The sequence below is a fragment of the Onychomys torridus genome, chromosome 17, assembly GCF_903995425.1.
Source record: "Onychomys torridus chromosome 17, mOncTor1.1, whole genome shotgun sequence".
Classification (NCBI taxonomy): domain Eukaryota; kingdom Metazoa; phylum Chordata; class Mammalia; order Rodentia; family Cricetidae; genus Onychomys; species Onychomys torridus.
Genome location: NC_050459.1, coordinates 60,439,909 through 60,511,493, shown reverse-complemented (window position 1 = coordinate 60,511,493; position 71,585 = coordinate 60,439,909). Strand labels below are relative to the sequence as shown.

Genomic DNA, 71,585 nt, shown 5'->3' with positions numbered 1-71,585 from the left:
GGTTAGCTGACACAAGAGTCAAGAAAAGTGGAGCCAATTAAGCTAGGAAAATTTTGCTTTAAAAGCTCTGTGAATATTGTTGATCTTGCTGAAAATTTAAAGGAAAGGCAAAGTTTTCGTACCTTGTGATCAAAGTCAAATGATGTATTCAAGATAACTAGCTAATTTAAAGCCTGAATATTGTACTTTCCATTTCTTTTTAACAATCCAATAAACCTGAAAGTATTTTAAAACAGGATCTTATTTTCACAGGGCAACTGCCAGTATTCCTTTGTTCAAAGAGTGTAAATAATTATTTACCACTTTAGATGGTATTATGAAACTTTAATAATGAAAATGGAAATGTTAATATTTACGTGGAAGCATTTAAAACTGATTTAAAATGTGGCAATAAAACAGTAAAAGATGATATTTAAATTCAGTTAGTTGTTTGCTTAAGTACAGTATTCCAGCTCCTGGCAAACTCCATGCGTATTAAAAATCTACCCACTAAACACCTAGGACAAGTTACAGAACTACAAATTACAGAATTTACAGAGCACTTCCTAGGTCAGACATTGTGAGCTTGGGGGTAACAAAGAAGACAACTTAGGCACTTTCAACAACATCTTCGTCAGCAGGATCCTCCTCTGGACAATGTAGATGGTGGAGAAACACTATTCATATCCCTGAAGGGCTTACCAATTAGCCATGGAGTTTTCTATGCTCTCTGAATTGACAATGAATGATTTATAACATGCATACAGACTACTGTACTTTTTCTTTTCTTTCTTTCTTTCTTTTTTTTTTTTTTGAGACAGGGTTTCTCCGTGTAGTTTTGGTGCCTATTCTGGATCTCACTCTGTAGATCAGGCTGGCCTTGAGCTCACAGAGATCCACCTGGCTCTGCCTCCCGAGTGCTGGGATTAAAGGTGTGGGCCACCATCTCCCAGCTGAACTACTGTTATAACATTTTTTTTAGAAGCCACAAAGTCTATGGGTTCTGCCCAGATCAAAACATGCATACTAATTCTCAGGTCTAAATCCGTCAGGTTTTTCAATGTTTCCTTCTGTCCCTATGAGCCCCTAGCAGGCATTCTCTAATTCTAACCATTATTCTAAAAAAAAAAAAAAAAGCCTAAAACGCACATCTCAGCAATCCTGTCTCCAACGTGTTTTCTTCCTTCCTTCCCCACACTGCAGTGTTATCACATGACCCACTGACAGCTCAGGACAGGATTAGTCAGGCTGGAGGGCGCCTGGCTAAAACCCTTCATCTGAAATTCTTTTTAACCAATGAGCCATCCACAGAGCCAAGCTGGCAATTAACCAGTGCAAATACAATCTTATTACCTGGAAAACAACACTTTTTAAAGAAGTCTCTTTCCAAAGCTCTCTGGTTTTAAGGGAGCTGTGCAGAGGTTTAATGCTATCCAACTGAAATCTTCAACCAACAAGAGCCCTTTCTTTGGGAATGACTGATCTGTCTACTTAAACATAGTTTATTAAAGGTCTTTTATAATCTACACTTAAGTCTATGCACATAACACTAGATATAGGGGAGAGCTTTTCGGCTTTGCCAAGGAAACTTTCAGTCAACTGAATTTGGTTAACTGGTCAGTAAACGAAGAAACGACATAAGATCAAGCAAGAATTAAGAAACCTCGATTTCTGGTTCCTCCTTTGCCAATAATTAGATGTCTGAAGCCTGGCATGGCCTCTCCTTTCCAGAACCTTAGGCGTCTCGCTTGTAAAATGAGAGGGTGGGATTGCACGACCTGGGTACTTTTCAGCTCTAAGGTTCTCAGGTATCTAGGTGTCCTCCTGTGAAGCGGTCCCTACAGAATAAGCCACATCTCCCTCTAGCCGCGGGCCTGTCCACGTCAGCGATGACACTACACCTCCTGCTAAGTCCACCTGTCCAGAGGTCCTCGGGGCAGAGGGGGCCGGAGTGGGCGTTCTCTCGACCCAAAGACATCTAAATGAGGCCAGGGGCAGATGAGTGACAAGAAGTGGCCTTCGGAGACAGACAAGTGCCTAAGCATACTCCAGTCCAGGGAACCAGGAGAGGGTGGGGCGATCGCCAGGAGCCCACTAGACCATGGGAAGGTTCCAGTCGGTGCTCTCGCCCTCGGCCCACCCAAGTCACCGAAATGCCCACGCAAAGCTCGAGGGGCGGCTTGCGAACTGCACGACGACTGGGGGGAAATCAGTAACCCCATTCCCTCCCCGCTGGCTGAACAGGTGAGCAACACGCTAGGCAGACACGCTCCCCTTCCCGTACTCACTGAGACGAGGCTGGGAGAGGTAGTTCCGGCTCACTGCCAGCGCCTGCTCCCGAGCCCCGGCCATCGGCCCACTGGTGGGCACGGGCAGCTCGGGCGCGGCCCCGTTCACGATCCCCCGCATCGCTCGCAACGCCATCTTGTCTCCTCCGTCCCGACTGGCCCCGCAGCGGCGCGGCGCAGGCGCAGATATAGCAGGCGGGCCCGTGCGGCCGGCTCCGCCCACGCGCGCTGCGAAGCTGCGGCGGAGGCCCCGCCCTCCCGGCGGCGCCCCGCCCCCAGCCTCGTGACTCCGGCTCTGCGGGGGGTGGCGCAGGGTGCGTGCGCGTGCGTGTAAGCGATAAGGGAGCTGACCAGAGTGCTGGGAGCGCGGACCCGGGGCCCGGAGCGGGAAAGGAGAAGCGAAGGAGGCCGGAAAGGCAAGATGGACGCAAAAGAGAGCATACACAGGAAAAAAAAAAAAAAAAGGTTCATGGGAAAGCAAGGAAAAGGGAATTAGGAAAACATGCCCAAGAAAGTACATTACAAGTGATGTCTCTTGTCAAAACTATGAAAACCACCTTGAAAAGCCGAAGATAGAAAACCTATTGCCATGATTGCTAGCATGGAGTGCTTTGTGTCATAATTTGTTTTCTGTTGCCGTGATAAAATTAGCTAGCTGTTGGCATGGTATGATGATGCATACCTTTGATCCCAGCATTTAGGAGCCAGAGGCAGGAAGGTCTCTGTGAGTTCCAGGGCAGCCTGGTCTACATAATGAGTTCTAGGACAGCCAGAGCTACATAGTGAGACAATGTTTCAAAAAAAAACAAAAAACAAAAAACAAAAACAAAAAATCCAAAAAACAAACAAGAAAGCAAGCAAAGAAATAAACAAACAGAAAAATCAGCTGGCTGTGGGAAATGAACAACCCAGTGAATCGATTGTGGTTCTGGTTTATAATCTAAGAACAGAAAAGGAAGACAAGAACTTTGTTGTGATAGGGCAAGGCAAGGAAAAATCGCTTTCTTTGGGTAACTGTTAGATCTCCACAGATTGTTGACAAATATACAAGAAGATATCTAGACTGGCCTGAGGTAAGATTTGTAATTTATCATCAACTTGGGAACATGGAGATAAAAGAATGAAACCTGAGAATATGTATAGAGTGGAGAGACACTGAAGGAATCATTAGGATTAAGGGATTAGACACTTAACACTCACGTTCAAGAAGCCAAAAGGAAAGTTTGACAACATTGACTGTTGCCAAAAACGTAAGATAAAGTTAATAACAGGAGTACCACAGAGTCCAATTTCTCCAGCCATTAGAAGACTACTATGAAGGGAAATGTGGTTCCAGCAATTGGGAGGTAGAGGCTGGAAAATCAGCAGTTTAAGCTCATGCTTGGTCATCTTTGGTTACATGCGAATTTGAGGAAGACCTGTACACTACATGAGATATTGTCTCAAACAACTATAAAGAGGCACCTGACCACCAAAATTAATCCCTCTCCTCTCTCTCTCTCTCTCTCTCTCTCTCTCTCTCTCTCTCTCTCTTTCTCTCTCTCTCTCTTTTCCTGGAAGAGGGAGTTGAGAGCTGAACTCTATATCACAGTAGTGTGCAGGTTGCAAACTCTGAAATGGTAGAAAATCCAAAAACTTTGAGTGCCAACATGATGCCACAGACGGAAAATTCCATAGCATGGAACTTTGCCTCATTCACAAAATTACTGTACTGTTATAAAATTTTCTTTGGGCTATACATGTGACATATGCATGGAATATAAATGAGTTTTATTCTAGACTTAGAGCCTATATACAAGACATATCATTGTGTAAATGCAAATATTCCAAAATGAAAAAAGAAATTTGAGACCTAAAGTACTCAAGTATTTCAGCTGAGAGTTGGTCAATTGGTGTTACAAGTAAAGTACATATTCCTGGGCTATTTGGAGTCTACTCATTTCCATGCACAACAATTCTTCAATCCTTCTCCATAAAATTGTTGGATGTATTAAAAGGGGTAAAGAATGCAAACGATAAGTTCTGTATTCCTTTTAAACGTTTTATTATTTGAGAATTTCATGCATGCATATAATACATTTTGATCAGATCTACACCCTAATTCTCTTTCCTCCAGTTCTTACCTCACCTGCTGCCATTCTGTCCCTTCCAAGTTCTTATGCTTTTTTTTTTTTAAAGCCTACTGAGTCCTCTCTGCACTGCCATATGTGCACGGGTGTAGGACCATCTACGTGGGTGGTCTCTCAGGGACCACATTTCTGAACAAAATCTACTCTTCTCTCCCCTTAGCAGCCATCAGTTGCCAGTAGTTCCTCAGTGTGGGGTAAATCATCAGGAGCTGCTTCTCCGTCTGTGCTGGGATTTTGGTTAGCTTGATCTTGTGTAGACCTTATGCATTTAAGTCTATGTATTTCTTAGCTGAGATTACTTATGTGCTTTTATTGATTGATAAACCTTTCACATGAATTACTATGTGTTAGATCAGTGGTTCTCAACCTTCCTAATGCTGTGACCCTTTGATACAGTTCCTTATGTTGTGGTGACCCCAACCGTAAAGTTATTTTGTGGCTATTTCATAACTATAGTTTTGCTACTGTTATGAATTGTAATGTAACTATATCATATGCAGCTATCTGATGTCATGAATCACAAGTTGAGAACCATTGTATTAGGTTATTTTCTAAGAACTAAATGACATGTCACTCTAACCAATCTGTTTAAACAGCTATTTCTTGTGTCTTTTATCTGAAGCACCTAAGGAGTTAATTTGCATCTAGTACATATCTATCAGATGAGTGAAATGTGTCACACCTTTGTTCTTCTACATGGAATGGTTTTAAGGTACCTTCCTTTACTCTCAAGGAATGCAAGAGCAACTGGCCGAGCCATAGAGAATGTGGTCAGAGCATGAGACTCGGAGTCAGCAAGCCTGGTTTCAATGTTGACTGTCTCTTTGAATACACAATGTGACCTTGAGACACCTCTCTCAGTTCCTTCTCTCATTTGCCATCTGTGAGTAGAGAATATTTTATGTTATGTGTATCTTTTAAGAATTTATTTAGTTGGATTTTTTTTTTTTTTTTGTAGACCCAGTTGGCCTCAAATTTGCTATGGCTCTGTGTAGTGAGCCTGACCTTGAACTCCTGATCCTCCTGTCTCCATCTCCTAAAGCTGGTATTTTGAGCATGGGCCTCTAGGCCTGGTTTTCTTAAGGATTTAAAATTCGGCTTGTAGCACTCAGCAACTCTGGAAGGAATGTGAAATTGTATTTTATTACAGACATTATTGAGGAAGAAAAATAAGGAAGGAAAGGCAAGGAAAGCTCATGCCAGTGACTTAATTTTCCCCATATAGTGTGAATCTTTCTTTATTTGCTGGAAAATACTACTCAAGGAAAATATCATGTGAAATGGAATAAAGCAACATAAAATTGTCAGTATAAAAATTCCACCATAAAGTGGGAGAGAAGATAAATTTTAAAATTATTTCTTTGTTGTTGGGTTGACTTCTCCTCCTCCTCCTTTTTTTTTTTTTTTTTTTTTCTTTTCCACTGACCATCAGAAACAGTGAAATTTATAGGCTGGAAATGACTCTGACCTGAAAGCTGAGATCTCTGATTCTGTTCCGCATTTCTGTCATTATCACTAGGGTCAGGAATGTGTTGTGAAAAAGAGAGGAACAGCAGAGGGCCCCCTATTATCAGAACAATGGCTGTTTAGAGGGAGAGGGGTTGTTTAAACATAAATCTCAGAGGGTGGGTGGTGGGGCCCCTTGCCAGGGGGTGCTGCACTGAAGCCTGCTGATGGAAGTGCATATCTGGAAACTCAAATGCTGTTTGTCAAGGCTTTCTTCTGCCGCCGGATCAAGATGGTCCTCTCATGTGCCTAGGTTTGATAAATGCTGATATGTCTGTTTGATAGAATATTACAGACACTAATCCAGATAGGATCCTATTTTAAACAGTGAGGAAAAAGTCACAGTATAGTATTGGTTAGAATCAAATATATAAAATAATATATACCATATATTTTGTATTATTGATAAATACACAGAAAAGTATATACATAATATGCTGACAGTGACTATTTCTGAATTATAAAATGTGATCTTCCTCTTCCTCCTTGTTCCCTTTCTAACTTTTTAAAAACTTTCTTTTTATTTATTCTTTGTGTCTTTCACATCATGTGTCCATATCATTAATATCTCCTAGTCTCACCCATCTCCCCCAACAAAATAACATTTAAGAGAAGTAGGGAACAGGAAAAAAGGAAGAATCTTGTAATCTCAGATTGGAAGCTGCAGTGTGATCCAGCGAGTCATGGAGTAAATCTCTTTATCCATAGATTTTTTTCATGTAGGTATTCATCGCTAAGAATCATTGGTCTGGTTTAAGGTCCCTGATCTCTGCTACAGCATCAATGCTGGGCCCTCACTGGGACTCTTCCTGGACATCTTGTTTGCTGCCCTGTGTCATGGAGATCTTGCAGCCCTGGGTCCACAGGACCGACCCCACCCACCCTACCCCTGTGCTCCAGGAAATCACAGATGAGGTGGATGTTGGGGTGGTCAACACATAAGCCTGGTTCTGGGCCTGGGTAGTTGCAGTGTTGGTCAGTCACCCAGCTCTCCCCTGTCTTTGCCACCAGGGTGAGCTTTCCAGCATTGCCCCCTTGCAGCAAGGAGCAAGGGGCAGGGTCATTTCAACAGCTTTCACATCCTCAGGGTCGGTTCTCCCAAACCTACACCTTCAGGGCCAGCTCTTAGTGTGCTGTCCAGGCAAGGTGTAAGGGCCCCTCCCCAAGTGCTGTAGCTGATGAGCGGCCGGAACAGCTCTCCTGCTCTTAGGACCTCAGGGCCCCCTTTTGACTTTTTGACACAAGGTCTGGCTATATATGTCAAGTTGTCCTCAAACTCCCAATCCTCCTGCCCCAGGCTCCCAAGTGTTGGAATTACAGGTGTGTGCTACTGCACCAAGCTTTCTGTCAGTTTCGCCTGCTGAGCTTCCACTACACTCTTGAAGCAGAAGTAAAATGGGGAATATTAAGGTGCTATAGGGCTTCTGTTTAAACTGATCCTTTTTTTTTTTTTTTTTGGTTGGGCTGATGTGTGTGTGTGTGTGTGTGTGTGTGTGTGTGTGTGTGTGTGTATGTATGTATGTATTTGAGAAAGAGTCTCACTGTGTATCCCTGGCCAGCCTGGAACTCACTATGTAAACTAGGCTGCCTTGAACTCTCAGACATTTACCTGCCTCTGCCTGTTGCATGCTGAGATCACAAATGTGCGCCACCAAGTCCAGCTTAGGTTTGTTGTAAGATGGAGCAGGTCTGTGGCTAGTGGCGCCATAAGCATGCTGTTGGGTCAGTGAAGAGTCCTATAACCCAGACACCTGCATGGAAGGAGGTCAAGGGGAGGGTGACAGACAGCAGGGTAAATAGTAGCTGAGACCTCACTCTTTCCTTTCTGTGCTTCCACTTTAGTACTATGTAAGTTCACATGCAAAATAGTGAGTTTCCTTGTGTCACTGTCCTTTTTGTAGGACTAGTTTATAATTGTTAGATTTTTAGAATGCAGTGATAGCAGATATAATCTCTCCAATTTACAGTCCATGAAACAGAAGTCCATGAAAGGAATGCAATTTCCCTGCAATTTGAACTTCTTAGACTATAGACCATGCCTTTTGACTTTGTAACTTCTATGCACACATTTTGCCAATCTCTTCTGTATAAACTCAGATCTGCAAACACCTGTGGCACAAATTATCAATGGGGAATTTGGGAAGATCAAATCATTTCTAAGATGATTTGAATAAGAATCCAAGCCCCAGGCTCACAAGAATCTGCTAAAAGCCTTTTCTCTGATATCAAAGATGAACTGGGAGAAAAACCGGAACTATAGCTTGCGGATTCTCAGAGGAAGCTCCAGAGACATTAGAGTTTGGTTCATTTCTGCCTTCCATCACCGTCATTACCTGCACTGTCTCTAAGTCTGACTCTGAGTGCCATGAAAGCTCTTATTCCTTGGCTTACTTACAGTGCACGCTGTAGGCAGAGTATTCTGTCCCACCAGCCAGCTCCCAAATAACCACATGGAGACTTATTATTAATTATAAAAGCTGAGCCAATAGCATAGGCTTGTTATTAACTAGCTCTTACAACTTTAACCCATTTTTATCAGTCTACATGTTGCCACATGACTCGTGACATTTACCTGTCCTCTTGCATGTCTCGTGCCCTTTCCATCTGGCTGGTGACTCCACCTTTCTTCTTCTTCCCAGAGTTATCTCTGTCTGGCTTTCCTGCCTATACCTACTCATGCCTAGCTATTGGCCATTTAGCTCTTTATTCAGCTGATGAGAGCAACACATCTTCACAGTGTACAAAAATATTATTGCACAACAGCAGTCAGAGAATCAAAAGATCAGAGAATCAAAACTCAAATGAGGCTTTCTGTAAGCAGGTGTCTATTATGTGAATACTAGTAGTGAACTCAGCATAGTGTAGTCCCTGGAGAAACTCCAGAGAACTGCAGGACACATTCTTACTCTAAACCAGGAATACACTGCACCAAGCTGGGTGGGGCAGGCCAGGCTCACTCTTAACCAGTTCTATGTCTGTGGGCCCATGCCACATCTTGAAAGCCAAGATGGTATTACTTGTAGAACAATATTTCTAAGCAACACGGGGCTAAGTAGTGGAGACAAGATCAACACATATAATCCCACAGAGCTAACATATAAAACATTGTAAAATGAAATGCTAGATTGTGTACCTAGTTAAAAAAAAGTCACCCAGGATTGATTAAGTCCAGGAAGAGAGAGGAGGTAGGCCTTTCAGTGAGAATTTATAGAAGAGGGGATAGGTCTTGGTGAGATCACTCACTTAGCAGGTAAAAGACCCTAGAGTCTATTTCTAGCACTGAAAACAAAACAAAACAAAAAGACAAGAAGAATTTAGAGAAGAAGTATATGGGAAGAAGAGTGCTGGGTGTTTCGTCTAAGTCTTGAGCAATCTGTACATTTTTGTGGTGAGGAAGAAGTAACAGCTCTGAAATGGTCAGGATAGATGGTGTACTTCAAAGGGGAATTCACTTAGGGAACTTAGTGTTTGGAAATTTTCCCCACAAATAGAGGGGCTCTGCAGAGCAGAATTCATGTCTTCAGGTTTTTCTGATATTTAAGTTCTTAGAACATAGTACTATGTGCCTACTATGTCCCAGATATTGTGAGGTGTCTACCAGAGAAGACCACTCAGACATGGATTCGAGCCAATTGAAAGTCATTATTAGCCTGCCGTCTACTACACTGGGTGCTCAGGACCTGAGGGCTGCCCTGATCCTTTCTCAGGATGAGCTTTTAAGCACAAAATCCACATCCTGGGTTGACACACAACAGTTAGCAAGAACAGTTAGCCAGAGGCAGATCTACAGAAGCCAAAAGCAAGGTTAGTACATTTAGGGGCTTTCCCAGAATTATGGACGTTGATAATGGTCTTTGTTCTCATTTTGGCTGGTGTTGCTTTCATGCTGGGTTCCAAAGTCTGAGTAGTACTTCCATCATGGCATCAGTTATAGTAAGGTCTGGAGGCCTGTAACACAGACACACTTCTAAGTGTTTGTTGTTGTTAGAGATAGGGTCTCACTATATAGCCCTGGTTGTCCTAGAACTCATAATGTAGATCAGGCTTCCCTGGAAATCAGAGATCACCTTGCATCTGCCTCCATAAAAGTATGCATCACCATGGCCTTCCACAAAATCTCTACAAGTTAGCTGTCAGTGGCATAGAGCAATGAAACAGCTGCCCACAGTCCCACAGTTCTCAATGGCATAATTAGGACCCAAATGGATGGTAAAAGGGACTGCCCCCTCCACCGACTTTCCAAGTAAGGACTGAAATATGTATGTGGTAGTTTGAATGTAATTGGCCCTATAATCTAATAGGGAGTGGCACTGTTGTTAGCATTTAGGCATCTGTACTGGCCTGCCTTTAGGGTCCTGACAGGATATATCATCAGCTGCAGCCACGAAGAGCAGCCCCTGTGCGCATTCGCTACGTTTCCTTATAGAAAGCAGGCCTTGGCCACTTCCCCTCTCTTTTTCTCTTCCTTCACTCTCTTCCCTAGGGACCAGTCTCTGCCCCCTTCTCTGTCCTCTTCTTTGCCCACTTCCTTGCCCGTCCCCCAATAAACCTCCCACATCAGCCCTGTTGTATGGCATGATTCCTTCTTGCTGCTTTTAAATTACAACTATTAGGAGGTGTGACCTTGTTGAAGTGGGTATGGCTTTGTTGGAGGAAATGTGTTACTGTGGGGGCAGGCTTTGAGGTATCCTATGCTCAGGGTACCACCCAGTGTCCCAGTTGACTTCCTATTGCTTGCAAGATATAGGACTCTCAGCTACTCCTCCAGAACCACATCTGCCTGCACGCCACCATGCTCCCTGCCATGATGATAATGGACTGAACCCCTGAAACTGTAAGCAAGCCCTCTCAATTAAATGTTTTCCTTATAAGAGTTGGCATAGTTATGGTATCTTTTTACAGCAATGAAAACCCTAGCCAAGACAGTGTACTTACCAGGAATGAGTTTAATGAGAACTGAGTTTAGGGAATACATGTCCATTGTCCTTAAATAACACTGCGTTTCCTGCTCCAGCCAAGTCACAACCATTTCCACCAGTTCTCTTGTCTAATAGTATGAGGATCAGATTTTATAAGGAGCCAATACTGGGTTTGAGAGTTCACCTCTTAGAGGTAGAGTTCTGCCTACCCAGCCCAGCATATGTGGGTTTCAGAACTGAAGACTACATGGAAGGTGATGTTTCTTCACGCTCATTCTTAAGCACAGAGGCTCTGGGAATGTGTGAGTCCCCTTCAGGGCCTTCGGTACTTCAGCCCAGCTTCTGTGAAACCTGGAGAATCAAGAATGATTTAAAATTAGTAGTAATAATAGAACAGTAACATATAGTTATTGTTATACAAGTGTTCCTCAAGAGCTTGTGTGACAAAAACCTGGAGGCCAGCCTGTGACACTAAGGGGAGGTGGGGGGAACTATCAGAGGTAGGGTCCAGGAGAAGGAAGTTAGGTTCTTGGGGAATGCCCTCAAAGAGTATATGGGATTCTAGCTTTTTCAGCTGCCATAAAGCGGACAAACCCCTCTACCATACAATCCTGCCATGATGGACTGTGCTCCAACAATCTGAACAGTTGGAGGCATTGAGAATTCTAAGACTTGGGACCTGAAGAGATGTCTCAGAGGTGAAGATGTTTTGCAAACACGGGAACCAGAGTTCAGATGCTATGGCCCATGTAATAATGCAGGCATCCCATGCATGCACCTAACCCCAGTGTCTGGGATAGTTTTATGTCAACTTGACACATGATAAAGTAATCTGAATGGAGGGATATCAATTAAGAAAATGATTCCTTTAAGATCTATCTGCGGCAAACTTGTAGGGCATTTTCTTAATTAATAATTGATGGGGAAGGGTCCAGCCCATTGTGGGTGGTGCCAGCTCTGGGCTGGTGGTCCTGGGTTCCATAAGAAAGCAGGCTGGGCAAGCCATGACAAGCCAGTAAGCAGCTCCTGCCTCCAGGTTCCTGCCCTATTTGACTTCCTTCAATGGTGAACAGCAATGGTGAACAGCAATATGGAACTGTAAGCCAAATAAATCCTTTCTTCCCAACTTGCATTGTAGTCACAGTGTTTCATCACAGAAATAAAACTCCAACTAAGACACCCAACTGGGAGGAGGCCCTGCCTTAAAGGAATAGTCCCGATAACTCCAGTTTCAGGGGATCCTATGCTCTTTTCTGACCTTCACACTGAGTCACAGTGCATAGATCATCTTTCCATGTGTACAAATGCATGCATAAATACAGAACTTAATTTAATAAGAAATCTAGCGATTGAAATAAAAGACGCTCTTTCAAATGGCATGCTGAGAATGGGTGCTTGACAGCAAACAGAAAGCAGAAGTGGGTAGGAGTGTGAGCATGAGACTTAGGTCTATAGTAAAGGTCATGGCTGAGGTCATGGTGAGAAACAACAGCAGGAGAGCCCTCAAATTCAAATCCTACCAGAGAACCCTGCTTTGGGTTCTCCACTCTTCTGAGACACCTGCATGCTTCTGCCACAGATGAAGGACATCCACACTGAGTTGAAGGGACTTGGCTCAGGGAAGGAAGCTTGACTATCATGCTGGCTTTGATTTTTGATTTTTTTGTTTGTTCATTTGTTTTGTTTTTGTTTTTCGAGACAGGGTTTATCTGTGCAGCTTTGGTGCCTTTCCTGGAACTCACTCTGTAGCCCAGGCTGGCCTCAAACTCACAGAGATCTGCCTGGCTCTGCCTCCCAAGTGCTGGGATTAAAGGTGTGCACCACCGCCCGGCTGATTTTTGGCATTTTAAAATGCTTTGTTGCCTTGGATCTAAACCCAGCACTTATTTTGTTTACAGCAGTGACTCCTTACCCTTTGGACACATCCCTATTCCGTAGAATCTTCAGTGTTATAAAGATCATGTCCATAGAAAGCTACAGTCCCTCCCCCTAAATATCCCTGTTTTGGTTATTTTTCTTCAGAAGCCTGCATATAACTTCTGAACCACAGTCATATATTTGGGAAACAAGCACCTGCAGTCTGGGCCTACAACCCTGACATCTGTTAAATATGAGGAATTATGAAGTGATTGTTAAATATTTAAACAGCTAAAGGAAACAGGAAGAAATGAGAAACAAAAATACCCCCCAGGTCCGAGTCACAGGATCCATTCCCATTGTGGCAGGCCATGTAAACCTAAGATCCAGTCATTGTTTTATGTGTATGTAGAGAAAAAGCTGTCTGTCTGAAGGTCCCAACTGCCAGCCACTTAAACTGGAAAGAACAGGACCACAGGTGGAGAACCTCCCACTTCCACTTTCCTCTGACCAGAAATAGAGCTCTTTGCAAGGATTTAGAGGCCACTGGCTTATCTGTATCTAGATGTATCTGTATCTGTATCTAGATGTACCTGTATCTGTATCTAGATGTATCTGTATCTGTATCTGTATCTGTATCTAGATGTATCTGTATCTGTATCTATTGCTTTTTACTAGTTACTCTTTCGTTTTGATTTTCCCACTATTATGTGGAATATATGTAGAGTTAAGAGGCACAATCATGTACTTGGGAGGACAAGGCAGAAGGATTGTAAGTTTGAGACTAGCTAGAATATGTAGTTTGTCTTGTTTGGTTTCTTAGACATGGGCTCATTCTGTAGCATAGGTTGTCTTAGAACTCACTGTGTAGTCCAGCTTTGAACTTATGGAGATCTCTTACCTTAGCTCCCAGAGTGCTGAGATTATAGGTGTGAGCCATTGTGCTTGGTTTAAAAAATGTGTGTATATTTCTCAATATATATTATATACATTCAAATATATAGTATATATATTCACAATATACATACAATTTTTGAAAAAGTTTAGTTATTTCAAAAGAGACCTAAGACTTATCATCTTAACCATTTTTAAATGTACAATTCAGTATTAAGTGTACTGACATTGGTTCAGCCAGACAATTAGTAGATGGTTTTCATCTTGTGAAATCAAAACCCTGTACTCACTGAAGAACCACTTCCCATTTCCCCTTCCCCCAGGCCCTAGCAAACTGCAGTTTCTGTTTCTATGATTCCACTATTCTAGGAACCTCATATAGACGAAATCATACAGAGTTTTATCTGTGGTGAATGACATACTTTTAGCATAATACCCTCAAGATTAATCCATACTGGATAAGATCTCATTGTGAGTATTTACACATTTGCTTATCCATTCGTCCATCAGGGGGCATCAGGGTTGCTTTCAGCTCTTGAAAAGTGTGTGCACACCTGAAAATGTGCACACACATTTATGTTTTAGAGCACATTATACGGCTCAGTGATAAGGGTGCTTGCTGTCAAGCCTGATGACTTGAGTTGGGTTCACTGGACCTTCTTGTTGACCGGCCAGCCTGGTGAGCGCAGTGACAAATAAAAAAAAGCCTCAATAAAATAGAAGGTAAAGAATGACATCCAAGGTTGTCCACTGACACATGTGTCATGGCACACAGTACCCGCACCCCCTACACACCCATAAATGAAAAATATTAACCAGAGGAGGAAGGTGAGTACTCATTCCTGTGCTCATCGGTATCTGTGAAGACTTACTTATCCTGCCTCTGAACATAAACACTGCACAACTGAAAAACGTATGTACATGTTTTCAATATAATATATACCACATATGACATATGGCTACATATTAGCAATATGCTGAAAATGGAGTAGGCATTTAATAGCAGTTGTCATTGTTACTATATTTCTGTTAATGTAAAGTATGACCATCCTTCAGTCACACCTGTCCTCTTAAGCCCCAAATTTTCATTTTCATATACCCTTTTAGGGAGATTGTGCCCTCTGTGATAACAGGGCAATGGTACCCAGAGGTGCTCACGTCCTAGTCATGAACATGTAACTGTTTCTCCTTGTGCTAAAAGGTGCAGGTATGATTATGTTAAGGTTCGGGGGGACAGGAAGCCAATCTTGAAATATTTGGGTATGCCCAGTGTAACCACAAGCACTCTTGTAAGTGAAGGAGGGAGAGAGTTAGGCAAGTGCTGTTGGTTTTGAAGGGGAAAGCTAGAAGCCAAGAGCTGTAGGTGGCCTCTAGGAGCTGAAAGATTGGGTTGTCCTCAGAGCCTCCAGAAGGAACAAAGCCCTGGTGATATCTTCACAGGCACAGTTATGTGGACTTCAGACCTCCAGAGCTGTCTGGGAATCAGACTCAGGTCTTTCTACATGTGTGGAAAACCGTTTACTGAGTCATTTCCCCAGCTCCAGATGTTAGATTTTATGGCTAAAGAACAGTAGGCACATAATCTATCTTCACATAAATGTTTCAAGATTTCTTACTTTTAAGGAAAGAATTGGAGCACAGGAGGCATCTTTAAGTGGTAAAGGACAGGAGGTGTACCCTGGTTCCATCTTGCATTCTAGTTTGTATTCAGATCCAGGCAAGAGTTAAGTGAGTGGTATGACAGATAAGCACAGATGAAAACCAGCACAGCCCAGAGCCTCTTTGCTTAGGAAGAAATCCACCCCTCCGTCCTCCCTGGCCCCAGCCGTACCTGCCTGTGATGCAGAGAGCTAAGGGGCTCAATGAAACCTGTCAGAGGTTCCAATTAAGTCTTTGTGGACACAGCGCGAAACACACACACACACACACACACACACACACACACACACACACACACACACACACTCTCTCTCTCCTCAGATAACAGCCAGCAGTAAACCCATCAGCACATCCACTTGGAGAGAGCAGAGTCTCAGCTGTCTTGCCAGTTTTTCTCTGAGTACCTCACATCAAGATGAACTGTAAGGTAAGATTTGTTTTCTTTTGGGACGAGTTTAACTCTTTCTTAAAATTTCTGTTTCTTATTAGAGGATTTTGACTGTGAAGTTGACTACTAATGGATTGACAGATTTCTTGGTCTGTTTTTGTTGTTATTTTATTGTATGTTTCATCTCTTCCTACTCATTTTAGTCTCTTTGGCAATTCCATTTCTGGTGCTTTCTTTTAGTCTTTACTTGTTTTCATTCTTATGTGTCTTAAGTAAGTTTGTAGTTTGAAATTTCTTATTATACAAAGAAATGAAGGCTCCCGGTTCACTGTATGTGATTCCTGGTTCAAAGTTATCTGGAAATTTGTTTCACTTGGGAGCTTGCTCCCTGACCTGCAGTGTGGAGGGTATTCTTCCAGGTTCGGGACTTAGAGGACAGTAGCCCAGTGCTTGGAGTGCTTCCTCCATTTGAGGCTAATGTTTAATCCTGTGGCAGGAATCTTAAAAGGTCTTATTAATGAGATCAAACCCGAGGCCAGTTATTGGGGTGGATGCTGGAAGATCAGAGAAGCAGAACAAGCCATGGCTATCTCACCTTGCTTGTTCCTCAGGTGATCCTATTTCCTCAGGCTGGAAGCTTCTGAGTCCTCATCCCAATGGCTCTCAGCTGAACTGTGTTGCTCCAAAGCCTGAATGCTAACCAACCAAATGCTTAACTAACTACATGCTTTTCTCCTCTAGTTCCTGGTCCTCATGCCTTATATACCTTTCTCTTCCTGCCCCCACTCCCTGGGATTAAAGGTTGTGTTTCTGGGATTAAAGGCGTGGGTCACCATGCTTAGCGGTTTCTAAAGTGGCCTTGAACTCAGAGATCCGATAGCTCTGCCTCCCAAGTGCTGGGATTAAAGGCGTATACACCACTGCCCAACTTCTGCTATAGCTTACTCTTCCCATTTTCTAGCCACCATTTTTGGCTTTGTTCTAGTGGCTGTCTGTTCTCTGACCCCAGATTTGTTTATTTCGAGGAACACACACTATTTCAGGGAACACAATACCCACCACATAATCCCAGAGATAACCATTCAAAATTATGTACTACTTGTTCTATGAAACTGATTCACTATAGAATATTTTTAAATGATAAACAAGGAAAAGAGTAAAATCACTGATTATAAGTAACCAGCACCTGACTGTACATCTTTCTAGTCTTTTAAAAATAAGCACACCATTTTAAACATACAAATGTCAAGCTATGAATGTAATGTCATATTACATTTTATGGCAGTAGTCCACTTTTAAGTGTGACATTGTTGGTATTGTTGGTACTCCAACAGAAACCTCATAAAAAGCAAATGAAATCCTCTCAGAAATTTCAGTTCCTTGAATTAGACGAGGAATTGGGACTTAATGGTAACATATGGTACATGTTCCTAAATAGGAAGCTACTGATAGAGAAGTCCACTTAGGAAACTCATCATGAAAATTAGTGCCTTATTTATACAGTAACACACCTTTCTGAACAGGATCCTATAGCTTAAGTACAAAAATCCAAGAACTTCTAACTTCTATCTGCAGGAAAAGGTAGAGTACAATTATTCAAATTAAGAAGCTTGGGGTTTTGTCTCCACTTGATGCCAATTGTGTGACCCAGGACAAACCTTTCCAGCTCCTGAGTCTTTGATTTTTTTTAAACTGTTTTGTTTCTGGTTAATGCTTGTCAGTGGACAGACAGCCTGGGTGACACATACTTCCCCCTCCCTTTTTTTTTTGACACATACTTTTGTATGCTACATATAGTCTCCTAGCCTATAATTTTTTGAGTGGTGATAAACTTAAGACATTTTTTTGCATAGTCACAAAGTTGATTTCATTTGTACTTACATTATTTTTAAGGCCAGGTCTTGCTGTGTGCCTGTGACCTGGATCTCTATGTAGTCCAGGCTGGCCTCAGTCTTATAGTCCTCCTGGCTTCACCTCCAAGGTGCTGGGATTACAGGTGTGCAGTATTTAAGAATTAAACTTATTTATTTGTTTGTTTGTTTGTTTATTTATTTATTTATTTATTTATTTATTTATTTATTTTGAGACAGGGTTTCTCTGTGTAGCTTTGAGCCTTTCCTGGAACTTACTTGGTAGCCCAGACTGGCCTCGAACTCATAGAGATCCGCCTGGCTCTGCCTCCTGAGTGCTGGGATTAAAGGCATGCACCACCACTTCCTGGCCAGAATTAACCATATTTAAAAATTAGAAGAAAACAGGCTGTAGTGGTTCAGGTGATGCCTACACCATTCAGATGAGAGGCTGATGTCTGGCAGTTGGGAAACAAGGAGGCCGGTCATCTGTGGAGGCTGTGTAATGCAGTGGGTGTAATTTCAGACATAAACCTCTGATACGCAAAGTTTTCTGCAAGGTGTTGTGGGAAATGTGGACTTACTGAGATTATATAAGAAATGAGCAGAGAGGCATGAAAACCTCAAACTCTTTGGTTACTTGCTGCAGCAACCCTTCACACTTTTGATTTGAACAGTGAGCTTTACTGGACCTGGCAGACTTCGTCTTCTTCTATAAAGGCAGCAGAAGACCCACACCTGTCAAGGGACCTTCCTAAGCACCTGGAGGAGAAGGCCCCCACTCTCCCACTCCCTCCCCAGCCCAGCCTCCTGCAGCTTTGCCATGTTCCAGGTTGTTCTGGGTGCCCCTCAGCAGTTGCTGAAGGAAGCAAGGAAGTCCCGGCAGCTGGTGCTGCTGGTGGTGTTTGTGGCTCTGCTCCTGGACAACATGCTGCTCACTGTGGTGGGTACGTCTGGGGCTTTCTATGCTGAGGGTGTATCTGCTTTGGGTCATGGCAGGCAGCATGTACCCTGCTTGATGTCATCATTGAACCGACTTGTTCAGTTTTTCTTATGGAAAGGACTCGGAGGTTGTTGAGGGTTGGAGGGAACTGTAGGCAGCAGGGTCTGAAAGCTGTCAGACTTAGGACTAATGACCCCAGAGGTCCAAAGGAAAACAGGTTCAGAGGTGCCAGGCAGGAAAAGAATACCCAAGCCACTTCTTCACTGTTATGGCTTCTCATGGTTGCTGGGGACTCTAGAGACACCTGGGGCAGCGAGCACTGTTTTCCTGTGATGCTTTTCCAGACTGTCCTTTGCAAACGTAGGACATGCAAGTCCTTACCAAGCCCAGACTTTTTGCAGTCCATTGCCTCACAGTCCTGCATTTTCTGGCTGACACTTCATTAACTTTTATGTGACATTACAGAAGTATATGACTAAGTACTCACATGTTGTCTCTCCTGGGTGAAATACATGCTTTAAAGAAGCATCTTCTTGTGACAAGTACATAGACCAATACAGCCAATACTCATTTCTTTTGGCTCTATAATTCATAATCCTATAATAAAATTATAATTCTATTATTATATTCTCACAAACACTGAAATAGCAAATAAGAAGTCTTTGTATCAAAGGGAAATATGCATACACACTCTCCACTCCACCACAGAAATTATTAAATCTTGACATCAATGGGTCCTGGTAGGTTCTGTCTCTTATAAGAGGCTCAAAGATGTTAAATATCATGTCCAAGCTGCCCACTAACAAGTGCTGGGGCTGGAATTCAATACCTGTGAACTGCCTCAGAGCCTGAGCTTCTCACAGTACACGGCCTGGGTCCTTAGCCTCTTTAACCCTCTGGTCATCTGGGAGCTGATTCCAAGAGGCAGCATCAGCTTTGTTCTGCTTCTGCTGGAATATGTGTATTGGGTGAATATTTATTTTCTCATTTTGCACCCATCTGTGAAAAATCATTATAGATCATCATCAAACATTGATTCTTCAGTTATACCTGATTCTTTACAAGTAGGTGAATTAACTGGTAAGGATGTCACAAATTCACGAAGACTAGCTATATGATGACTAGAATTTGGTCCTTTAGCTAATAGGATGATTTGAACAGACATGATCTTTAGTAGATTTTAAATGATGCCACTTAGGAGTCTACTTTCTGCATCAAACTGGACCTCATAGTAATGCCTTTGAACTTAGTAGTGGTCACAGGATCTCTGTCCTTGAGTTTCCTCATGTATCCTCATTGATTTTCAGTGCCCATTGTGCCCACCTTCCTGTATGCGACAGAGTTCAAAGACGTCAACTCTTCTTTGCATAGGGGTCCTTCTGTAAGCTCCCAGCAAGCTCTCACCTCTTCTGCCTTCTCTACCATATTCTCCTTCTTTGAAAACACCACCATGACGGTAGAAGAGCATGTACCCTTCCGTGTAGCGTGGACAAATGGTACCATCCCTCCTCCAGTCACTGAAGCTGTCTCAGTACCTAAAAACAACTGCTTGCAAGGGATAGAGCTCTTGGAAGAAGAAAACATCCGGGTTGGGGTTCTATTTGCTTCGAAGGCTTTGATGCAACTTCTGGTCAACCCATTTGTAGGACCTCTTACCAACAGGTAACTCAGTAGCCACAGTGTCTATAGTAGTCACTGCTCTATTGCTGTGAAGAGACATCATGACCAAGGTAACTATTGCAAGAGAAAGCATTCAAATTTGGGGCTTGCTTACAGTTTGAGAAGTTTAGTCCATTATCATCATGGCAGGAAGCATGGCAGGAGCTACGTCCTGATCCATAAGGAGAGAGAGAGAGAGAGAGAGAGAGAGAGAGAGAGAGAGAGAGAGAGAGAGAATGGTATGAGAGACTCTGGAGTTGGCATGGAGTTTTGAAACCTCAAAGCCCATCCCTAGTGACACACTTGCTCCAACAAGGACACACCTCTTAGTCCTTCTAATCCTTTCAAAGTGCCACTCCTTGGTAACTAAGTGTTCAAATATAAGAGCCTATGAGTACTATTCTTATTCAAATGCCACAGTGTCCCATCCACAAAGTACAGACTCGGGCTTAGCACAGAGGCCCAGGTCTCATATAGGCCAGTAGTTCTCAGCCTTCCTGATGCTGTAACCCTTTAATACAGTTCCTCTTTTTGTGGTTGACCAATCCCCACCATAAAATTATTTTGTTGCTACTTCATAACTGTAATTTTGCTTCTGTTATGAGTTGTAATGTAAATATCTAATATACAATCCCAAAGGGCTCATGACCCACAGGTCGAGAACTGATTATATAGGTGATTAGAAGAGAAAAAAAGGAATGCTCTGTCCTCCATGGGAGCCAGCAGTTTGGAAGCTTGTTATCCCAAAGGATAACAGGTTATTGGTGAAATGTCAGAGACATCACATTTCCTCAGTGATGTGAATATTGGATACTGAGAACAGAGCAGTGAACAGCAGAAGTTGGTAGGCATGGTTTGAGTGGGATGGAGAGAATAGGACAGTCTGAATACAATTTGAAGCTCTGGCAATCTGGAAATGTCATCTAGGATGATCCTGAGGTTTCGAGAGATACCTTTTCAGGAAAGGATAATTTGGGCCTTGTCTGGGGGTAGATTTGCATGTTTGTTTATTTATGTGTATGCATTCACATATGAAAAGAATGCTCTCAGATTAACCCCACATCTGTTCCTACTGAGATTAAAAAGCATACTGTCCAAGCATATGAATGTGTGCTATGATGCTATCTTTCTTTGTTCCCTTCTGTTTTAGGATTGGCTACCACATCCCCATGTTTGCTGGCTTTCTGATCATGTTCCTCTCCACACTAAGTAAGTCATTTGCCTCCCTTCACTAAGCATCTTTGATTCGTCATGTAAATGTTGTGTAAGAGAGCAGGACTGAGTTTCCCAGAGGAAAAGAAGACATATGAACAAGTCAACTGGGACACTGGCTGAAACGTTTTGTAGTCATTTGAACAGGGGCTGGGATAGTGTTAGTAACCACCTCCTCTTATTGGAATCATTCTCCTCTTCTACAGGAGAACAGATTCTTAATTCACTTCAGTGAAAATCATGAAGCTGTTTGTACACACTATGTATATGTATGTGTATATGTACATTTACTTGTTCAGGGGTGTGTGTGTGTGTGTGTGTGTGTGTGTGTGTGTGTGTACATGTAACTAATCTCTTGAGCAAGTTTACTGCATCCCATCTTTTAAAAAGAGAGTATTATTTTAATATGCTATGGTAAAGGTATTATTTTGGTATGTTATGATAAAGGGTGACTAACAACAACAACAACAACAACAACAAAAGAATATTGTATCATAGTAACTAGAAAAATCCCCAAATCCTACTGTTTCCCAACTAAGTGCACCTTAGGTTACACCTTTGGAAAGTAAATTTGCTCATGAAACAGGAAAGTAAAGGACAAAACCTATCCAGTATGATGTTCCTAATAAAATGGAGGTGGAATCAAAACAGAGAGATGAATAAGCCTCATGTTTGACCCTGAGATATGAAGGGATGAAACACACAGGGTGGAGTTGCCCACTTTTAGGGGTTAATGCAGGGAAGACACCTGTAGACCTACCATTGGTCCTACTGAGTCTGTTAAGTCCTTGCTCCAAATTACAGTTTCGCCCTCTTGACTTTTTCCTTAGTTTTCTACCACACATCCTCTTCTCTCTTCCTCCTCAGCTTTCCTCCCCCACCCCCAGAGTAAGAATTGACCCAGTCTAAAGTTTGACAAGGATTAGTTGCATTTAGGGATAGAAGGAAGGCTGGAGTGCAAGAGCTTGAAACGGGGTGTTCTTGCTGAGAACTGGAAATATACTTGGGTAATTAAAATAGAATGAAAGAAAATGAAGTCACCAGGCTCTGCCACGTTCTTCTAAACTCGGGGTCACAGAGAAGTCCTCATCAAACTCCATGGGACACTAAACAAAGCCTAAACCAGACAATGAAGGCAAGAGATTTGTGGGGGTGGATGGGACAGGTGGGTCCAGAGGGAAATGGGAGAGGGTGGTGGGGTGGGAACCAGAGTGTACAAGTATGAAGCAGTAAAAGAATAAAATTTACTATAAGAGAGGAAAATTTGGAAGTTCATTAGTTTCCATAAGTTCAGCCCATGCTAGAGAGCAAGTTAAGGAACACAGTCATCCAATGTGACTTGGAAATTCATTAAAATCTTTTTTCTGGAACACATATAAAGAATAAAATATGTTATAGGTATTTAGAGGAGGATGTGGTTGCTGCCTTGGGAATCGTGACCATACCCTGCAAAATAAGACCACAAAGTGTATTTGTGACCCAAGGTATTTAGCATAAAATCCTTACTTACTCTGCCAAGAAGTAGTAGGTTAAAAAAAAAAAAAACCTTTTTCTATTTGCTTAACTGTGTGTGTTAAATAACAATTATGGTTTCCAGGAGGTCAGTAGTGTTGCTCTACTGAGTTAGCTTAATTCTATACAAAAGAAAATATATTTGCCTATTAGGATAGCCTTTGTAAGCCTTACTTGGGCTTTGAATAAAACAATAAGTAAGAACTGGGCATGCTGGCACAGGCCTGAAATCCTAGCACTTGGGAGTGAGGCTTAGATGGTCAGAGTCATCCTTAGCAATAGTAAGTTCAAGGCCAGCTCAGGCTACGTGAGACTCTGTTTCAAAAAACCAAAATTATTAAGAAGTTGCCGGTGCTTATTACTCCTCTCAAAACCCCTATCTGGGACTTCTTGATGTAACTAGGAAACAAATAATGGCCCACATTAATTTAGAAAAATGAAAAGGAACCAGGTAGTGGTGGTGCACACCTTTAATCCCAGCTCTTGAGAGGCAGAGGCAGATGGATCTCTATGAGTTTGAGGCCAGCCTGGCCTGCAAATCGAATTCCAGGACAAAAAACCAAAAACCAAAAACCAAATGAACAAACAAAAAAGAAAAAAATGAAAAGAGAAATGATTGCTTGTTCTTACCAGTGTGACCAACTGTCTTGATTTTCCTGACATTGAGGTTTTCCACAATGTGACTTTCAGTTCTGAAGTTAAAAATTAAAAAAGTCCCGGGTAACGAAAGATAAATTGGCTACTCCATTCTGTAAGGACATAAACATAGTGGTGTTTGAGCATACTAGATGTTAGAAAGTCCGAGAATGGGCACTGGAGGCCAAAAAAGGAGGAATGGAGAATGTTTGCTTTGGGGAGACAATGAGTAATTGGGTGTGGTCAAGTTGGGCTGAAACTGAAGAACCGAAAACACAACCAAACACACCTATAATAAGGGTCAGGAGGATTAAAATTTGTCTGGTTCAGACACCTTGGGAAGGATTCTTTTTTCCTTTGGAGATATTGTTTGGGAGTCCAGTATGAGCAATGTCTGGGTCTAAAAACACGACCTCTACAACCTGTAATTTGGTTTGAGACAGCACTCTCCAGTTAGCTTCGTTTGTGTTAGTCTATAGTAGACAGTCCATCAAGGACATCAGCTGATGTGCTCATTTCTTTTGCACATCTGCTAGCAGCCAAGCACACTCAGTATCATTTAGCAAATCCCAATTTGATTGGGCGGAAGCCCCTTCCACCAAGGGGAAAGGTCGATAGAATATAAGATGTCTTCTATCCAATGTCTATGGCCCTCGAGGTGCACACAACAGATGGCCCAGCAATGGCAAGGGGCCAATGCAATGTAATGCAGGGTCCAGGAGTAGGGATAGGTACCAGTTCCCAGTTTCAGTGGGAAGAACATCAGACTCAGCAAAGAAGCACAGAGACCCCACCTTCCTTCCACTATGTACTGACTTGATTCATGCATCTGTGGCTTCTCAGCGTTTTCATCAGTTCAAAATCAGTTCTAATTGAAGGCTGGAGTGATTAAGTAGTTAACTTCAAGAACAAAAGGCAAACATCATCATGCTTTCTTCTCCCTTTTATGTTTAAATAATGGGTCTCATCTCACGATGCATGCTTAAGATCTAAGAAACAGTGACTCATCTCTCTGTGGAATCTGAGTCAGCTTGCTAATTCTTTTTTTGCCTAAGAAAAATTTGGCATTTATTTATTGTGTTATTTATTTATTATACATGCACATGTATGTCACCAAATGCATTAAGGTCAAAGGACTTGCAAGAGTTGGTTCTCTCCCACCATGTGGGTTCTGGATCAAACTCATGTTGCAGTCTTCACAGCCAGCATCTTTACCCACTGAGCCACCTCTCTGGCCTAAAAAAATCATTCTTTTTAAAAAAAATGTTGCTTTATTTAATGCCCTATTTTGGTTTTTGTTGTGATAAAATACTCTTACCAAAAGCAACTTGGTGGAAAAAGTGTTTCTTTGTAGAGTTCATGGTTGGGAAAGCCAAGGCAGAAACTGGTGCAGAGATCATGAAAGAAAGATGCTTACTAGGTTGCACCTACTGACTTGCTTAGCTACACTTTTTATATAATCCAGGACCACCTGCCAAGGAATGGACTGCCCATGTCCTGCTGGGCTCTCCTGTATCAATTGACAATTAAGAAAATGCCTCACAGACATGGCCGGAGGCCAATCTGATCTAGGTAATTCCTCAGCTGAGGTTACCTCTTCCCAGATGACTCTGGGCTATGTCAAGTTGATTGCTGAATCTGACTGTGGCAAACTAGTTAACCTAATATCTAACAATGGGCTTTGTTATGATCGTTTCATGCATTATAGTATGCACTTTTGATCACGTTCATCTCCATCCCCAATTACCCTCTTTTATCCCCTCTTGCTCTTTCTCTTCCCAATGAGCCCCTGTAGTTAGAGTTTTCCTGCCTGGCCCACAGTCAGGACAAATCTCTCACCTGCCAGGCTCATAGATGCTCAGAACCAACCAAGTAAACACACAGCAACTTACATTGCTTACAAACTGTATGGCCGTGGCAGGCTTCTTGTTATCTACTTCTATCTTAAATTAACCCATTTCTATTAATCTATACTTTGCCATGTGGCTCACCATTACCTTACATCTTCCTTGTCCTGGTGGCGGCTGGCAGAATCTCCGCCCCAGCCTTTCACCTCCCAGAATTCTCTTCTCTCTTGTCCCGACTATACTTCTTGCCTGGCCAATCAGAATTTTATTTACACAGAGCGATATCCACAGCAAGCCCCCTTCTACTTTCATGTCTTTTTTGGTGACCCAACAAGTTTCATTAGGGTTACTTACCACGTGGTTGTAAGCATGGGTGAGGGGCCATTTACAGGAGCATGAACAGCCTACTAGTGTCTACACCACTGAGGAAAATGCTTCTCCTCACGCCAACCGGGATCATTCTGACTCTTCTCTTTCCCAGTGTTTGCTTTCTCTGGCACCTATGCCCTGCTATTTGTGGCTCGAACCCTTCAAGGAATTGGATCTTCATTTTCATCTGTTGCAGGTAATGCTGCAACACACACACACACACACACACACACACACACATATCTCTCGTACCACTACTTAACTACTTTAGATACTACATAAAATTTATATGAGGTAAATAAGGAAAATGCCATCCAGGGAGGTAGCAATTAAGATTCAGGAATAAAGTGATTGTGGACTTGTGGGAGGGGCCCATAGATCCCCAGCCTGGATTAACTTCAGAAGTTATACAGGTGCAGCTAGCTCAAATCAGAAGAAGCCCAAGGTTCTTATCTACTCCCACATCGTGGCCTTTCCTTAGTGTTGCTTTTATTTAATAGGAACTGTTATTTCAGTAATGTCCTCATAGTTTTCAAGGTATTGCTAAGGAAAGATGTCACAGTCTCCCATGGGGCTGCTGTGCTATGCCACTCACCCATCTGAATAGCCTGATGGCACAGTTACTAGATGTTGCCAGCCCATTTTCTCTCCCAGGTGCCTCGAATTTTAATGTTCCTCCTTGAGTGCCACACTGAATTCAATAGTCCACTCATATGTCTTCCCTTCCTGGCCTGGTCTGTGACCTCCACATGTAAGGAGATATATTAGGAAATAACAAAATCCTATGAAACATGAAATAAGTAGACAATAGTATTATTATATTACCCTTCCTTGAAGGCTTTTTGTTGTTTATAACAACATCAGCACCAAACTAATAAGTTATGTGTAGTGAGGAAAGAGAGGCGACTGTGGAAGGCAGTGTTTGCAATGTACTGTGGGCTGAGTTTTATAAAACCCCGCAAACAAAATACCCAGCAAAGACAGCTGCTCACGATGTTACAGGGCTGGGACCAAGGGCTGTAAGAAGCAACCAACAACCTCCCCTGTGCTAACTTCAGCTGTCCTTTTGTATTCAGGGCTCGGGATGCTGGCCAGTGTCTATACTGACAACTACGAGAGAGGGAAAGCCATGGGGATTGCTTTGGGGGGCCTGGCTTTGGGGCTCCTAGGTAAGTAGCAGCTAGACAGAGGCCTGAGTTCAGGAGATGGGGGTGTTGCAAACTCCACAAAGATGGCTCCAGGAGGCAGGGACTTCCCTGTCGTGGAAGACAAGTAAGTATTTTCCTTGCCTCTCTGGCCCAACTATGTTGACTCTTTCAGAAAGATCACTGTGGAAAGGTGTCATTTCTTTCTCCTTAAGCAGCTGTGAAATGCCTGAGGGCCTGGGGAAGTCCTGAAGGCTGACCTGTCCAAGGGAGCAAATGTCCCACACTACTGGGCACAACCTCCCTCACCTCTAAGTCCATGCACAGCTGGTACTTTCCACAGGAGAGCTGACCTTTTGCCAGAGTCTCGGCTGATTTCATAGAAATAATGTCCTTTAATCCTTACCACCAATTTGTGAAGGATGAATGGCTGTCCCCAGGCTAGAGATTAGAAAGATTAAGGAGCTATCCAAAGTAATGCCAGGGCCAGGGATAAGGACTCAGATTTTCTGTACTCAGAAGTCCCAGCTCCAAATAATGAATATATTTATGTTTTCCTTGATGTTTAGACTTCATCTTGACTAATTCAACAAGCTGCTTCCTTTTGCTGAGCACTCTCTCCATGCCAAGCACAATGCTGGCACAGATGGCATAGAGATTAAAGGCTTCGAATAATGTTCTGCCCCCAGGCAGTTTCCAAGCTTGCTGAAGGGAAGACACAAGTCTCATTCTTTCCCTACCAGCCACCATGGTAGAGAAGAGAGGGAAGAAGCCCTTTCTTTGTTTCTAGCCATGTGGATACCCAGCCTTGCATGTAGGTCACATTACACTCCTTTATCGCAATCACTTTTAGTAGAATGAGCATGCTACATCCCTTAGAGCCCTTTCGAGGTCAGCCCCTCCCTCTTTCTTGGTTTGATCATGGCACTAACCTCCTACGGGTTCTCTTTCGCATCCCTTCCTTCCTTCTTGGGTATGAAACATCTTTTGGAGCCTACACCTGGTGGCGTCTTTTCTCTGCTAAAAAGTATGATGTTTCTCAGTAACCAACAAGGATATTGTTGGTTACATCAATGGATACCTCATCGGGCTCCCTGGAGCCCTTGATTGATGTTGCCTCAACCACTCTCATCTCCACATTTCCTCAATACTCAGGGGCATTAGCATCAGTCTTCACCCCCACGTGTGCCCCCATCCAGACCTTCAGTGTTGCTCCTACACATTGCCCCAGGTGCGATGAACTTGGCAAAGTGGTTACAACCACTGGGCCTTTCTGACCTATTCTATTGCTAGCATTTTTCTGGTCCTGCCTGGCCCAGGGTCAGGACAAATCTCTCTCACCCGCCAGTCCCGCAGCTGCTCAGACCCTACCAAGTAAACACACAGAGACTTATATTACTTATAAACTGTATGGCCATGGCAGGCTTCTTGCTAACTGTTCTTATGTCTTAAGAACCCATTTCTATTAATCTATAAATTGCCACGTGGCTCGTGGCTTACCGGTATCTTAACATCTTCTTATGGTGGTGGCTGGCAGCGGCTCTCTGCTTCAGCCTTCCACTTCCCAGAATTCTCTTCTCTGCTTGTCCTGCCTATACTTCCTGCCTGGCTACAGGCCAATCAGTATTTTATTTATACAGAGCGACATCCACAGCACTATTCCACTAGATTTACACAGCATTTTGTGCACAGGACCATTTACCATTCATTGAGTGTTTTGCCACATTTCAATTACTTGTCCTGTTGCTTCCCCCATCCATGCCCTGTGAAAGCTCATTTACTAGAAAGGAAGTCTTTGAGGACAGAGACTGAATCTTCACCTATGAGCATCCCCTCCCCCCAGCCTCAGTGGAGCTTTCAGTAAAGGCTGAGTGGGTAATGTGGAAGAGTTGCATTGCCGGTGTCTGTACTACCTTTCCTTTCAGTGGGAGCACCCTTTGGAAGTGTGATGTATGAATTTGTGGGCAAGTCCTCTCCATTCCTCATCTTGGCCTTCTTGGCACTTTTGGATGGAGGTAGGTCAATGCTTGTGTCTCCAGACAGATAATAGCTTGGCTCAGGTTGGAAATGCATTATGCCATGACATCTATTGCGACATGTTTAGATGGGCCAAGGACTACCCCTTTCTAGGAAAAGAGGAAGAACTGAGGGAGTCAGGGTGGTAGCTAAGCGGCCATTAGTAGAGCCCCAGTTAATCAGTGAATAAACAGAACTGTCCCTCTGTCTCCCTTTTTGTCAGCTCTCCAGCTTTGCATCCTATGGCCTTCCAAAGTGTCTTCTGAGGTAAGTGGACATGAAGCTCCATTGCTTTGGGATAAATAGCATGGCTGAGCACAGGAGAAAGGGGAAGTCAAGAAAAGTGAACCCCAGCTTTGGATTCCAGGCAGGCCTACACTTAGGGTAGCAAAGAAGTCTGGCTTGGTGTAGGACAATGATGGAAGCAGGGCTATAGAAAGAATCAAGTATTTTCTAAGGAATGAAGAAGGTGACAGAGACCTCCAGACAACCAAGAGCATCCCCAGTTGACCACCATTCAGTTCTAGTTAAGAAGTACCAGAGTTTGTGTTCATCTGACTCCAAGCCAAAGATGGCTCTGAGAACTCCAGATCAAGCTATACTTTGAGGGATGTGGGCACAGCATTGAACAAGGAGTTGCCCAGCATGTGAGCAGTAATCAAGAAGGTGCTGGGGTGCAAGCATTTTTCATGTGACAGAAGCAGTGGTGCCAGTGGAGAAGGGATGAATGTGCCCATTACTCCTGGGCCAGATCCCCTCGCATTGGTGAACAGTCTGAAGCCAACAAAGAAGGGATGAATGTGCCCACTATTCCTGGGCCAGGTCCCCTTGCATTGGTGAACTGTCTGAAGTCAACGGAGAAGGGACGAATGTGCCCACTATTCCTGGGCCAGGTCCCCTTGCATTGGTGAATGATCTGAAGCCAACGGAGAAGGGATTGTAACAACAGAGGTAGGAAAGTATTGGACACCATTGGGAGGGCAAGGAAGTGTCTGAGCTGGAGAAAATTCTAGATCTGAAGAGCAAGGGGGTGAGATCCTCTACAAAGTCTGATAGAAAGAACATACTGCACGTGGATGATGATACTGTGGCCTGAGTGTCAGTGGGAAGACTATAAAGAAGTTTTCTTTGAATGTAGTATATTATTTTGCTGTATGAATTAGTAAGGACATAATCACTTCATAATATTAGTATAGTATTTTGGAGGTGTATAGCCCATTACCATCTAGGAGTCAAAGCTATCTAGAAAGATATCTTCAAAGGGTATTCATCTCTCCATTGCTATTTTCCCTTCCTTCTCTTACTTCCAGCTCTTGAAAGTGATCACTTTAATTCTTTTCTATGTTTTTCTCCCAAATGATTTGTGTGTTTTCTTATGGTTATCTCACTTCTCTTTCATAAAAGGAAACATATTCTATATGCTTCTTTACATCCCCCATTTGATAATGTATCCTGAAAAAAACACCCCCTTGCTGCTCTGCAGTTGTGTGATCCACATTAGGGAAGAAAACCTTTCATTCTGTTTCCTGTTTGTGCATTTAGGTGGTTTTCAGTATGTTGCCATCACAAATAGTACTTCAGTTATTAACTTATATGAACATGCATTTTATAATGTTGGAAGTAATGCTTTCTTCTCTGTCTGGCTGTCTTTCCCTCCCTCCCCACCTCTAGCACTACTGTGGTAGGGATTAAACACAGGGCCTCTCACAGCCCAGGAAGCACTCCACCACTGAGTGTACATACCCCCAGCTCTGGCAGTAATCATTACGTATCTTTAACTGTGATGCTGGCTTACTTCTTTGTGTATATATTTACTCTTTGCATCCATTTCTTCACTTTGACTTGCAAATGGGGTAAGGATATTATAATTTTGGTTTTGGCACCTCGATATTTATCCATTGTCGTGTGTGCATCGTATGTGGTTATTGTATCTAGACAGAGTAGACTGCACAGCAGAGATTAGGAAATACTCTGTGGTTCCAACTACTAAGTCAGGGAACACTGTGGGAAAGGTGGGATTTGAACTTGATCTGAAAGAACAGGTAAGATGGAGAACTCTGGAGATGAGAAGGATGGTAATTCAGGTAAAGGTAACAAAGGGAAAGTGAAGTGTAGCTGCTATGCCATGAGAGCGGGGTGATCAAGGCTGGTCATTAGGACCAGCACGTAAACATAGGTGTTCAAGCTCCCTGACTGCACAGCGTAGCTCAGAATGGATCAGAGGAAGAACCCAGAGAGCTTGAGGTGGTTTCTCCTGTAGCACTTACACACTCGCTGTGAGGTTAAGTGCTCTGCCTGTTGTCAGATGTTGTCAACTGTTGCCTGTGGTACAAATGGTTTACAGAGAGATGTAGTGGAAAAGCCCTGGACACTTATTGACAATCCTGGCCTTGCTTCCAGTCATTGGAGGTTGGAATTATATCCAATATGTGGTATGCTGCTCTGATTGCCTTGGGACTTGTAGACAGATGGACTCTGTCTCCAGCTGTGATACCAGACAGGTCACTCCCTTTCCCTAGACCGAGTTTTGTAGTCTCTACGGTAAAAGAGACAAGGATGTCTAAGATCCTATCTTAGAGCTTGTGAAAACAGAAGCGTTGTAAAGTCTGTAGAAATGGAAAGTTCATGTTATTTGTTTTCTCAGAGTGCAATGGGGACTCCACTTCTGACACTTCTCAAAGACCCTTACATCCTGGTAGCAGCAGGTAAGCTGACCACGACCTCCCTATCTGTGGGAAGAGTCAGGCTTTAGGTACTGACTCACAGAACTATCTCTCAGGTTCCATCTGCCTGGCCAACATGGGAGTCGCCATACTAGAGCCCACCCTGCCCATCTGGATGATGCAGACCATGTGTTCCCCTGAGTGGCAGCTAGGTGAGTGACCTGGGTTCCCAGCAAAGGCTAAAGCACCAGGCAGGTGCTGGGGGCCTTTTTTTTTTTTTTTTTTTTTTCCTGAGACAGGGTTTCCCTGTGTAGCTTTGTGCTTTTCCTGGAACTCACTTGGTAGCCCAGGCTGGCCTCGAACTCACAGAAATCCACCTGGCTCTGCCTCCCGAGTGTGGGGGCCTTTTAGAAGGTAATCAACAACCATCAAGTCCGGGTCATCAGCCTCTCCAAGGAACAGTACACTCCCTTCATAGACTCAGCCCCATGCCCACACCCATGAGATGAGTCCAGATGGGTGGGTGGAGAGTCAGTCACCTTGTGAAAGATGGTGGGCAATGGAAAGGTCAGACCTAGTACTATCGTAAAACTCTTTAGTATTTCCAGCCCAAGGCCTGTTTCTGTTTCCAGAGCATCGGCTGGCAATATAACTTTGTGAAAACCACTTATTCTTTCTGCGTTACTTTTCTCGTTACTGTGACAAATTACTCAACACACAGCAACCTAACAAAGCAAGGACTTCTTTTCTCTCGATTTGGGAGGATGTGGTCTGTCTTGGTGGGCAAGGCCTGCAGAGTTAATTAAATATTGCTGGGTGGCCTCAGTTCTGGAGGGACCATGAAACGGAGGGCAGGGGATGCCTGCACTCATCTCATGTTCTTTTGAAATTCTTTTTTATTTTGGCAAGGCCACAGTCTGAAGGACGGTGCTTTTCACGTTCGGTGTAGGCATTCACTAATCCTCTCTTCAAACGCCCTCACAGACTTCCCAGGGGTGTGTCTCCTAGCAATTCCGATCCAATAATTGATCAAATCAACTACCATACTTTCTAAGCATCACCTTTAAAGAATCTTTTATTTATATACAATTATAAGGTAAAATTTTGTTTTGTTGTTCCAGCCAGTGAGGCCGATGGGCCTGAAAGTATCAGCTCCGTTTACAGACAACCATGCTGTCTGCTCTTTATTTTTGACTAGTTCTGGAGATAAAGCCAAGGGTCCCCATGCAAACTGGGCAAGATTCTACCACTGAGCTACAGCCCCAGCCCTGAAATCTTATTTAGTAAGACTTGAGATATAAACCCTAAGCCTTAGTGCCTATGAACGTTTTCCCATGACTTTGTACCACATTATATTGAACTAATTTGGTCTCACAATTGAGTAGCATTTGACTAGTGTCTGAAATGAACACGGAACTGCTATCTGCTCCCAAGAGCAGTTGTAGGAATGAATGGTGCCCTGCACCTGTGTACTGTGCAGGATCGCAACCAACCACACTGTCAGCACACCTCCTTTTGTTGTCTCCTATACTCTAGAAAGGGTGTTCAGCCTCCTTCTGGTCCATAATGGAGGCCCCCAGCCTCTTCTGCTCCACAGAGGCCTTGTATTTGAGTGAGCTTAGAGAGAATGCCTGGGCCTCTTCCAGGAAACCTGAGGACAAGGGGACAGGAGAAACTACGTGCTAACAGCTCAGTCACTACAGGCAGGGGAGGCTAGTGGTGCCAGAGGGGAAGCTGATAAGAACCGGATATAGCTCAATGTACCATAAAAAATACAGAATTTAATTTCAAGGGACCAATTCTAAGCAGGGCTCCAGCTGCACACCCAACTTCAAATTCAATTTCTTGGGTTGTAACTGCCTCTGACCGAGACAATTAATTGAGTTAGGTAGAGCTTGGTGCAGATAACATCGCTTCTGAGGGGGTTCTGTCCACTCTGGCTCCTGGTACTAGTGAGTGCACTACAGCCTGAAGCAGCACTACCCCAGAAATCCAGTTAGCAGCCTCACTTACGAGTTACAAGTCACTTGGTTACCATGTACCGTAAAACTCTTCAGTATTTCCAGCCCAAAGCCTGTTTCTGTTTCCAGAGCATTGGCTGGCAATATAAATTTGTGAAATTTTTATTTCTTATTACTTTCCCCGGTGCTGTTTGCACCTATAAACTCTACACGTTCTAGATGATACTGGCAGCTTCGAAGCAAGTTGGCAAAACAGGTCAACTCCACCCCACTCCTTTTTTTTTCCAATTTATTTTTGTGTTCAATACATCCTGACCACCGTTTCCCCTATTCCCACTCTTCCCATCCCCTTCCCCACACATCTCCTCTCTCTCCCAGATCCACTCCAACATGGTAATTGGTAAGTGGATGTGTTTAAATTCAAACCAAGGTGCGCCTGTTTCCAAAGCCAATGTTATCTTCTGTATGTAGTAGCAGTACCAGGACGCATTGGCCATGTGGTACAAGGTCTAATTAAGACCACACATCACTCTCGACAGTTTTTGTTGTTGTTATTGTTTGATTTTAGTTTCGTGTTTTACCTTTGCCCCTTCCTGCAAACTGGAGACATGTTCTTCATGTTGGAGAGCTCTGCTTTTTTTTTTTTTTCTTATACTTATTTATTTAGACAAGATCTCACTATACAGCTTGGACTTGTCTTGACTTAACCCTACTGTCTCAACTTCCTCAGTGCTGGGATTATAGGTGTGCACCACCATACCTTTTTTCATTTTCCTTTGTAAACGTGAAGATATCTTTGAGGGTCTTGGTCTTTGTACTTATTTCAGGGAGGTTAGGGCAGTGCATGGATTATAGGATTTACTAAACTAGTAATTCATCTTGACAACCATGGCTATGTGCGATCCACCCTTGAAGACAGGCTGTGAACAGTATGTGGGTGTTGATTAGCCTAGAACACAAAGTACTGCTGAAATACCAGCTAGAGTCAGGTGCTGTGGAACAAGTGTGTGTTTAAGGAAAGCCTCATTTAGGAAATTTCACACAATTTACAAGGATGTCAAGGAGACAGGGAGCTAGGCCAGAGAGCTTCCTCTTTCTATGTACCAGCTACACCATTCAGTAGTTATTACCTCTAAACTTTCATAAGCAGTTAAGCACAAATGAACAGGTACAGTTTGAAACAGATTGCCACCCTGGGCTGATAAAGTAGGCAAACACAGGTGGGCATGCTTCACTTGTGCTGCATAGAAGACAATATTAAAAGCAAACAAGCTTCTGCTAGGCCCTGGCCAACTGTGTACATTGGGCTTTGAGATCAGAGTCATGATACTTTCTATTGGGTTATATTGTTTCCTCGAGGTCCAAAGTGGTACAAGGAGGGCCTAGTGAGACCCAGAGAGACTCACACTTCTGGTTCCAAGCGGACCCTCAGGCTAGTGCTTGCCACCAGTCACTCTGGTGGGCTTGGGTGGGGGCAATACCTGGCCTTGGAGTGAGATGCCTGCGTTCACCCTGACCATCACAGGTCGTGACAATAATTAAGGCAAGTATTCACAGGGCACTTCTGTGCCAAGCCAGTGTAAAAGATATGCAGTCTGTTCTTACTTTTTATGCTTTATTATTTTTTCTTTTCTATAAACATTTTTAATTTTTTAAAATAATTTCATAAGTACTTTTATCATAACCAGCCTCCCAGCCTCTCCACCTCTTCCCATGTTGCCCTATCCTCCCTTTAAAATGATGGCCTTGTCTTTAATTATTATTTTTTTAGTGTGTGTGTATGTGCTCATGTATGTGTACATGTGCATGTGTGTGTACATGCCTCTGTGTACATGCATATGTGTGGGTCCAATAGTGAGTCCAGTAGTGTTCTCCAGATGCTCATCAGTGTTGGGATGACTACTTGGGTATGGACAATTTTCAAAGGGGCTCATCCTTGAAGGAAATTGAATCCCCTTCCATCCAGTGCCTGTAGATCTTCACCTAGGGGAGGAGCTTAGTGAGCCCTTCCCCGGTGCATTGGAACAGTGCCTGGTGTGGTCTTGTGCAGATAACCATATTAGTGAGATGTCATGGATGCAGCTTCCTGTCACATCTAGAGCACACCATTTAGCAACAGTCTCCTTGTCCTCAGGCTCTTACAATCCTTCCACAATTCTCCCTGAGCTTTAGGTATGGGGTTGTGTTACTCTGGCCATTTGGGGACAAAGTCATCTATTCTCTGTATTTTGACAGTTGTGGGTCTTTGTAATAGCCTCCATCTGTTACAAAAAGAAGAAGCTTTTTTTTTGTTTTGTTTTGTTTTTTTTAATGAGAACTGAGAGCCTATGCGGTATTTTCTTGGTGAATCACTATCATCCTGTCCCTGTGTTAATTGATTCTATTTTTATAAGAAAACATCTGAAGTGGGCTGATTTCATAAACTTACAAAGTTTTGGAGGTGAATGGTACAAACACCATAGTGCTGGTTCTAATAAGGGACTTTGGGGGATGGTAGCAGCATTTACAATTCAGGATTTAATTCCATCCTTTAACTCACTCCACAAGAGTTCTAGTGGCCCCATGGGAGCCACCTTAATATGTCTCCACAAAAACCTCTCTGACAATTAAAAGACCTGGCCTCACCTCCAGCAGGGTCTCATGTAGTGGCTTCAAAATCACTGTGTATCTAAGGTTGAGAATGAACTGAACCTTTTGCCTCTACATCCAGAATACTGGGATTACAGGTGTATGTGACCATTCTGAGATTATATGATACTGAGGCTAGAAGCCAGGGCCTCTGTGCATGCTAGGCAGGCACTTTACCAACTAAGCTTCATCTGCACCACAGGCCTTGCTCTTAAAAGTCTCTTCAGCCACAGAAAACTTCTTGGATCTATCTCCCAGGACATGTCTGTCTGTCTGTCTGTCTGTCTGTCTGTCTGTCTGTCTGTCTCTCTCTCTCTCTCTCTCTCTCTCTCTCTCTCTCTGTGTGTCATACAAACCATTTACAAACCTTTTTTAAAAGATTCTTTTCACCTGACCCACTATGCCATGGCCCTTCCAAATTCTGGGCTTGGTGGGACTGCCTGACCTTGGCAAGTATCAGTATACCTTCTTCCTCTTCCCTGCACATCTCACCCTTTCTGAAAAGCTGGATGCTTCCCCGAGAGCATCATGGGATCCCCATGCTGACAGTCTGCTCCCCCAGGCTTTCTCTCTTTCGCTGCTTCCAGACAGTTTCCTCCCTCTTCTCCTTCAAAGACCCCCGAGTCCTCTGAAGTCCATGCAGTTCTAACTGCCATCCACTGACCTCTTGGAGACCGTTCTCCCACAAAAACTGTCACACTTGTCCTTTCCAGTGCTATTCCTGTCCTGAAACAGTGACTTCACTGTCCTAGTGGATGAGGCCGTCAACACCGAAGCCTCCCACTTTCTCCATGTGCTCTGGCGCAGGGACCCTTTTCTCCTCAGTTTAACCGCTCAATCCTGTGTATGCCCTTGCTGCTAACGTCACTACTAATCCTGCCACCTCAGGAATCTCAGTTCCAGGCAAGCTACTTCACACCTTCCACATTCTTTAACCTCGCTGAGACCAGCCATCCACTGGCCTCAGGTCTTTTTCTTTTTCCACCTCTGCTCATCCCCTTAAAAAAAGTGCAGTTTGGCTTCTCAAGTCCTGCACAAATGTCACTTCCTTGGAAAGTCTTCTTGGCTTCTGAGATTCTCTTGTGGCAAACTCCTAGCCCTGGTTAGACCTTCTAGCCCTGACTCTGTCAGGAACAGCAAATAGAGCAACAGTATAACACACAGCCAGGATATTCCCCCTTATCTCATTTCACTTTTTGTAGTGCTGGGAATTGAACTCGGGGTCTCATGAAGTGCTCTACCATGAGATCCATCCCTATTTTCGTTATTATTGCACTCGTAGAGACCTAGGATCTCATATATGTTAAATAAACACTTCGCCACTGAGCTAAATTTCCAGCTTTTCTAATTTTATTGTGAGATAGGTTACACAACTTTCCCAGGCTGGCTTTGAACTTGCAATCTTCCTGCCTCAGCTTCCTGAGTAGCTGGGATTGAAGGCATATGCCACCATACCCAGCTCTCACCTGGTATTTATGACCACAAATCTAAAGTATGTATTTCTGCTAATGGTCTTCCTATATGCCACTAGTTATATACTCCCTTTCATCTTCCCAAACAACTGGTTTTTAAAAAATATTTTAAAGCACATTTTATCTATCTATCTATCTATCTATCTATCTATCTATCTATCTATCTGTTTGTTTACGTATTTACTATTTACTATTTACTATTTATTTATTTATTTATTTATTTATTTATTTATTTATGCCAGAGCTGAAGATCGAACCCAGGGCCTTGCACTTGCTAGGCAAGTGCTCTACTACTGAGCTAAATCCCCAGCCCCCAAAACAACTGTTTTGTTGTTAGACTTCTCAGATAGACTGTGGACTCCATATCTTCACTCTCACTTACTGACTTTTCCCAGAAGGGAGGGCAAGGGGCTCCTAGGGTTCTGTCACATCTGCCCCCTTTCCTGCACCTGTGCCCTCAGATGCTGCCTTCGCTCTGGGGATGGCTGAAGCATTCCAGTGACTCCCCTTTGCCTTGTAAGCTGCACCCCTCAGTTCATCGGCTTCTCCTCTCCTACTGTGCTACCTTTCAAAGATAAGAATTCCACCCTTGTGCTAAAGAGGTAGCTCAGTGGTTAAGAGCACTTCCTGCTTCTCCAGAGGCCCGGGGTTCTATCGCCAGCACACACATCATGTCTCACAATCACCTGTAACTCCAGTTCCAGGGGACCTGATGCCTGCTGATGGCACTTCATGGATGCACATACAGACATGGTGCACATATGGACAAGCAGCCACACACTGATACACATAAGGAAAACATTTTAACCTGTGTGTGGTGGCACACACCTTCGATCCTGGCACTCAGGAGGCAGTGACAGCTAGATGTCTATGAGTTCAGATCTAGCTTTGTCCACATAGTGAGTTCCAGGACAATCAGGGTTATGAAGAAAAAAAAAAAAAAAAGGAATCCTATATTGTGGTGTGCAGACTTGGATATCTATTCTCTTTCTGAGCTTTTGCAGAAAATCCCAACCATTTCCAATATTAAAATAAAAAGTGCTCTTAAAAAACTCTATAATTATGAAGCTGGGCAGTGGTGGCACATACCTTTAATCCCAGTACTGGGAAGGCAGAGGCAGGTGGATCTCTGTGAGTTCAAGGCCAGCCTGGTCTACAGGGTGAGTTTCAGGACAGCCAGGACTGTTACACAGAGAAACCCTGTCTCGAAACAAACAAACAAACAAAAACAAAAAAACCCCCAAACCCAAACTCTATAATTATGACTATTTATGTATGCCCTTGGGCACGTACATGTGAGTGCAGGTACTCACAGAGGCCAGGGGTGTCAGATCCTTCTGGAGCTAGTACAGGCAGTTGTGAGCCACTCAATATGGTTGTTAGGGACAGAAGTCAGGTCCTTTCCAAGACCAGTAAGCGTTCTCTATCACTGAGCCATCTCTTCAATCCCCACTTCGTGACCTTAAAAGACAAGTAGAAAGCAGCAAGTCCTGACCTTCTGTGCTCATGACCTCTTCTTGGAGCCCTGCCCTTGCACATTTGCCTGTCTGGCCCTCCACATGGTTGTTTCACGCCCTTCGTGATCCCCCTACTTTTCCTCCCCGCTGATCTCCACCGCCCAGTTGATGGAAGTGGAAAGCTCTAGTTCTCATTATTCCTCTCTTCTCACTCTCCTTGGGCCCCGACGTGGCACGAGAGGAAGCTCCTTAGCTCCACCCTAGCAATAATTCCAATTTTGTCTGCTCCTCTCTGTTATGGCTTCCAAGTAGAGTCTGACATTTCCTCAGGGCTTGAGACAATCTCCGGCTTCACCCTTGTCCTGTGAACCCAGTCTTCTGAGAGTTCATAGAAAACACAAGTTGGGCTGTGTAATTCCTTCTCTGAAACTTCTTGTGCACTCCTGCTCGGCCCCAGCCACCCAGGCAGCCTTCCTGCTCCTGCAGCACACTAGCTGCTTTCTTTATGCCTCTGAGCTTGTGTTAGGTACTTCACATGCTTCTTTCTGTCTTCTCTTTTTTGGTACAAGGGCTCAGCTTGAGCACCACCCCTCAGCCTTTCCTTGGCTTCTCAAATGCTTGGTCATCTTTGCTCCAGTCACGCTGACATATGGCTACATGAAATTTCTTCCACACCTTTTCAAACATTTTTTTCATTTTTTTAGTGTTTATTTTAGCATTATTACTTAGCATAATAAAATAAACTATTTCATCATTCATTATCTGTCTCTCCTTGAATGTGAACTCCCTTTGAGTTATGATCATCCTTTGAGTTTATTTGCTTTTACTTCTGTTTTATGATAGTGTCTTGCTATGTAGACCTTAAATTTACAATCCTCTCCATTCAGCCTAGTAGAAAAGCCACCAGGGGTTTCAAGAAAAATGACCACATTATTCGAAGTACTTCTGTAAGGCAAGAAGGTAGAAGGGTGCTTATCTGCTAACTGCTTAACGAAGCGAGCCCTCTGTGGGGCTCCTGTGCCTCTCTCTCAGTGGTTAGAACTTGGCTTTGCATTCTTACCTGATTGGTTAATGGACACTGGCACAGTTAATAAGCACAATAAAACAATTATCTATATATTCTGATTTTGGAGAAAATGCCAGTTTTTGTATTTTTTCTATTTTTTAAATAATTTTTCTATTAAAATAGTGCTTCCCTTTTCTTGTTTAATGCTTTGGTAGAGAAGACAGCACATTTTCCTTGTATTTCCTATGGCCTCCCCTGAACTGGGATTACAGGCTTGCACTGTGTTTGTTTCTATGTTTATCTTTTTAAAGAAATTTCATTTTATATTTTATGTGCATGGGTGTTTTGCTTATATGTTTGTTTTTTTAAAGGTTTATTTATTTATTATGTATACAGCATGTTTTGCCTGCAGGCCAGAAGAGAGCACCAGGTCTCATTACAGATGGCTGTGAGCCACCATGTGGTTGCTGGGAATTGAACTCAGGACCTCTGGAAGAGCAGTCAGTGCTCTTAACCTCTGATCCATCTCTCCAGCCCCCTATATGTATGTTTTATGCACCATATTCGTGCCTAGTGCTCAAGAAACTGGAGGTACAGACAGTTGTGAGCCACCACGTGGGAATCAAACCTGGATCCTCTGTAAGAGCAGCCAGTGCTCTTCACTACTGAGCCATCTCTCTAGCCCTTCTGTGTTGATCTTATTACTTTTCAATTACTGGCCTTAAGAATACCTGCCAATGGTAAAAGCTCATCAGACAGAACCCAAGAAAGATGGAAAGAGTTGCGGGAGGGGAAGAACTCGGACATAACAAGTACAATTTCCAAGTCACATAGTTCACAAGTGGCCAAGCCACATACTGAACCCCAAACTGTATGCTCCAAAACCCACGTTCCAGATCATCTCACTCTCCTGTCATAAAGGCATGTGGCCAGGACAGTAGTTAATGAAAGGCTTTCACAAACGTTTTCCAACTTGCTCCCATTGTTACCTGGCAGCATTCAGTGACAGCTTCACTCTACTCTGATGTGGGAGCCAAGGCTCAAAAAGGCAAAGACCACAGGCAAAGTGACAAGAGGACAGGTCACAAGCAAGCGAGGGATTTGACTTCCCAGGAATCTCATGCTCTAGTGCTGGTAACCAAGTCAATCTTATACATGCCAGTGACTTATGGGCCACTTGTCAGGAAGTCTGGGAGCTGAGAGCATATTAAACATATTGAGGCTTAAAAAAGCCCTGGTCCTGAGGAAAAGAGGGCTGTAGGGTCCTGAGACTTCTGCTCTGGAGTTGCACAAAGATCTCCAAAGCATACAACAAAGTGGCTTGGGGACCTGGAGGTGTCAGGAGTACTTTGCTGAACTGTAGGAAGTTGGGTGCTTTAGGTTAAGTTGAGCACGTCCTAAGGTGAGCTTCTGTGTCCTCCACAGGTCTGGCCTTCTTGCCTGCCAGTGTGGCCTACCTCATTGGCACGAACCTTTTTGGTGTGTTGGCCAACAAGATGGGTCGGTACGTAGCCTGGGGAACTGGAAGAATGATTGAACTATCACTTAACAGTGTCCTTTGAGCTTGACCCTGTACTTGGCACAGCTTGTCTGAGACAGTCTAGGACACAATGATAAAAAGTGCCATGAGGGAGGTTGACGGGTAGGTGATGAGGACGGGACAGAGGATGGGTTATCCTGAGATGACTGCTTTGGAAGAGGCAGTGGTTACATAGAGACAGCCCTTCCTTTCCAGCTGTAGAGGTAATGCCAGTCCAGCTGCAAAAAAGAAAAAGAAAGCAGTATGTATTTGGGGGCAGCAGTTGCCAAAGTCTATTCCATGGAACCCTAGGGCATTCTAGACAGGAACAACTGAAGCCCACGAGGGGCCCAAAAAGTATGAATCTAGATTCTCTTCCCCTATTACAAATATGAAATAGCTTTGGTTTTAATTTTATCATTGTAACTCAGCACAAAGATTCTAAAAACACATTTGAAAGCAGTTATAGGTATGAAGAGGTATGCATATTTCCATATGGTTTTTGAGATGGTTTGTAAGACCATGTATATTATGAGTAGGTAGAGTCTGAACTGGGCTGTAGAGAGGGATCAGTGAGTAAAGGCACTGGCCGCAAAAGCCTAGTGACCTGAGTTCAATCCCCGTAACCTACATAAAGGTAGAGAGAACTCACTCCACAACGTTGTCCTCTGACTTGCACATGCATGCTGTGGTGTGCCTCTTCTCATGTCACCCCCTCCCCCCCTCTCTCTCTCACACACACAAACACAAATAATAATAAATAAAAACTATGGAAAAAGAAGTAACCTGAACTGGCAAGCACCAGTAATCAAGTGTACCAGCATCTCCCAAGAGCCGAGTGCCTTTGGAATCAGCAGACCAGTTCTAAAGGTATACGTCCCACTGTCCTACTCCCAACACTGGTATGGGAAGAGCTATGAGGTCAGGGAGGAGATGAGGTCAAGACAACGAACGGGACAGAAGAGGTTCAACCTGGTCTCTGCGCACTTCCTTTCCCTAATCTAAGGGATTAAATGAGGACCGGCCAACATGGCAGGCAGTAGCCATCTCTCTGCAGACAGTGTGTGATGATGCGCTTCTCTTGCAGGTGGCTGTGCTCCCTCGTTGGAATGATGGCAGTAGGAATCAGCTTGCTCTGTGTAAGTACGAGGCCCACTTGAAAAAGGAAGCACACTACACATTGTAAGATAAGTTTGCTTCAAATGAGCAGCAGGCTGACTTGGTAGGAATTTCTGGAAAACTATTTGTACATGAACAGACATTGGTGCTGGAGGAGATGCCATCAACTGAAATGGCATGCCATCCAAAGAAGGGGGGAAAAGCAGAGGCGTAGGGCTGTGGGTGGGAGGAACCAGAGGTGTGAGGCCGTGCACATAGATATGTGAAGTGAAACATGTTGGTATCTATTTCTGGAGCCGGCCAGCCAATGGTGTTTTATGAATCCGTTTGTTCAATCTGCTGTGACAGTTCCCACCAGCCACCAGGGCAGGTACCACCAATGGCTCAGTCTCTAGAATCAGAAAATTTGGTAGAAGAAGAAGAAAGCAGGGATTTCCATCTTTAAGAGGCCTTTGAAATCCTAGGCCTTTACTAGCTCCTGGCCTCAGTGGAGACCATCAGCCCATCAGTCCATTTGGCTCCAGGCTCAAGGGTTATATAGAGCTTTGAGCACTGCACCCAGGATGAGCTGGAACCCCTGCAGATAGGCATGAGCTCATGCTACCACACCAGCTTTGCCACTTGCCATTTGTGTGGCCCTGAGCTACTGAGTCACCTTCCTGCTCAGTAGTCTCACTTGAGGATTCTGCTTGCACCTCACAGGATGTTCGAGGTAATCCACACAGACTGCGGCATGGAGAGGGCACATGAAAAGCCCTCAGCAAGTCAGCCCTGCCATTGATAAATATGAGCACCCGTTGAGGGGTTACCCATAAGTATAATGACTTGTCAGTGCTAAGTGGCATGCTAAACCTTGGAGGGCTGTGTGATGGAATAGTGGGTGGGGTGACAGGTAGGAAGGAAAGGGTAGGCAGACTGCCTGAAAGGGCAGGACCGGCTTTCAGTAGGGTGAATGCACATTGTAGCTTGCTCTTGTGGCACCCAAGCAATGCCACCAGTCTCTCCAGTTGATGAGCTGTGAACTGTTGGCCTCATTTTTTTTTTTTTTTTTCGTCTTTTTGGGCTACCAAGTTGGGGATTCAAATAAGATATTAGGACTTAATTGGGTGGTGTAGGCTTTTAATGTCAACTAGGAGGCTAAGATAGGAGGATCAGAAGTTCAGGGATTGCCTGGGCTACAGAGTTCAAATCTACCTTAGGAAACTTAGTGAGACCCCCCTGTCTCAAAAGAAATAAGAGGGGGGAGGTGTTTGCTTAACATGCACAAGGCCCTAGTTTCAATATCCAGTACTGTATAATAAATAGCAAGCAAATCTGATGGTGTCAATGATGAAAAGAAAGATGACCACATGACCAATGAGGACAGCAGTGTGTGTTTGGTAGAGAGTGGCAGATGATGAGGATGAACATGAACAGAAAGGGTCCCTTGCTATGATTTAATGGAGTTGAGTCTGAGGTTCATACTTGATCTTGCTGCTTATTGGCTTCATAACTTTGGTTGGTACCAGTCCAGTTTTCATGTGATCAAAGTGGAAAGGAAGATTATTCTTCAAAAGAAGGTGTGAGAAATCAGAGGTAACACATGTGGCACATGTCTCAAATATATGTCATATGAAAACTCTGCCCCCTGTGCCCCTATCCCAGTGGCACTCTGAAGAACTCTTCTTCCATCCCCTTCCAGGTGCCTCTGGCTCACAATATTTTTGGCCTCATTGGCCCCAATGCAGGCCTTGGCTTTGCCATAGGTAAGTGGTGCCCTCAAAGTCAAAAAGAAGCCTTTGAAAATTTGCTTGGGTCAAGTTCCTTTCCTCCTCATTTCTCCATCAGAAGAGGATGGTGGAAAGACAGGAAGGTGGGGGGGGGGGAAGCTGGCAGATATGCAGAGGTGAGCTCTTGGTTCCTACCTGGACCTGTGCTGGTGCAGAGCATGGGGACAGCAGGGCAAGAAGGCAGAGTTGAGGGAGATGCTGTAGCTATGGGTAAGCTGATTGATAGCATCCTGCTTTTTCTGGCCATAGGCATGGTGGATTCCTCTTTGATGCCCATCATGGGATACCTGGTGGACTTACGCCACACCTCTGTGTATGGGAGTGTCTACGCCATCGCTGATGTGGCATTTTGCATGGGCTTTGCTATTGGTATGTTGGTTTGGGGAGGATGAGAACTCCCAGGTCTAAGTAACCCAGTCTCCCCTGTCCATTGTAGCTTACCTGGATGTGGAACCAGAGGCCTCATTCTCTTAGGGATCTGAAGATAGTGGAATCTGCTACAGCCTCTGTGGTTACCCACTGTCCCTAGCATAGTGTTCTACAGATGACTGATTCAACAAATACTTGGAATTTGATTTATTTTTCCACAGGCCCATCTACCGGAGGTGCTGTTGTACAGGTCATTGGCTTTCCATGGCTCATGGTCATCATTGGTGTCATCAATATCATCTATGCCCCTCTCTGCTGCTTCCTGCAGAACCCCCCAGCTAAGGAGGAGAAGCTTGTAAGGCACTCTGAGTGCTGAATAAAATACATGTCTCTTTCTTCCTGTGCTCCCTGACCCTTTGAGCTCATTTCCTCTCTGCTGGTCATGTCTGTGTTGCAGCATTTCTGGTCTTCCTAACACACTTCTCCTTCCCTTTTACCTTCTCTTCCCCTTCTTTCTCTCTACAACCAGGTTCCCGATTATCTGGATCTTAAGTAAAGAAGGAAAACAGGGAGCAGGCATGGTCACACACATCTGCTATCCCAGCATTTGGGAGAAAGAGGTGGTAGGATAGAAGTTCAAGGTCATCCTCAGCTACATATGGAATTAAAGGCTAGTCTGGCCTTCATGAGACCCACTCATAAAAATTAAAATCAAAACAAAACTTAAATTTAAAAAAAAAAAGAAAAGAAAAAGGAGAATCTTACTAGGAGTTAGGGATTTTGCCTGTAAAAGGCATCCTGTGGTTACTATAGCAAGACTAGATTTGCTAAGTTATTTCTTCTATAAACAGCAGCATTCCATTAAGTATGTTCATTCATCTACTCACATGCTCATTCATTTGAATCTGCCTTTATCCTTATCTGGTAATGTCTTTTTAAAAAAATTACTTCATTTATTTCATCTGTGTATGGCACATGCAAGTTAGTGCGTAAGAGGAGGATGTTGCCTTCTTTTATTTTTCTTTGCCTTACTGCCTCGAACAGGGTCTCTCAGTGTACTAGAGTCTTGCCCTTTTGTCTTGGCTGGCTGTCCAGTGAGCTCCCAAGACCTGCCTGTTTGTATTCACCAGTACTAGGATTACAGGCATATGATCATGCACAATCTCTTATATGGGCACTGGGGATTCAAGCTCAGTCCTTATGCTTACAGCTTAGGCCATGTCATTTAAAGTTAAAAAAATAGTCTCCAGGTAGAAGATCCTGCACACTGTATGCTACTTTGCTCTTCTTCTTTTTTTTTTTTTTAAAGATTTATTTATTTATTATGTATGCAGAAGAGGATGCCAGATCTCATTACAGATGGTTGTGAGCCACCATGTGGTTGCTGGGAATTGAACTCAGGACCTCTGGAAGAGCAGCCAGTGCTCTTAACCTCTGAGCCATCTCTCCAGCCCTACTTTGCTCTTCTTGTAGCATGAACATCCCAGTATCTTAGGGGTCTCAGGGATTCAGGGAAGATGTAGAAGCTACTCAAAGGAACAGGAGTAGGCAGAATGTCTGGAGGGAGGAGTACCCATTTCAGCCAACTTCTTGCTATGCCTTTTACATACAGATGCTAGGATTCATACACAAGCATATCAGATGTTTGTCCTGACTGGACTTGATATGCCCAGGTACTTTGGAAGGCCTGGGCCTAGCCATGAGGCAGAAAGAGGATGCTATACTTACATCTTGAGTTTTTCTAACACTAAACTTGGATATGCTAGTGTGGACAAGAAACAGGATGGTCAAAGCTATGCAGTAATATCTATACTTGTCTCTTGCTGCAGGCTATTCTGAGCCAGGGATGCCCCATGGAGACCCAGCAGTATGCAGCCCAGAAGCCCACAAAGGAGTTTCCCTTAGGGGAGAACAGTGATGATCCTGGAAGTGAGGAGTAGCTGAAGAGGGTGATACCTGTGCCCCATCCCAGGTGACTCCATAAGGCTTGGATTTCAGGGACCACCTGTTCCCCAGGGACCAGATCACTGGGGACCATTGGACGGGTTTTATTTTCCTTTCATCTGGGTGTCTCCCTTCCTCCCTTCCCATTGATGTCTTGCCCTTACTCACCTGTGCAACCCTCCACTCTCCCCCTCTGCTTTGACGCCATCGGTGGCTCACTTTTTGTGGAGGACAGTGCTACTTCCTGCCAGGCCAAAGTGAGGCTGATCGAAGTTGAGTTGTGACAAGTTCTGCAAGGGATGACTCACTTCCTGTAGGCAGTCCTGAACAAGGTGCCTGTGAAACCAGAGGAACCAATGGCAGGCCTGGCTTTGCTCTCTGGTTTTCTTTGACATATTCCCAACAGATCATGAGATTTGATCTCTGTCCTGTGACTTGTTTCCCCTGATTTTCCCAGATGGGTTTCAATCGATAGTCTTTTGCTGATTTTAAGAATATATATATATATATATCTTTATGTGTAGGTGTATGTGTAAAATGACTTCACCCTCATTAAATGAAGCCTTCCTACTTTTTTCATTACCAACTGAAAGAAAACAAGCAGCTTTCTTAAGCTTGAGTTATGTCTGTTTTGTGATTTCTCGTGTATGTTTGTATCTTTCCTGAACCTCTTAAGCTCTTAAAATAAAAGTGGCTGAAGGACAGAAAACAGAACAAACCAACAAGCAAGCAAAACCCCAAACCAAGAACATTGCATTAGACGCAAGAGTTCTCTGCATGAAGCGAAGAGAAACTTGAAATGTCTCCCAATGTGTGTTTCCTAACACTAGGAGTAGAATAAGTCGCTCATTGTTCACACGTGTCAATGAGTAAGTCATTATCCAATTCAGACATGATAAGCCAGAAGCCTTTGTGGCAGGAGAGAGTGTGTGGGAAAATACAGTGGGTGTTGTAAATTCTGCTACATTTTTGAAATGGTTGTTGGGTGATGGAGACTCAAGGGTACGGGAGACATGACATTCACTCTAAGTAGTTTTCATTTGTTTAAGCAAACAGAATAAAATTTACAAACAACAAGTTAGTGAATACTATTCATGGATGCTCAGGTCTGGGTGGGGGATAACAGCAGAGATGGAGGTGGAGAAAAGATGCTGTAGAGGTACCTTGATGTCAGACAGAGGTGTTCAGCCTCAACCCGGAATGACACCTGGATGACTATGTTCTTCCCTGGGAGCTGGATAGGTTCAGGACAAACCCTAATTCACTAGAACACATTTTGGCTGACTCTCAATGAATCTCTGTCACTTAGACAATGCCTAATCTGATTAGTGGATGTGTTTTTGGGAGTTTGGCTTTAAAACTAGACTTCCTTGATTTGCAGAACCAGATAGACTTGTATCATTTAGTGCAAATGACATGCTTCTCACATTTGAAGAAGCCTAAAGGAGAAATTAGCACATTATTTACCTGGATGTCTAAGCCATAGTTCCCAATGAAGGCAGAGAGAGAGAGAGAGAGAGAGAGAGAGAGAGAGAGAGAGAGAGAGAGAGAGAGAGAGACAGACAGAGAGAGAGGCCACCAGAGCTTTTAAGAGGGAAGGGAGGGGGCACATCCATGTGGGTGGAGTTTGTAATAAAAGTCAGCCTTGTTACAGGGACAGCTAGTGCACATTTCAAAACAAATGAAGAATTTAGCCTAAGTTATCTGGAGAATAAACTTAGTCTTTATTAGTGGCCCTGTAAGGAACATGAAAAGAATGCATGGTAAGCCTCAAACATTGGCAGGTCATGACAATCTTCAAAAACTGAAAATGTCAATGCAGTGAAAAAGCAGCAGCTGTTCCAAGCAGCAGATGATGGGCCCCACAAAACAACTGAGATGTACTTTTCTCCTCATAAAAGGAGGCAGCGCAAAGAACACTCAATGATGGGCGAACAAAGAAGGCAGAAGAAAATGCCAGCGAGATGTCGGACACTCTCAGGGTGTAGACAAACCTAAAGGCTTCATTTCCCAATAGAAACTGCATCTCGTGAAGAGGCAGGCCAAACAGGAGGAGTTGGAGAAGTACAGAAAAGATATTTAGGACGATGGCAGGGAGAGTGGTGTGGGAGAAACAGGAAACTCATATGGGGAGGGACCCAAGTCCAAGAAGCTAGGACTAACATGGCTCACACCTTCCAGAAAGGTCTGCTTATGGTATCCTCAGAGCCTCAGGATGCGTCCACAGCAGAGTGGCCCTACAACGTCAGTAGCTGAGACTGGGATGACTTGAAGAATATCCTCTCCCAGTGTGTTGTCTTCCTTATGGGATTCATTCTTCTATGGTAAGGCATGGGTTGAAGAAGGGACGGTTAGAAAAGATTGCACTCTGTCACTCTCGTGTGTAAGACCTCTGAGGCTGACACGAAGGAAGGCCAATGTAACCTGTCCACATAGCACTTCAGATGGCATGCAGCAGGAAGTCTGAGGGGGCTTTAGTTAGTACTTGCTAGTTGTCCCTGTGTAGGCAGAGAGAGCTACATGGGCCATCACCAGAATCCATAGGGATTATACAGTTTGGACCTCCTGAATTCACCCTACAATATTGTGTACCAGACACACACTCTCTGGATCATGGAAGAATACAGCCAGACAGTTCTCCAGTTATGCTGGGGGGGGGGGGGGGGCGGGCTCAAGAGAAGAGTGGTCGTAAGTAACAGGGGTAGGAGTAAACAACGTGTTAGGTTTGAATATGAGATACCCCTTTTGAGGCTCACGTATTGAATGCTTGGTTCCCAGTTGATGGTGTTATTTTAGGAGGGTCTGTAAACTGTAAGGCAAGGCACGGTTGGAGGAAGTGTGTCACAGGGGTGGGGGTCTCTCAAGGGGAAATCTTGTACTGGCTCCTTCCTGATCTCCTGCTTCATGGTCACCTTTAGATGAATAAGGACCTCTGCCATGTGCCATCCTAACATTCTGCCCAAATATGGAGGGCTATTAGCCATGGGCTGGAGCCCTCTCAAACCAACAGCTTCCAGCTGTCCTACAGAAGTTAGTCACAGTGGTAAGAAAGCTGACTAATTCACAAATCTGTCCTGCCTGTCTACGTGAGCTGGACATTGTCCTGTCACATCTCTGTGCCAAAGCATCAGCTTCTGCAGACATGGCTTGCTGTGTTTCCTCTGCATGTATAAGATTTGGGGATAGCTTTCAGAGAGTCAGGGACAGGGCCTCTGTGAAGAGCCTTTAGCAAAGCGGAGAGACAGCAAGCCTGTACCACTATCTCAGAAATACAATTGTAACCCCATACCCCATTTTCTTCTCTGCCCTTCTTCCCCTGTACGTCTACCTCTCCTTTTCTTCCCCCTCTCCTCTTCCCTGCCCTCCTTCTCCTTTTGTCCTTCAAGCTCCCCTTTCTCTTCCTCCTCCTTTTATTCTTGTTCTAGAGAATGAAGAACAGTGTTAGCAGAGGCAGGAGAGTGATCAAGGTCTGTTCAGATTTGTCCACCAGGTTGAGTCATTACACAGACTCCTGCATAAAGATGCTGTAGTCAATGGTGGACTGAATATGATAGTGGTCCCATGAGATTATAATAAAGCTCAAATATTCCCGTTCCCAGTGATTTGTCTTAATGCCACACTTGTCTATGGAGATACGGGTGTATATAAACCTTCCATGCCAGTCATATCAAAGTTGAGCACAGTTATGTGTGTGATACTTACTATGGACAATAAATAACCATGTTCGCGGGCTTATGTATTTACCATGTTGCACTTTTTAAAGATTTATTTAATTTACTTTTTGTGTATGACTGTTTTGCCTACTTGCATGTCCCAGTACCATGTGTATGTCTGATGTCCTTGGAGGTCAGAAGAGAACAGATCCCCTGAAACTGGAGTTACAAAAGGCTGTGAGCCATCTTGTGGTTGCTGGGAGTATAACTCAGATCCTCTTTCTTAACCACTGAGCCATCTCTCCAGCCCCCATTATATACTTTTTATGATGATTTACACACACACACACACACACACACACACACACACACACACACACGAGATAGGGTCTCATGTAGTCAGGCTGGCCTTGAACTTCTGATCCTCCTTCCTTATTTTCCAGAGTTGAGTGCTGGGATTACAGGCATATGCCACCACACTGTTTATAATGGTGCTAGGTATGGGACCCCTAGCTTTGTGCATCCAATATGAACTCCATCTGTATCCCCTACTTAATGTATTTAACATAGCTCCAGGTAGGTCCTTTAGGATTCGTTCAGAAGAATTCAGGCATTGTTATTGTAGGGGCAATGACAGCTCCATGCAAGCTTTTACCTTTGGAGAACTTCCAGTAAGAAAAAGGTAGAAGACTTTGTACAGGCCTGACTAATGTATATATTTTTGTCTTCATTTTTAATTAAAAAATAAATTTAAAAGTAGCAACAAATTTATATAATGAATCTGTAAAGACGAAGTGTTTTAGTGGGTTTATTTTTGTTTGTTGGAGGTAAGTTATAGATGGTTTTCCTAAGTAACATAGGTCTACCTTGAACTCACAACAATCTTCCTGCCCCAGCCTTCTATGTCCTGTAATCACAGTCACGCATGACTATGCTCATCTAGAAAAATATTTTTGTATAGTCATATTTGTTTTTTAGCCAAGTATTATTTGACAAAAACATTTCAGAAATCCAGAAAAATTAGAAGCTTTTTAAAGTAAAAATGTTAGAAAAACCTAATTAGTTTATCATTTAAAATAATTAAAAAATAGATGTAGCGAAGTCCATGTGTATAGTGCTCATAAAGTCTTCAGTAGGGTATCGTGACATCTTCCACATTCCTTCCTCAACCAGTCCCTGAGTACTCAGACTTCTAGACCTGCAAGCTCCATTAGGGGACGTGCCCCAGTGGGTGTGCCATTGTGGCTCTCATACTGTACTGCCATTGTACTTTTTATTTATTTGGATACATTTAGATACTCAGATGCTTAACCACTTGTGGAGTTACCTGAATTGTTCTACCATTGTCTCTAGTGTTCAATTACAGAAATGAGCTCTGTGGATTTGTGGCTTAGGCTGTACCATGCAACCTAGGAGTCTGCTGGGCCACCCCTTCAGGATTTGTAAACCAGGCAGTGCTCTTCTGCTGGGTTATACTGCCAGTCTTTGTTTTTGCTTTTTTTTTGTTTCAGTTACCCAGGCTGGTCTTGAATTCATTCCATATCCCACACAACCCTTGAACTTATGATCCTCTGGCCTCCATCCTGTGAAGACAGGATGGCAGGCCTATACCACCAGGCTAGGCTCTGTCTGAGTTCATGTTCCCACAACCAGGAAAATACCTAACGATTCTTTCATCATATTGGATTGGTAGACTGTAATTATTAAATAATGCATGACCATAGTTAAAACAAAGTGCCTCATATGTGAAAAGTATGACAGGTTTTTATTAATAACTTTGGCTTCTTGACAATTCCTTATATGTTATATAGTACATTCTAGTTACTTTCCCCTACATTCTCTCTCATCTCATTCCCACCCAAGCAAGTTCCACTTCCTCACAAATCTCACTTTTCCCTTCATGACTTTTTTGTTTTGTTTTGTTTCTGACTGAGTTTCACTAGGGTCATCTGTCACCATGGGTATGGATGATGGGCTCACCAGTTGCACACAGTCAGATACTGTGCCTCCCTCTTTAGAATTTGTTAGTTGCCAGTAGTTCAACAGTAACTGGTAAAGTTCCATGCCCCCCTCCCGTCCCCCCCCATTCCCCCCCCAAGTCAACAGCTGACTGTTGGCCAGGACAGTCTTGTTTTGGCCTAGTGCCAGTAAACATAGTTGCTGTTAGTTCATAGTGGCCACAGCCATCTCATACCCAGAAGATGGCATTTCATAGCTCTTCTCTCTGTCTCCCAGATTCTTTCTTTCTGCTTCCTCTTCCAAGATGATCACTAAGACTTAAGGAGGTGGTATAGATGTGTACAGATGTGTTGTTTAGGCTTGAGACCTCAACAGCCTAATTCTTAGCACCTTGTGCAGCCATGGGTTCCATAATCACCTCCACTCACTGCAATGAGAAATTTTCTTTAATTAAGGTAGAGAGTAGCCTTTGTTTATCATATAAATATAGCTGTTTAGAAGGTGTTTTGATGCTGTGTCAGTTTAGCGATGCAGGAGCAGTATGTTCTCACTTCGGTCCTAAGACCCCTTCCATCAGGGGTTTTTGACTCACTCTACAATACTAGGCATGGATACTGTCTTGTAGAACAGTCCTAAAATCCAGCCAGAGAGCAGCTGGTTAACACTGTAAGAGTTGTGCTACTACCCCACCAGTGGGCTCATATTATTAACGTTGCAATAGTTTCGGGCTAGAGAGATGGGTCAGCATTTAAGAGTGCTCTTCCAAAGGACCCAAGTTCAGTTCCTGGCACCTGCTGTGGGCAGCTCACATCCACCTGGTAACTTCAGCACCTGCTTTTGATCTCCATGGGCACCTGCATGCATGCCTATAGTATACATAGATGCACACATACATTTTCAAATATCTTTCAAAAATTCAAGTTTTTGAGCCACTCTTTATGGCTAATGGATCCCACCCTCTATTTTCTTTCATTTATTTTTTCTTTATTTTTTCAGATTTATTCTTCTCTCATACATCAGCTCTCAACTTCAGTTTTTCCCTCCCTACACTCCTTCCAGTTCCCCACTGCCCCTTCTCCTCTCCCTCAGATCAACTTCTCCTCCCTTTTCCATCAGAAAAGAGCAGACTGCCCAGCATAACAAGTTACCATAAGACTAGGCATAAACCCTCATATCAAGGATGGATGAGGTACCAAAGTAGGAAGAAAAGGGTCCCAAGAGCAGGTGAAATGCTCAGAGACACCCCACTCCCCCAAGAACACCAAGCTATTCAACCATAACATATATGCAGAGGACCTGGCTCAGACCCTTATAGGCTCCCTGACTGTCCCTTCAGTCTCTGTGAGCCATTATGAACCCTGCTTAGTTAATTCTGTGGGCCATTTTCTTGGGTGTCCTTGACCCCTCTGGCTCCTACAATCCTTCTTCCCCCTCTTCTGAGAGGTTCCCTGAGTTCCCCCTAATGTTTGGCTGTGGGTGTCTGTATCTGCTCCCATCAGTTGCTGTCATCCTCTATTTTCATGTTCTTATCTATTACTGTTATTGTTATTATTATTATTATTATTATTATTACTATTACTATTGTTACAATACTGCAGAAGGGTTATTATAGCATGGAAGTTGCCCAGCTTTTTCTTGATTTGATAGCAATTTGATATAATCTGCAGTTTCCCTTTAAGGGTAGATGGATATTGAGTATCTTGGCTGACCCCTTCCCTGCCCTTCAACTTTCAAAGACAGTTTTATCTTGACTTTCTAAACTACGTGATACTTATTTGCATGATTGTTTCTCACTGCTGAACTGGGGTGGGATTTTCTTTTGTTTTGCTGGAATCTCTGTTTCCTTCAGGGCTGTCTCCTCTCTCCACTAACCTTCCCCTGCCCTGTGTCAACTTACAGGTTCGGCTGCTTTGACTCTGCTCACAGCGGCTCCAGCAGAGATTCTGCATAGCTTCTGCATGAGGCTGTCTCTTCCTGAGGCTCCAGGGCCCACAGATGGCGCAAGGACACTCAGAAAGGGTGTGGTGGGGCAGGGTGAACGAGCTGAGATCATTGTCTTGACACCACAGCTGAGATTTCCCCACCCACCCCAGTGTCTTCCTTTCCTCTCTTTTCTCTCTCCAGGCTTCTCTCCTTATCACTTTCTTTTCATTTGGAGTGCAACACATTCAACATGTGTAGGTTTTAAGTATATACTTGATTAATTTGGAGATTATATATATATGAAAGAAAACACATTTTTTCTCATGTCTCTTCCCAGTTACTCAGCCACTCCTACAAGCTCTTAATTCTACCCCACTAATGAATTGTGCTGCCTTTCAAAGAGCTCATGCATTTCTAAACTTAGATTCCTTTTCAGTTTTTTCCTGAAGGTTTTAATAATTTTCCTTAACTATGTATCTCAAGAGGAAACTTAAGATGTGTGGTACTCTAAATGGCCTCTTACTTTATCCCACTGGGTTCGGCATGATGGTACCATTTTGCAGAGGAAAAATTGAGTCTGAGATGTAAAATGATGAACTTGATTTCTGATCATCACTTCTCACACAACAAAGGGCAGAACCTGTATTGAACTCAGACCAACACAACTCCCAAGTCTGAGTCCCTTCCTTGTTAAGCCAGGATCCTTATAAGTGCTATCTGCTCATGAATAGCATTTAGTAGAGGTTTTCCCTATGTATATGGATATAGCTGCATGTACATGTGTATTCATCAGGAAGTTCTCATCAGGTGCCTTCTTTAATTGCTTTCCACCTTGTTTTTTGGAGAAAGAGTGAACCTGGAGCACACTGTAGGCTGTCTGACCAGCAAGCCCCGGAAGTCCACCTTTGTGTCTCTCTAGCACAGTGATTACAGGCATGCAGCTTTTGGGTTCTGGCCATTCGAACTCAGATCTCCATCTAATACTTTATGAACCAAGCCACCGCCTCAGGTCCATTTTTTAAAGGAATCACTATTCAAGTTTAAACAGGCCATAGGAACCTTTCTTCATGTTTTGAGAAGGATGCCACGGTGCTGCCACCTTCACCTGTTTCCGTCTTGCTTCCCTTTTGTCTGCAGCCAGCTGCCCATTCTGGCTCACTCTCACAGTGAAACTGGCCTCAGACTTCCACAAAGTAAGGTTCAATTCCCATTCTTTCCAGAAGAGGACAGTAGACTCCACACTAAATTGAAAAAGGCAGCCGCCGAAAAGGAAGCCAAATCCCTCTGATCAACTGGATGTAGCTCATTTATGGAAGGTTTATTATTTATTATGATTATTATGGAGCTTACACATGCTTAATTTTTTTATGCTTACAAGTTTTAAGTAAAAAAATATTTGGGGAGTGTATTTTGTCACGTAGAGCAGGCTGGTCTGGATCTCACTAATATAGCCCGGGATGGCCTCAAACTTTCAGAGTCTTGTTTCTACCTCCTGAATGCTGGGATTACAGGCAGAAGCCAGCTTCTGTCTTTAGAGCAGAGTCCTCTGTAGGCATTTTTTGGCCCTACCTTGTCCAGAACTTTCTTTCTGCTGAAGCCCTTGCCCTGCCCAGCTCCTCCCAGCTCTCCAAACAAATGAGTGGGGATTTGTTTGTCTTCTCCCTAGGACAATTCCTAAAAGGAGCTGACTGGGTGTCATATAGCTCTGTGTGGCAGTTGGTGCATGATGTCAGTTCAGAGAGTATTGCTCCCGCCCACTCAGTGCTGGTCAGATCGAAAGGAGCTAGAGAAGCATGGTAAAGCAGAGAATGACTGCAAACCTTGCTGCACCAGGCACCTTCCAAACAAATGTCCCCATAGTGTCACTTAGTATGGAAATCAGATTATAATGGAATTGTAGGTTGTTCGGTGGCCTCTCTGACAACCATCTTGGATCCAGGTGCTTTTTCTACCGTTGGGCTTTCATTTCAGGAGAAATCCTGTTCTCAGGGTGGGGACACAGATTTGGCTAGGAGACGTCACTGGGTAACAAAGAGATTGTTTCTGGCACATTCCTTTTAGGAGATGATTAAGGTACACATACACACAGAGGCCTGGGAAAACCAGATTTAGCCCTTGAAGTGCCTGAGCAGATGCCTTTATGTCTAAGTCTCCAGTAACCAAACCTGCCCTGGCTGCCCTCAGTTGCTGCAAGGAGCAGATAAGCGAGTGTATGCACTGGGCAAGATGAGAACAAAGGATTAATCTCTCCTAAAAGTTCTGATGTTTGTGGCTTTCATAACTCCTCAGCTACAGAGAAGAAAGGGACCTTGGCTAGGAAGAGGCTTGGAATCCTCTGGAGGGTGGTGTCAGCAAGCTGTGGGAGACACAGGGAAAGGAATGTACAGAGGAACAAAGGTTGGCCCGGTGGGTAGATAAAGGCTCTTCTTAAGCAATCTCCAGGAATCACCCTCAGAAGAATAGATGAAAAGTCAAGGGGGTGGAGAGGCCGGAGGTGCAGTTCAGTGGTAGAGTGCATCTATGTGTGGAAAGAAGAAAAACTGGAAAAGCCAGGCGTCCTAGGTGTGGAGATGGTAGCATCTCTTATCTTGGTTGTTAATCTTCTGGGGTTATTTGATGGTGGTGGTGGTGGGGTTAAGACTTCTCCCCTTGGTCAGATAAGTGAGTTCCAGAGTGAGCATGTCCCTGTGCTCAGGAGACAAACCAGGCAAGGTGGGAGGAACCTGGATTCTGAGCAACTTCTCCAGCCTGACAGTGTGTCAGAGAACCATCCCGGGGAATAGTTGCCTGATCACCAACAAGTGAAAAGTTTAAATCCCCCAGCACTACCACCACTGATGCAATAAGTCAGATCAGGCCAGATTAGCAATCCAGGTTTAATCTGAGCAGAGCACTCCGGGGTGATCCCAGAGGAAGAGGAAAAGCCATGAAGGGGAACCACACCGGGAAGTCTTGGGCCAGATCTTAAATACCCTCTGAGGGTGGAGCCATATGTGGCTTTCTTAGAGGCAGGACTTGGAGAGGGCAGTTCCAAAAGAGATACCCAACAAAAACATCAAAATCCCCAGAAGCTGAGAATATAATACATTTTTGTGGTAAAAGAGATTTTGCTGGTGTGATTATGAGTCGTGGGATGGGACTATTATTCTGGTTGTTTTTGCTTTTGTTTTTGAGATCGATTCTATCTAGACTCTTTAATGGAAGAGAACCTATCCCAGCCAAGGTGGAGTCTGAAGTGTAGCCAGAGAAGGGTCAGAGGATTCTGAAGGTGGAAGAAACGGTGAGCTGTGGATTATGGAGGTCTCAAGAAGCTGGAAAAAGTGAGGACACAGGTTCCCCAAACTCTTGTCCTGCAGGAGAACACCTGCCATCTCTTGGATGTTCACCCAGAGACATTCATTTTGAATTTCTTTTCTACAGAACTGTAAGAATTTCTTTTTTAAAAAATGTATTGTTCTAAGCCACAAAGTTTGTAGAATTTGTTATAGCAGCAACAGAAAAACAAATGCAGACACACACACACACACACACACACACACACACACACACACACACAAATAAGATGAAAGCTTAAGAAAAAAATCAGTGAATTATAAACTTGTACATTTTGTTTTGGCTTTATTTAATTAATTAATTTACTTATTTTGGACATTTTTCCTTTTATTGAAAATAGACTATTTTCTTACACAATATCTCCTGATTATAGTTTTCCCTCCCTCTACTCCTCCCAGCTCCTCCCCTCCTTCTCTCCTAGCTGGATCTACTCCCATTCTGTTCATTAGAAAACAAACAGGCTTTTAAGGGATAATGATAAAATAGAAGATTAAGATGAAAACCAACACATTGGAATAGGACAAAACAAACACACAGAAGGAAAAGAGCCCAAGAAAAAGCACAAGAAACAGATCCACTACTTGTTTGCACACTCAGAAATTCTGTAAGAACACTAAACTGGCCAGGCATGGGGGTGAACGAATTTAATCCCAGCACTCAGGAGGCAGAGCCAGGTGGATTTGCTAGCCTGGTCTACATAGCAAGTTCCTGGACAGCCACAGCTACACAGAGAAACCCTGCCTCAAACAAAACAAAACAAAACAAAACCCAAAACAAACAAAAAACCCACTAAACTGGAAGCTGTAATATATATGCAAAGGACCTGTAGGGTAAAAAGAGAAAAATAAATAAATATAAATAAAATTAAAAATAAGAAAAAAATTTTTAAAAAGGAGAAGCCTTATACATGACATTAGGAGACAAGGAACCTCCAAAGATGCCTTTGAGTTCATTTTCTGTTGGCCATCTACTGCTGGCCATGTTACCTATATCCTTAGGAGAGTTTCGTTTTCCCAGTGAGACTCCCTCGGAGGAAACTCAATTTTCATTTGCAAGTGGTTATCAATTAGAGAGGGCTTCTGGGTCTGGGCTGGGGCGATGTGTCCATTTCTGTAAAAGGACCTCTAGCTCTAGGACCCCATCTGGTGTAGAACCGTGCAGGCTCTGCACATGCTGCACCAGTCTCTGTGAGTGTATGTGCTGATTTAGAGGGTCTTGTTTTCTTGGTGTCCTCCATCCCCTCTGGCTGTTAGTCTTTCTGACACCTCTTTAAGGGTTTCCTGATCCTGAGGGGAGGGTCTGATGGAGAAATCCCATGTAGGGCTGAGTGTTCCAAGGTCACCCATTCTCCTCATAATGTCTGGCTCTGGGTCTTTGTCTTTTTTTTTTTTTTTTCCTTCTATTTTCCACAAGAGGAACCATCTCTGATGATGGCTATGTAGGGCATGGACCAGTATAGCAGAATATCATCAGGAGTCACTTTATTGCTTTTTTTTTTTTTTTTTTTTTACAATAATAGCATTTGGTTGTTTCACCCTATGTCTCTGGGCCATCTAGTCTCAGCTTCTTGGTCACCTAAACAGTGTTGGGTATGGGTTCCATGACATGGAATAGGCCTTAAGTCAAATCAGATATTGGTTGGTGACTCCCACAAGCTTTGTGCACCATTGCCCTAGCATATGTTGCAGGCAGAAGACCATTGTAGGTCAAAGGGTTTGTGGCTGGCTTGGTATTTACATTTCTCTTTTGGTAGTAGGAAAAGTAACTTCCTGTACCAAAGATGCTAGAACACAGGGGTGAAGGCTTCATGTAGGCACCAGCTTGACTTCTCCATGTTCATTGAGTTGTTAAGGTGCTGCCTTCAGCAGTGAGGCCTTGGCTTCAGTTTGAGGAGAGCAACCTACAGTCTTGGCAACCACCTAGGTTGTTTAAGGATTCCCATGGGACACCTTTGGCCAACAAATCAACGAGGTGTAGCCCAAACCTGGTATTGGAAGGTTCGTTTGGTGTCAGAAGATGGCCAGTTGGGATTCTGTCTCCCGCATTACTTGCTGATCTCATCTAGATCATGTTCATATATGTATATAATTCAGGAAGTTTCTACTGTATTAGGTTTCCATACTACCCCTCAAATGTCCCTTATTTATCTCTCCCACTAATCCCCCCCTCATCCCCTTCTTTCCTTCCCCTCCCCACTTGATCCTCTTATTCCAGTCCCCCATCCATCCATATCTATTCTATTTCCCATTGCTTACTTTATGCCTAACCTCTGTGGTTCTTTGGATGTAGCTTGGTTATCATTGACTTCACAGCTACTATCTCTATATAAATGAATACATATAATATTTGTCTTTCAGGGGTCTAGGATACCTCACTTAGGATGATATTTTCCAGTTCCATCCATTTACCTGCAAATTTCATTATGTCTTTTTTTTTTTTTAACAGCGAAGTAATACTCCCATTGTGTAAATGTATCACATTTTCTTTATTCATTCTTCTGTTGGGGGGAATCTAGGTTGTTTTCAATTTCTGACAATTATCAATAAAGCAGCAATAAATATGGTTGAGCAAGTGTCTCTGCAGTAGGATGAGGCATCCTTTGGGTATGTGCTCAAGAGTACTATAGCTGGATCTTGACATGGATCAATTCCTATCTTTCTGGGGAACTGATTTCCATAGTGGCTGTGCAAGTTTGCACTCTCACCAGCAATGGATGAGTGTTCCACATCCTCAACAGCATGAGCTGTCAACTGTTTTATTGATCTTAGCTATTCTGACAAGTGTAAGTTGAAATCTCCAAGTAGTTTTGATTTGAATTTCCCTGGTGGCTAAGGATGTTGAACGTTTCTTAAGTGTGTTTTCAGCTGTTTGAGTTTCCTCCTTTGAGAACTCTCTGTTAGATCTCTAACACATTTTTTCTTAAGTTGGGTTATTTGTTTTCTTGATAACTAGTTCTTTTTTTTTTAAGTAAATGACATTTATTGATTTTTTTCTTGGGAAATTTTATTATTATTATTATTATTATTATTATTATTATTATTATTATTGTGTTTGTGTTATAATTTTACACATCAGCCATGGGTTACCCTCCCCCCTCCCGCCCCTACCCCCACCTTCCCCCAACCCCTCCGCTCCATTCCCATCTCCTCCAGGGCCAAGACTCCCCTGGGGATTCATTTAAACCTGGAGGATTCAGTACAGGCAGGTCCAGTCCCCTCCTTCCAGGCTGAGCAAAGTGTCCCTGTGTAAGCCCAAGGTTCCAGACAGCCAACTCATGTACTAAGGACAGGTCCCGATCCCACAGCCTGGATGCCCCCCAAACAGATCAAGCTATTCAATTGTCTCACTTATCCAGAGGGCCTGATCCAGCTGAGGGCTCCACAGCCTTTGGTTTATAATTCATGTGCTTCCATTCATTTGGCTATTTGTCCCTGTGCTTTTTCCATATCTTGGTCTCAACAATTCATGCTCCTATAGTCCCTCCTCTTTCTCAACAATTGGACACCTGGAGCTCCACCTGGGGCCTGGCTGAGGATCACTGCATCCACTTCCATCAGTTATTGGATGAGAGTTCCAGCATGACTGTTAGGATGTTTGGCCATCTATCACCAGACTAGGTCAGATCAGGCTTTCTCTCGACCATTACCAGCAGTCTACAGAGGTGGTATCATTGTGGATTACTGGGGACCTCTCCAGCACTCTGCCTATTCCTGTTCTCTTGTGGTCTTCATTTATCACGGTCAGTTATTCCTTGTTCTCCCTTTCTGTTCTTGATCCAGCTGGGATCTCCTGCTCCCCTAAGCTTTCTTTCCCTTGAATCTTGCCCTTCATTACTCCCACTGTCGTCCAGGTTGTTCATGTAGATCTCATCCATTTCTCTGTCATTGGGTGATCCCTGTGTCTTTCCTAGGGTCCCCTTTTCTAGGTAGCCTACTTGGAGTTATGTAGCAGTCTAGTCATCTTTGTTTTATATCTAGTATCCTCCTATGAGTGAGTACATACCATGTTTGTCCTTCTAAGTCTGGGTTACCTCACTCAGGATGATTTTTTCTAGATCCATCCATTTGCCTGCAAACCTCATGAGGTCATTGTTTTTCTTTGCTGAGTAGTAATCCATTGTGTATATGTACCATATTTTCTTTATCCATTCTTCAGTTGAAGGGCATCTAGGTTGTTTCCAGGTTCTGGCTATTGCAAACAGTGCTGATATGAGCATAGCTGAGCAAATGCCCTTATGGTATGATTGAGCATTCCTTGGGTATATGCCCAAGAGTGCTATAGCTGGGTCTTGGGGGAGATAGATTCCCAATTTTCTAAGGAAGCGCCATATTGATTTCCAAAGTGGCTGTACAAGCTTGCATTCCCACCAGCAGTGGAGGAGAGTTCCCCTTGCTCCACATTCTCTCCAGCACATGCTGTCTTCTGTGTGTTTTATCTTAGCCACACTGATAGGTGTAAGGTGGTATCTCAAAGTCGCTTTGATTTGCATTTCCCAGATAATTAGGGATGTTGAGCAATTCCTTAAATGTCTTTCAGTCATTTGAACTTCCCCTGTTGAGAATTCTCCGTTTAGTTCTATAGCCCATTTCTTAATTGGACTGTTGGGCATTTGATGTCTAATTTCTTGAGTTCTTTATATATTCTGGATATCAGCCCTCTGTCAGATGTGGGGTTGGTGAAGACCTTTTCCCATTCTGTAGGCTGTCACTTTGTCTTGTTGGCCATGTCCTTTGCTCTACAAAAGCTTCTCAGTTTCAACAGGTCCCATTGATTGATTGTTTCTTTCTGTGTCTGTGCTACTGGTGTTATATTTAGAAAGTGATCTCTGGTGCCAATGCATTCAAGACTACTTCCTACTTTCTCTTCTATCAGGGCAACTGGGTTTATGTTGAGGTCTTTGATCCACTTGGACTTAAGTTTTGTGCATGGTGACAGATATGAATCTATTTGCAGCCTTCTACACATTGACATCCAGTTATACCAGCACCATTTGTTGAAGATGCTTTCTTTTTTCCATTGTACAGTTTTGGCTTCTTTGTCAAAAATTATATGTTCATAGGTGTGCAGGTTAACGTCAGGGTCTTCAATTCGACTCCATTGGTCCACATGTCGGTTTTTATGCCAGTAACAAGCTGTTTTTATTATAGTAGCTCTATAGTAGAGCTTGAGGTCGGGGATCGTGATGCCTCCAGAGGATGTTTTATTGTACAGGATTCTTTTGGCTATCCTGAGTTTTTTGTTGTTCCATATGAAGTTGAGTATTATTCTTTCCAGATCTGTGAAGAATTGTGTTGGTAATTTGATGGGGATTGTGTTGAATCTGTAGATTGCTTTTGATAAGATCGCCATTTTTACTAGGTTAATCCTGCCTATCCAGGAGCATAGGAGATCTTTCCATTTTCTGACATCTTCTTCAATTTCTTTTTTCAGGGACTTAAAGTTTTTGTCATATAGGTCCTTCACATGCTTAGTTAGAGTAACCCCAAGATATTTTATATCATTTGTGGCTATTGTAAAGGGTGATGTATCTCTGATTTCCTTCTCAGCCTGTTTGTCTATTGTATATAGGAGGGCTACTTATTTTTTTGAGTTGATCTTGTATCCTGCTGTGTTGCTGAAGGTTTTTATTAGCTGCATCAGTTCCTTGGTTGAATTTTTGGGGTCACTCATGTATACTATCATGTCATCTGCAAATAGGGAAAGCTTGACTTCTTCCTTTCCAATTTGTATCCCCTTAATCTCCTTATGTTGTCTTATAGCTCTGGTTAGAACTTCAAGTACTATATTGAATAAGTATGGGGAGAGGGGACAGCCTTGCCTTGTTCCTGATTTTAGTGGTATTGCTTTGAGTTCCTCTCCATTTAATTTGATGTTGGCTGATGGCTTGCTGTAGATTGCCTTTATTATGTTTAGGTATGTTCCCTGTGTTCCTGATCGCTCCAAGAACTTTATCATGAAGGGGTGTTGGATTTTGTCAAATGCCTTTTCTGCATCTAGTGAGATGATCATGTGGTTTTTTCCTTTGAGTTTGTCTATATGGTGTATTACATTGACAGACTTTCATATGTTGAACCACCCCTGCATCCCTGGGATAAAGCCTACTTGATCATGGTGGATAATTGTTTTGATGTGTTCTTGGAGTCTATTTGCCAGTATTTTATTGAGTATTTTTGCATCAATGTTCATGAGGGAGATCAGTCTGTAGTTCTCTTTCTGTGTTGCATCTTTGTTTGGTTTAGGAATCAGGGTAATTGTAGCCTCATAGAAGGAGTTTGGTAATATTCTTTCTGCTTCTATTGTGTGGAACAATTTAAAGAGTATTGGTATTAACTCTTCTTTGAAGATCTGGTAGAATTCTGCAGTGAAACTATCTGGTCCTGAGCTTTTTTTGGTTGAGAGACTTTTAATGACTGATTCTATTTCCTTTGGGGTTATTGGACTATTTAAATGGTTTATCTGGTCTTGATTTAACTTAGGTATGTGGTACCTATCCAGAAAATTATCCATTTCTTTTACATTTTCCAGTTTTGTGGAGTAGAGGTTTTTGAAGTATGACCTGATGATTCTCTGGATTTCCTCATTGTCTGTTGTTATGCCCCATTTTCATTTCTGATTTTGTTAATTTGGATGCTCTCTCTCTGTCTTTTGGTTAGTTTGGATAAGGGCTTGTCTATCTTGTTGATTAAAGAACCAACTCTTTGTTTCATTAATCCTTTGTATTGTTCTCTTTATTTCTATTTTATTGATTTCAGCTCTCAATTTGGTAATTTCCTGGCATCTGTTCCTCCTGGGAGACTTTGCTTCTTCCTGTTCAAGGGCTTTCAGGTGTGCTGTCAAGTCACTAGCGTGAGATTTCTCCAGCTTCTTTATGTGGGCATTCAGTGCTATGAATTTCCCTCTTAGCACTGCTTTCATAGTGTCCCATAACTTTGGGTATGTGGTGTATTCATTTTCATTGATCTCTAGGAAGTCTTTAATTTCTTTCTTTATTTCTTCCTTAACCCATTGGTGATTCAGTTGAGCATTATTCAGTTTCCATGAGATTGTAGGATTTCTGTAGTTTTTTCTGTTGTTGAAATCTAACTTTAAACCATGGTGGTCTGATAGAACACAGGAGGTAATTCTAATTGTTTTGTATCTGTTGAGATTTGTTTTGTGGCCCAGTATGTGGTTGATTTTAGAGAAGGTTCCATGGGGTGCTGAGAAGAAGGTATATTCTTTTTTGTATGGGTGGAATGTTCTGTAGATATCGATTAAGTCCATTTGAGCTATAACATCAGTTAAGACCATTATGTCTCTGTTAAGTTTCAATTTGACCGATCTGTCCAGAGGTGATAGTGGGGTGTTGAAGTCTCCCACTATTAATGTGTGGTGTTTTTTTATGTGATTTAAGCTGTAGTAATGTTTCTTTTACATATGTGGGTGCCCTTTTGTTTGGGGCATAAATGTTCAGAATTGAGACTTCATCTTGGTCGATCTGTCCTGCGATGACTATGTAATGTCCTTCATCATCTCTTTTGATTGATTTTAGTTTGAAGTCTATTTTGCTAGATATTAAGATGGCTACACCAGCTAGCTTCTTAAGACCATTTGATTTGAAAGTCTTTTCCCAGCCTTTTATTCTTAGGACGTGTCTGTCTTTGAATTTGAGGTGTGTTTCTTATATGCAGCAGAAAGATGGGTCCTGTTTTTGTATCCATTCTGTTATTCTGTGTCTTTTTATAGGTGAATTAAGTCCATTGATATTAAGGGATATTAATGACCAGTGATTGTTCGTTCCTGTTATTATTTTTAATTTTTGGTGGTAGTGTGTGTGTACTTCTCTTCTTTGGGGTTTACTGCTGTGGTGTTATCTATTGCCTCTGTTTTCATGGATGTATCTGCCTTCTTTGGGTTGGATTTTTCCTTCTAATGCTCTCTGTAGGGCTGGGTTTGTGGATAAGTAGTGTTTAAATCTGGTTTTGTCTTGGAAGGTCTTGTTCACTCCATCTATGATGATTGAAAGTTTTGCTGGGTATATTAGTCTTGGCTGGCATCCATGGTCTCTTAGTGTCTGCATTATATCTGTCCAGGTCCTTCTGGCTTTCAAAGTCTCCATTGAGAAATCGAGTGTTATTCTGATGGGTTTGCCTTTATAAGTCACTTGGCCTTTTTCCTTTGCTGCCCTTAATATTCTTTCTTTATTCTGTATGTTTAGTTGTTTAATTATTATGTGGCGAGGGGACTTTTTTTGGGGGTCTAGTTTGTTTGATGTTCTATAGGCTTCTTGTATCTTCATAGGCATTTCCTTCTTTAAGTTGGGAAAGTTTTCTTCTATGATCTTGTTAAATGTATTTTCTGTGCCTTTGAGTTGGTATTCTTCTCCTTCCTCTATCCCTATTATTCCTATATTTGGTCTTTTCATGGCGTCCCAAATTTCTTGGACATTTTATGTCATGACTCTGTTGGTTTTAGTGTTTTCTTTGACTGATGAATCTATTTTATTTTTTTTTGAGCTGAGGATCGAACCCAAGGCCTTGTGCTTGCTAGGCAAGCGCTCTACCACTAAGCTAAATGCCCAACCTGAATCTATTTTTTCTAATGTATCTTCAACCCCAGAGATCCTCTCTTCCATCTCTTACATTCTGTTGGTTATACTTGCCTCTGAAGTTCCTGTTTGTTTACTCAGATTTTCTATTTCCAGCATTCCTTCTGCTAGTGTCTTCTTCATTTTTTCTATTTCCCTCTTCAGGTCTTGGACTGTTTCCCTTGCTTTTTCATGATTTTCTTTCAGGGACTTATTGTTTTCTTCTGCTTTAATTATCCTTTCCTCTAGTTTTTTATAGCGTTCTTTCCATTTTTTGTTTGTCTGTTCCTCCACTTTATTTTTGATTTTTTCTCTATAAGGCTCTAGCCTCTTCATGATGTTACTTATAAGGTTGTTTTTTTTTTCTTCTTCTTCTTCTTCTTCTTCTTCTTCTTCTTCTTCTTCTTCTTCTTCTTCTCCTCCTCCTCCTCCTCCTCCTCCTCCTCCTCCTCCTTCTCCTCCTCCTCCTCCTCCTTCTCCTCCTCCTCCTCCCATTCTGTGATGTTCAGGTCTAGCTGTTGGAGAAGGGCTAGTTCTGGTGATGCTGTATTGCTCTTTATTTTGTTGTATGTACTTCTGCCTTGGTGTCTGCCCATCTCCTTGTGGGTTCGTTCTTGGTCTTATCAGTGTACTTGGTCCAGACAGAGCTGACAGATTTAGGGAGCTTCTCTCTGGTCCAGATGGAAGCTCTGGGCCAGATGGGAGCTCTGGTCCAGATGAGAGTGCTGGCCAGATAGGAGCTGAGGGGCTGGTTCTCTGAGTCTCATGAAGTCTCTAGGGTCTCCTTATCTTGTCCAGATGCGAGTTCCTCTTGTCCAGATGGGAGTTCTGGTACAAGATGGAAGCTCTGGTCCAGATGGGAGCTGGGGGCTGGTCTCTGATTCTCAGGAAGTGGCTGGGGTCTCAGGCAAATGGGTGTGGGGGCAGGGTGTGGGGACTGCAGGGTCTGCCTCTTGTCTTGGAAAAGGGGAGCCTTCCCGCAGGGCCCACTGAATGGTCGGAAACTGGGGCCAAGTTGGGCAGGTCCTCCATGGTTGGCTGGTGCCCAGGGGTGGGACCCAGGGGCAGTTGCCTCTCTGAGTATAACCCCAGGCACTCACCTCTGGTCCAGATGGGATTTTGGGGGCAGATGGGAGCTGGGGGCTGGTTTCTAAGTCTTAGGAAGTGGCTGGGGTCTCCGGCAGATTGGTGTGGGGACAGGGCGTGGAGGTTGTAGGGTTCATCAGAGGGTCTTGGAGAGGGGGAACCTTCCCGGTGGGGATGGGGGGGTCCTTCCCTATGGCCAGAATCTGGGGTCTTGTTGGGCAGGTCTTCCCCAGAGTGGCTGGTACCCCGGGCTGTTACCCAGGTGCGGGCCTCTCTGGTTGTGACCCCAGGCACTCACCTCTGGCCCAGGTGGGAGTTCCAGGGCAGGATGGAAGCTGGGGGCTGGTCTCTGATTCTCAGGAAGTGGCTGGGGTCTCAGGCAAATGGGTGTGGGGGCAGGGTGTGGAGACTGCAGGCTCTGCCTGCAGTCTCTCAATAACTAGTTCTTTGAGTTCCTTATATATTTGGATATTAGTCCTCTATCACATATGCATTTGGTAAACATCTTTTTCCACTCTATAGGCTGCCGTCTTGTCGGGATGGTGGTACCCTTTGCCGTGCAGAAGCTTCTCAATTTCATGAGGTCCCTTGTATTGACTGTTGATCTTGGTGCCTGTGCTAACAGTGCTCTGTTCAGAAAGTCTTTTCCTGGGCTGAAGCATTCATGGCTATTTTTCCCTCTTCTATCAGGCCCAGTGTATCTGGTTTTATGTTGAGGTCTTTGATCCATTTGGACGTGAGTTTTGTGCAAGGTGATAAGTATGGATGGATTTGCATGCTTCTACATTCAGCTGTACAGGTTGACCAACAGCATTTGTTAACGATGCTGTGTTTTTTTCCAGTGTGTGTTTTGGCTTCTTTATAGAAAACCAGGTGTCCATAGGTAGATTTATGTCTGGATCTTCTATTTGATTCCATGGATCAGCATGTTTGTTTACAACTTGTAACCAGGGCTAGCACTATCTCCTCAGTTCTTTTATTATTCGGGATTGTTTTAGCTATACTGTGTTGTTGTTTGGTTGGATTTTTTTGTTTTTGTTGTTGTTTCTTTTTGTTTTGTTTTTTTTGTATTTTGTTTTTTGTTGTAGCTCAGACTGGAACTCAGTATGGAAGGCTGAGATTACATTCACTGGGAGTCTTTACTCATTCTGTGTAAATCCATCGGGTGGCACCCTAACCACACTGCAGAATCTGACTTCTTGGAACAAGCTCTCTGACTTTCATGGATTTTTCTCTTTTCTCTTCATAATCCCAATCCACCGACCCTGTGAAACTGTTATTTGGCAAATGGCCTGAGGGTAATTTATAAAGTGGCTGTTGTTTTTAATCACTCGTCTATCACCTTTCAGTTTAGACCTTACAGACCCTGCTGTTTGCTTGCTGTAACTTTTGACCTCCCTGGGATACCCGAGGCAGTCTTGCCAGATTCTGCCATTTGAAGTCAATGGATGATTCCCTGGTCTAAGTAGGCTTGTGTGTTTTCTGCCTTAGCCTTCTCCCATCTCTCACCTTCATTCTTTCCAGAAAGTCCTGGAACCTCAGTTTATACTCACTAGTCACTCATGTGTTGACTTCCATGGTCATCATTATCATTCATGGAGCTCTTATGGTGTATCAGTTACCATGCTACATACAGTGGAACTCCAGAAGAAGAAGGCTGGAGCTGAGCAGATAGCTCTGTCATAACGTGAGGACCTGAGTTTGATCTTCAGAACCCATGTAAAAGTTGGGGGGTATGGTGATATGCGAGCGAGCGTGTGCGTGTGTGCGTGTGTGCGTGTGTGCGTGTGTGTGCGTGTGTGTGTGTGTGTGTGTGTGTGTGTGTGTGTGTGTGTGTCCTCACCAGTGGAGAGATAGGAAAAGACGGAGGATCCCTGGGGCTTGTTGTCCAGCTAAGTGAACCTCCTTGGCCACTAAGAGACCCTGTATCAAGAAACAAAGGTTGCCTTCTACCTTCCACACACTTGTGCCCATATATCAGCCCCTGACATTTCACATAAGACCAGTGGTTGACCAAGGATGACGGTGGAGGTGGGGAGACATCTGGATAGAGGGACATTTGATCATGAAGTATAGTTAGGTGTATGACTCTCATGAAGGAGAGCTGAGGAGCAAAGGCAGTGGAAGAGAGCAGTGGTGTCAGGTTGCATGGACCTAAAGTGTCTTTAAATGTTGGAAGCATCTCATTTCCTTTCCAAAGAGGCTTGACTCTAACCCAGGAAGTTTGGGCCTACATGTACAGTCAGTTTGGCTTATAGTTGACCCTCCATATGGAGGTCTGTACAACCCACTCACCAACTCAACTGACATTGGAAAGTGCCATGGAGTTCAAGCTTGTGAGGTTTGTATCTGTACTGGGCATGCAGATGTTTTTTTTTCTTGTGGGTTTTCTCTAAGCAATATAGTATAACAATTACTCTCATGATGTTTACATTGTATCAGTGTAAATAACTACTTTAGTTACTTGTCTGTAGCTATGATAAAACTTGTGATAAAGGCAAAGTAAAGAAGAGTTCACTGCGTCTCAGTTTGAGGACATAGTTGGGCATGGTGGGGGAGTCATGATGGCAGGCACTTGAGTCAGCTGGTCACATGACATCCGCTGTCAGAAAGCAGAAAGAGGTGAATGGTGGTGCTCAGCCAGCTTTCTGCTTCTCATGCAGCCTTGGGTTACAGCCTATGGAATGGTGCTGTGTGCCCTTCGGGTAGGTCTCCTCATCCAATTCACTTACTATAGCAGCTTCCTCACAGGCATGCCCAAGAAGGGGGTCCCTGACGATGAGGTTTCTTTAGCTTGGGAAGACAGTTTTTGTTTTGTGTAACGTGTGGCTCTGCCTGGGTTCATCAATGTCAAGTTTCCTCACTACGGCTAGCTTGGTTTCTCTTTAGCACAGTGCTAGACAACCTGAGCTCCCCATATCCCAGCTGAGGAATGTTCTCATCTTTATTGGCTTGGCGAGAGGGAAGTCAGCGGAGGCTAGGCCCAGGCAAGTCATACACTTCCCATGAGGAGGGAAACTGGGCCTGCCATTGTTCTTAGAAAGCCCTCCCTGCAATCCACTGACCTCCTAACAGGAACCCAACAGCAGATGACTCCGGCTCAGGCCCTTGCAGACAGCTGGCCATCCTGCACACAGCTCTCACTGCCTAGCAACATATTGCTGAGGTTAGGACTTATGCTTATAATAAACACCATGTTGCTAGTTTTAGGAGCCTTAATTTTAACCTTTCTGCAAGGATGATGTCTCTAAAGCTTTTCCTAGTGAAGAGAGCAGCATAAGTTCTTCCTGGGAATTATGGATGGGGCAAGGGGAGTGTTGTGGCTTGCTTTCCATTGCTGTGGTAAACACCATGACCAAAAGCAACTTGGTGAGGAAAGAGTTTGTTCTGTCTTACAGTTCATCATGATGGGAAGTCAGGGCAGAGACTTGAGGAGGGAACTGAGGCAGAAGCCATGGGGTAAACTGCTTAAGGGCTTGCTGAGCCTGCTTTCTTAGACCACCCAGGAGCGCCTGTCCAGGGGTGGCAGCACTCACAGTGAACTGGACACTCCCACATGAATCTTCATTAATGAAGAAATAGTCCACAGACTTGCCTCCTGGCGATCTGACCGAGTTCCCGCTTCCCACATGACTGTAGCTTGCGTCAAGTTGACAGGCAACTAACCAGCACTGGGAAGCTTGAACTTCCAAGACGCTTGTCAGGTCCAAGAGAAAATGGTGCTTGTTAGCATGCCGAAGTGCGTGCTGGCTCACTCAGTACCTGTGGCTCCACTCGGCTCTTCTCCCCCGTCTCCCTTCCCGAAACCTCTCCAGTTCACGGGCTTCCCTTCCCCCAGCTTCTCTTTCCTATACAGCCCAGCCGATTCAGCCATGTGCTCTCTTGCACCTCTGGTCCCCTCTCTTGACCTCCTTCCTCTTCCTTCCTCTTTCCTTTAGTCCTACTCTCCCACTCTCCCTCCTTTTGTGGTCCTGATCCATCTCCTGGCCTTGTTTAGTCTATTAATTTCTCTCCCTGCTCTGGACTCTTCCAGATGCCTCTGGATATGCTCTCCCTCACATCTACAATAAAACCTTCCCCTCAACCATACCTTGGAGCACTGCATACATCTGATTCCAAAGCCCCCACTTCATACAGTGTGTAAGGCTGGCAGAGAGAAGGGAAAGCAACAGCAATGAAGGCAGGGCTTTTTTGTTTGTTTGTTTTTCGAGACAGGGTTGCTCTGTGTAGCTTTGTACCTTTCCTGGAACTCACTTGGTAGCCCAAGCTGGCCTCGAACTCACAGAGATCCACCTGCCTCTGCCTCCCAAGTGCTGGGATTAAAGGCTTGCGCCACCACCACCCGGCAGG

The 71,585-nt window shown here is 43.6% G+C and overlaps 2 protein-coding genes across 3 annotated transcripts in view; one reads left to right on the top strand and one right to left on the bottom strand.

Moving 5' to 3' along the window:
• Positions 1-2,462, bottom strand: part of Atp6v1b2 (ATPase H+ transporting V1 subunit B2) — a 23,727-nt gene extending 21,265 nt beyond the window's left edge. The window contains exon 1 of the mRNA XM_036166432.1: positions 2,268-2,462. Coding sequence (XP_036022325.1) covers positions 2,268-2,403 — 136 coding nt within the window. The 5' untranslated portion in view covers positions 2,404-2,462. The remainder of the gene's footprint in view (positions 1-2,267) is intronic.
• Positions 2,463-18,292: 15,830 nt separating this feature from the next.
• Slc18a1 (solute carrier family 18 member A1) lies at positions 18,293-47,204 on the top strand. Of its 2 annotated transcripts, XM_036166791.1 has the most exons (16): positions 18,293-18,416; positions 19,720-20,074; positions 21,222-21,280; positions 25,760-25,843; positions 26,724-26,816; positions 28,718-28,807; positions 29,032-29,075; positions 31,453-31,513; positions 31,588-31,683; positions 41,421-41,499; positions 42,602-42,653; positions 44,315-44,378; positions 44,652-44,771; positions 44,993-45,126; positions 46,601-46,743; positions 46,951-47,204. In XM_036166791.1, exons 1-15 carry the CDS (start codon positions 18,293-18,295, stop codon positions 46,709-46,711), a joined length of 1,566 nt encoding a protein of 521 aa, XP_036022684.1. In that variant the 3' UTR covers positions 46,712-46,743; positions 46,951-47,204. The 2 variants fall into 2 exon arrangements, with proteins under 2 accessions (XP_036022684.1, XP_036022685.1); XM_036166792.1 differs by lacking the exons at positions 44,993-45,126; positions 46,951-47,204 and having other exon boundaries at positions 46,601-46,734.
• Positions 47,205-71,585: the final 24,381 nt, after the last annotated feature.

Bases quoted from the DNA above. Each gene is read 5' to 3' on its own strand.
- Slc18a1 (XM_036166791.1), top strand. From the start codon at position 18,293: ATGTTCCAGGTTGTTCTGGGTGCCCCTCAGCAGTTGCTGAAGGAAGCA. The intron at 25,844-26,723 runs GTAATGCTGCAA...TTTTGTATTCAG, and splicing joins TTCATTTTCATCTGTTGCAG to GGCTCGGGATGCTGGCCAGT. The intron at 31,514-31,587 runs GTAAGCTGACCA...ACTATCTCTCAG, and splicing joins TTACATCCTGGTAGCAGCAG to GTTCCATCTGCCTGGCCAAC.